Consider the following 72,089-nt stretch of genomic DNA (forward strand, 5'->3'; position numbering starts at 1 on the left):
TGAAAACACATCAGGAAAAAAAATTTGTACACAATTTTCAAGACTTCCAGTTTGTTCAAGACTTATTGTTGCAACATATGACGTATATGAAATGATTAAATTTGCAGATCAATAGCACAAGCTGTTCTAAGCTACCAGGTATCGATGCCGGCCGAACACTCGTATCAGTACGTGGTGTAGCTTCCACAGGCGACAATGCAGGCACTGAATCTCGCATACAGTGTTTCTTAAAAATGGCGAATACTGCCCTGGGATACGTTACGCCACGCCTACTTGACGTGATCACATAGTTCTGTAGGAGCTGTTGGTTGACGAGCAGCACGTGACACTTCTCGTCCCATCATATCCGACAGATGCTCGACTTGTGACAAGTCCGGAGATAGTGCTGGCCAGGGACGTTGGTGCACGTCTTGCAGAGCACTTTTCACGGGCAGTATGTAGGCGAGCATTATCCTGTTGGAACAATAGATCACCTTCCTGTTGCAAGGATGGCAAAAGAAAGGGTCATTGTGGACGTACCCAGCACTAGCTAGCGTCCCATCCTGAAATACTAAAGGTGTGCGGGAGTTGTAACTCATCGTACCCTAGACTATAAGTCCTGGTGTGGGGCCAGTGTATCTTGGACGAATTTATGCTACGAGACAGCACTCTCCAGATGTATATCTTGTGCACAAAAGACCGTCACTTATTTGCAGGCAGTTCGTCGCCGAAGACCACAGCGCGTCATTCCATCTTCCAAATGATCCTCTGACAGTGAGAGGTGGCATGAGCCCCCTCTCATATTTCTATCTTACGATTTTCCTCTCTAATTGCATGCGGTGAAAAGTTGCTATTCCTTCACACGCGGACTTCCCACGCAGCGTCTCTCGTCACCCGGGTGGTCCAGTGACAGGCGGGACCTGCTGATCTTCAAAGGGTAAGCCGACGGGTGTGAGGGAGTTGAGTGAATGCTTTCCAGACGCCAACATTGTAGAATAGCGGCAGAGACACGCTCGCAGGGGCCTGAAGTAGCAGCTGGGCTAGAGGTTCCGTTACTTCGCAGAAACTTAGCGAAAACACTTTCTGACGGGCTACCAGTGAGGCGTGGGAATGACTTGTGTACCCAGGCAGTTGTGGCGGGCAAATTCTCACGCTTTCTGCAAAACCGTAACTGTGATTGGCTTGCTCAGGGCATAGCTCCGTGACGTAGTAAAATCAGCGCAGAAATTGGCGCCAAGAATCTCCATTGGTGGAATGGTAGTGCTCCGGCAATAGAGTGGAATTTTCCACCGGCTTTCGAGTTGCTGATTGGAACGGTTAACCACGGCCACTGCCGTGGGGGCGGGAATGTTCTGTGTTCGGTTTGTACGTGTGCTCTTGTGGGAAGTCGGCTCTCGCCTTTCAGTCGGAATAGGTTACAAGACTGAGCTCTCGCCTTTCAGTTGGAATAGGTTACAAGACTGAGCTCTCGCTGCTCTGGTCAGCCTGCCTTCCGTTGGCTGTCTAATATACTTTTATTTAATTGTAACTGTTTGACGAAGTTGCTGAAGTTTCGACTTCAACGTAACTTTCTGAGTACAGTTGGCAATTCAGCGTGCTGCGTACAAGAGGCCTATGTCGTCTGTCTTGAGCAGTTTTGGGTAAAGTTGACTGTATCGGAGTTACTGGGTGACTTCGCTTGTTAAAATCAATCACTGTACCGTCAGTGATTGTGCGGCGAGCCTTCTTCGTCTCCCTCAGAGGAGCATTTGTATTGCTAGGAAGTCTTTAGTCTGGAACAAACAGGCCAGGATAATTTGTTTCGGGCTATACTCGCGACATTATCATCACCACGACGGTATGTCGAAGCAACCAGCCATCGCCTCCGGTATGCCAGATCGTGTTCTTGCAGTTAAGAAGACAGCTTGGTAATGTACGTTGGCAGCACCAGCAAAGCAGGCAATTTTACTAGGTGATAATCCGTGCTCAGCAGAGCGCGCCTATTTGTCTTTTCTAACTTTGATCTGTCCCTGGTGTTCACTGTCTGAGTTCTCACTAATGTAGCAGCAATTAATGCTGGGTTGGCTGTTTGTCTCTCTTAAGACTTGAGTTGCAAGGAATTAGCTCCACATACCACTTCGTCATAAATGTCACAATCTAGTTTAGGGACAACTTCACCTTCACAGCATTTATTTGAGTATCCAATTCGAGCCAATTTGATGTATTGTAAATGTTTTATGTGTTTTTGTTTGTTATGTTGAGTTATAATAAATCATATTGTTATTTTGCACAGAACTTTCATTCTGTTAATCAGTAGAGCAACCCTATTATTTCTCACTATGTTAATGAAACTTTCCTTTATTAAACTTATTTATCAAATGACATTATTGCAGGTGCCAAACTCTTTTCTACTCCACTTGCAGGGTCGATTACAGTCAGTTTGCGTTTCTTTTTAATCCATGTGCTACAGCAAAAGTCGGAGTTAGAATAGGGGGGGCTTAGAGCATCATTTACATATGTAGATTCTAGAAGAATTTAGTGTTAAATACACTGCTAGCCCCGGCACCTCGCAACAGTACCAGTAGCCGTGCACATCGATGCTGTGGCGTTGAGTGGAAGATGGGCTAGAGGTGTGCGTTCCCGTAGTCCCACAGCTCATAGCCAGTTCGCAGTAGTTCATATTGACACGTCTGGGCTCACAACCCTTTTATCTACACTGTGGTAGCTGTACGGTCTGCCACTGCTGTCCTTACAATACGACGATCCTGACGGGCGTCTGTGCTGCGTGGAAGTCCATAAGGTAGTCTACGGGTGTGAAAACGTTCATTTGACCATTGATACTAAAGTGCGCGTCATTTACGATGGCGGCTGAGTTTAGGTTCGTTCTGCACATCTGATGTCACAAAACACAGTCAGCCAATGAACAGTTGCCAGAGCTCGACTGCAGTGCGGAGCACGGACGAGTGTCTTCAGTTTTAGAAACGTTCAGTAATAATTAAAGTAATTAAACAAAAACAATGTGTTGATAGCAGACTTTCTATAAAAGAAAGTTTGGAAAAAGCATTCTTTATACCAACTGCTTCATATTCTATTAATTAATTAAACCAAACAAGCAATAAGCTTCCTAATTCAGGCGATAGCAAGGAAATTCATTCTCACCAACCGCTTTTTCGCAATAAAGAACAGTGGTAATTGTTTATTTCCTATTGTACTTCGACGAAACGTGAGTAATTCATAGTCATACCAACAGTGTTTGTCGGTATTTTGGGGTGACTTTTTAAAGTACTTCAGGATACCTGTTGAGCGACGACCTGCATTAGCGTAATGATTAAAGTGTTTGGCTGCTAAGCAAAAGGTTCCGAGTTCAAATTTTGTTCGGTGATTAATATTTTCTTTATTTAAAAACAATATCGAAGTGTCTTACTTTATGAATTTTATTCGTTTGAATGTAATTTTTTGAAATTTCTGGTGGCAACTAAAATCGACCACATGGAAAATATACGCTGTGGACTTTTACCTCTGCAAACTCTTCAAAATTCAGTGCAATGGTTCACTACAATTAATGCTGCACAATAACTGCGTTGAACATCGAGCCGGCCGAAGTGGCCGTGCGGTTAAAGGCGCTGCAGTCTGGAGCCGCAAGACCGCTACGGTCGCAGGTTCGAATCCTGCCTCGGGCATGGATGTTTGTGATGTCCTTAGGTTAGTTAGGTTTAACTAGTTCTAAGTTCTAGGGGACTAATGACCTCAGCAGTTGAGTCCCATAGTGCTCAGAGCCATTTTGAACATCGAAACAAAATTAAGTCATTTATGGGGGGAAGGCATCAGTCAAGAAGATGTGTAAAAATCAAATTTTTGGGCCAAAACATTTTTGTGAAATCGAATGATAAGTGTGTCAAAGCAGTCGGAACACCATGTGTCAGCACAGGCGAGCAGTGCGGAATACGGGGAGCACGTCTCTGAAGCAGCGAATGGGTTAATGCGGCCGTGGTGGCTTTACTTTATTAACTGCGCGCTCCCCCCTAAACGTAAGTTTGCGAACTATACTATACTATGGCGCTGCTTCTCTTGGCGCGTGCAACTGGCAACGCAGCAATCTCCCGCGTCTGGGTGGGCATGCGCGAGCCGTTAAGATAAAAGAATTGAACTATAGCATCGTCGTAGAACTGACGCAGTACGTCCAACTAGTGTGGCACTCCCCCAAAAGGACTGCCACACCAATCTGAAGAGCAAAATTTGATCCCTTTCAAATTCGCTCGGTCGGCTGTGGGAAGCACGATTGTGTCTCTGTGGCGTGGATGCCTTTTCACTTCACACGTTTACACCAGACTGAGCCTTCTGGCTGTGAACATTCTCTGTTATAGGGTAGACATAGGTGGCGCTCTGCTAACCTTTGCACTACGCTGTTGGCGGGCGTTTTTTTTTTTATAGTGTGTAGTGTGGACTGAAGAGATCATCCTTGATGACTTATTCTTCTAGGATGGGATGAAAGGATAAAAGGAAAACACTTTATTTATTTCACATTCAGTTAGGCTTGGGCACGCAATGGGTCCTTTAGCCTGCTGTCGTTGGTGATGTCTATCTCCTGTGGAGGGTGAAATGTGTCAAAGCTGTTATGTGTGACTGCTTCCTCGTGTTATGACAGATTGCCTATGGGGGGTGAAACGTTATTGGCTTCGGTACTCGATACTTGTGCCATCTTGCAGGTTTTACCGTTCCTACCGATTCTAATTGTCGAACTTCGTCCCTAAGGGCATCGATCTTGTCAAAAACGCGTAGAGCCTTGTCATGGACCTTCTCTCGTATAGTGGTCTCGTGGAGTGCGGTGCGGATGTCGACGTTTCTTGACCACCATGGAGCTCCTGTGATCCATCGATAGCAAATGTTTTGCAGCGCTTGGAGTTTGTTGTAGTTGGAGACGCACGTAGTTCCCCACGAGTTGGAGCCATACAACATTGTGGGTTCCACCGTTGCCTTATACAATTGGAGTTTAGTCTTAGGGTTGAGATCCTTACTCTTCAGGAACGGAATCAATGACATGGCCATTTTCTGGGCTGCCGTCTTCTTGTCGCCAATATGCTGCGTAAAGAGTAATTTTTTGTCAAGGTAGACACCGAGATACTTCACTCCCGGCGACCATGGGATAAATTGGTCAGCTATTTGGAGTCTGTCGTTCAGAACTGGTTTCCTCCGTGTGAACAGAACGGCTGCCGTCTTCGTCGGGTTGATCGTTATCTTATTTTGCAGAGCCCAGCGTTCCATTACAGCAAGTTGCCGTTGCATCCTAGCGATTAGCTGGTCCAAGTGTTGGCGGGCGACGTTGAAACCATTGTTAGTACATCCATTTCCCCTAGGTGGCATATGCAGTCATCCGACCAAAATCGACGTCGTCTTACTAGACGTACTAACTCTTTCACCGGCAATGTGTCTAAGCGTAACGTTGCAAAGCGATACGAAATAGAATAAGCACGTCAGGGTGTTAAATCGGGAAGGCGAATGCTCGATTTCGAGATATTGGGAGAATTTTGGGAAAGTGTAGCTCTTCTATAACGGAGACAGCGTATAGAACGCTAGTGCCCTCTATTTGTTGAGTACTGCTCGATTATTTGGTATCCCACCAGGTCGGATTAAAGTGAGAAATCGAAGCAAATCAGAAGTGTGCTGCTAGATTTTCTTACGGTAGGTTCGGAAATGCTTCGCGAACTAAGATGGGGATGCCTTGAAGGAAGGCGACTGCAGCCAACGAACATTTCGCTTAAAAAATGGTTCAAATGGCTCTGAGCACTATGGGACTTAACATCTGTGGTCATCAGCCCCTAGAACTTAGAACTACTTAAACCTAACTAACCTAAGGACATCACACACATCCTGCCCGAGGCAGGATTCGAACCTGCGACCGTGGCAGTCGCGCGGCTCCGGACTGAAGCGCTTAGAGCCACCCGGCCACCGCGGCCGGCGAACATTTCACTTAATGACCAAGAATATACGAGGGCTATTCAGAAAGTAGGGAACGTTTTGACATTTAAAAAAAAAAAAAAAACAAGTACAAGAAATACATTTTATTATATAAATCTGAAAGGTCGACTGACATACTACTTTTCCACATAGTCACCAAACACATTGAGGCTCTTATCATAGCGGTGGACAAGCTTTGAAAGACTTTCGTCGTAAAATTCTGCCGCCTGAGGATTCAGCCATTGAGTCATGCACACCTGGAGTTCCGCGTTGTTATCAAAGCGCTGCGTTGCAAGCCAGTTCTTTGTCTTGGGAAACAAGAGGAAGTCGCTTGGTGAAATATCGGGGCTGTAGGGCGGATGAGAGAAAATATCCCATTTCAATTGGCAAAATGGTTCAAATGGCTCTGAGCACTATGGGACTTAACATCTGTGGTCATCAGTCCCCTAGAACTTAGAACTACTTAAACCTAACTAACCTAAGGACATCACACACATCCATGCCCGAGGCAGGATTCGAACCTGCGACCGGAGCCGTCACGCGGTTCCAGACTGAAGTGCCTTTAACCGCACGGCCACACCGGCCGGCCCATTTGAATTAATTAAGGAGTTCTTTAGTGTGGTTTGCTGTGTGAGGTCGGGCATTGTCGTGCAAAAACAAAATTTTGGACTTCAGCTTCAAAAAATGTTCAGGTGTGTGTGAAATCTTACGGGACTTAACTGCTAAGGTCATCTGTCCCTAAGCTTACACACTGCTTAAACTAAATTATCCTAAGGACAAACACACGCACCACCCATGCCCGAGGGAGGACTCGAACCTCCGCCGGGACCAGCCGCACAGTCCATGACTGCAGCGCCCTAGACCGCTCGGCTAATGCCGCGCGGCGACGTCAGCTTCCCTTGGCGTTTGTTTTTTCTAAGGCTGTGCAAAGTTTGACAGCACCGGGCAGAATTTATGGTTGCTCCACGTTCGAGAGTCACAATACTCGGGCGTCCACTCTTCTATTCGTCGTGAATGTTGGTTCGGCCATTTTTAAACCGGATGCACCATTTCCGGACGGAACATTTGCTCATTACGTTATTTCCGTAGACTTCGCACAGTTTGCGATGAATTTCTATAGTTTTTAGGTTTTTTGCCGACTAAACCCGCATCACAGACCACACCTCAGAACTGCCAGGATTTTTGATTGCAGCGCACATTTCAAATTTGAATATCGAAAAAACTAGACGCGCAGAGACGTTCCCGCTGTCACGGATGGACGTCAACTGAGCTGCTGAAGACGTACATACCAAAATATACGCGGTCGGAGCGCTCCTAGCGGCGTCAGACGAAAACATTCCCTACTTTCTGAATAGCCCTCGTAAGGTGAGAGAAACTAGGTTTCGTGCGGAGGGTTATAGACAGTCGTTGCTCCCTTGCTGTATCCGCGAGTGGAGCAGAAATGTAAATGACAGGAAGTCGTACAGTGTACCCTCCGCCATGCACCGTACGGTGGTTTGCGGAGTATGTATGTAGATGTAGATGCAGCAAGATACTCGACGAGGCGGCGCAACACCAAGAATGATGGCAGTCAGCTCTAAAAATTCACTAAATTTCTGATTCGAGTATTCGAGACACATTGACTTGATCGAAGTTTTACTTGAGTTTGACGTAGTACATGACGGGTTAGAATTTCTTAGCATCGACTGTTGACGAAATGTTTGGTGGAGGCGAACGCTTAGGGCTGTAGTTGAGAGTGGGTGCCGGTGGTTCATTCCTGGACGCCATTCCTGGGCGCTTCGTGCCTTCCGTTGCGCCACGTGAGTATCGGGTAGACGGACGTGTCAGCAGGCGACGCGCGTAATGCCCCTAAAAGGAGAACAGGAGAGGGCTGGGACATGACGGGCCATCAGGGAGGCGTCCACACGTGCCGTACTCCAGTCCGCCGCCGCCTGCTTCGTCACGGCGCCGCGTCGTTACTCAGCCCGGAGGAATGCCACTCACACGTCTGGGCCCACCTGCCGGCTGCCTTTTTAGCATACGCCTGTGTCTCCGGCGCAGCTTTATTACTACACGGCCCGCTCACACGCCGCCGGACTCATATTCTGCGCTCGGCCGACTCAGACGCACAACGAGCGACGAGCACGTGCGCTCGGTGGATTTCCGAGTCGCTCTCCAACACTGCAGGTAGGTAACCTCACCGGGTCATTCAACATACTAGGGCGAGTGTTCATCAGAGGCTGTTTCAGAGACAAGGGGATCGTCAGGAGTGCCCCAGGGAAGTGTGATACGTCCGCTGTTGTTCTCCGTACACGAGAGCACAAATGATTTGGCGGACAGTGTGGGCAGCAGTCTGCGGGTGTCTGATGGTGCCGTGGTATACCGAAAGCTGTCGGTGTCGACCTAGGCAAAATGATGATGATGATGTTTGGTTTGGGGGGGCGCTCAACAGCGTGGTTATCAGCGCCCGTACAATTACCCAATCTTTGCTCAGTCCAATTGCGCCACTTTCCTGGATGATGATGAAATGATGAGGACAACACAAACACCCAGTCATCTCGAGGCAGGTGAAAATCCCTGACCCCGCCGGGAATCGACCCCGGGACCCCGTGCTCGGGAAGCGAGAACGCTACCGCGAGACCACGACCGGCGGACGACCTAGGCAAAATGTCCAGTTGGTGTGATGAATGGCAACTAGCCCCAAATGTGGAAAAATTTAAGTTAATGCGGATGAGTAGGAAGATCATATGGTTCATACGGCTCTAAGCACTATGGGACTTAACATCTGAGGTCATCAGTCCCCTATACTTAGAACTACGTAAACCTAACTAACCTCAGGACATCACACACATCCATGCCCGAGGCAGGATTCGAACCTGCGACCGTAGCAGCAGCGCGGTTCCGGACTGAAGCGCCTAGAACCGCTCGGCCACAACGGCTGGCTGGAAGATCAAACCTGTAATGCTCTGTTACAGTGTTACTAGTGTCCTACTTGACACAGTCGAGTCGTTTAAATGTCTGAGCGTAACGTTGTACAGCGATATGAGGTGGAACGAGCATGTGAGAACTGTAGTAGGGAAGTCGAATGGTCGACTTCGGTTTATTGGGAGAATTTTTGGAAAACGTGGTGCACATGTAAGGACGCTGCTACGACCTATTCCTGAGTAATGCTCGAGTGCTTGGGATCCGTACCAGGTCTTATTGAAGGATGTCATCAAAGCAGTTCAGAGGCGGGGTGTTACTTTTGTTACCGGTAGGTTCGAACAATATCTAAGTTTTACGAAGATGCTTCGGGCAGTCAAAAGGGAATTCCTGGAGGGAAGACGACGCTCTTTTGGAGGAACACCACTGAGAAAATATAGAAAACCGGCACTTGAAGCTGTCTGCGCAACGATTCAAATGGTTCAAATGGCCCTAAGCACTATGGGACTTAAAAACTGAGGCCTGGACTTAGAACTACTTAAACCTAACTAACCTAAGGACATCACACACATCCATGCCCGAGGCAATATTCGAACCACTGTCCGTAGCAGCAGCGCGATTCCAGACTGAAGCGCCTAGAACCGCTCGGCCACAGCGGCCGGCGCGAAACGATTCTATTGCCCCCCAACATACATTTCACGTAAGGACCATGAAGGTGAGGTAAGAGAAATTAGGGCTCATAGGTAGGCACATAGATAGTCGCTTTTCCGTCGCTTTATTTTTTATTAGAACAGGAGAGGCAATGGCTGGTAGTGGTACAAGTAGACTCCGTCGCGCACCGCACGCTGGTTTGCAGAGTATCTATGTAAATGTAGATGTAGGGGAAAAATTGTCTTATTGCAGCACAAAAAAGGTGACTAAGCTCCAGTTTAAAAGACTGTGAAGTATGGTACCAACTTAGTTGTTCTAACTTCCTCAGCACCTTGAAATTTTTTTTTTTTACAAATTCTGACGTGCGAACATACGTCTGCAATTTTTAACATGCAACTAATCTCTCACTCCCTAAAGCTCCACTACCTCGCTCACACACACTATCCGTCGCTCATACTCATGCACTCCCACTTGTCCTTGTCCATCGTCACTCACTCATCCAGCCCAACTCACTGTCATTACCTCTGTTCTTTCCTCTAACCGTCACCGTCTCCCGTCTCACAGCCACAGTCTCTTTCGTTATACCGTAGCAGTACTGTCTCCTCTCTCTGCTTGATCTCATAATCCTGAACGAAATACATCACAAAGAAAATGTATTTTTAGAATGAAATTTTCACTCTACAGCGGAGTGTGCGCTGACATGAAACTTCCTGGCAGATTAAAACTGGGTGCCGGACCGAGACTCGAACTCGGGACCTTTGCCTTTCGCGGGCAAGCGCTCTACCGACTTTTTTTTCTGCAAAAACAAAAAAAAAGTCATTGTAAAACAAATCACAAATGTAAAGGAACAGGGATACAGGGATGTCGTTTTTATTTATTTATTGATTTATTTTCCATAACGATCACTCTGTTAATAGGAATATGTAGATCATTTCATGGTATAGTATGAGAATTATATATGGAGCGGTGAGAGAAGCGTGAGATTCATTATCAGCTGTCAAATGTGCACACCGACTGCACCCGGCACATCCCAACTGCGTGGGGGGTCGAGGAAGACTGCCTGAAGATAGCTGGCAAAGGTTTTCCGATAGTGTGACCATCTATAAACCTCATTGTGGGCTTGCTGCAAGAAATACCAAAACTCGAGTCGCGACTTGGCAGCGTCCCCATAGAGGTACGCGATCGTCCAACCTTTGACCCAGATGATCGAGTGTGATTTAGTCGCCGGAAAGTGGTCACTCTCCGGATGTAAGAAGGAAGCAGGTGTAATATGTTGCGGGGTCACACGGAGGTAGCAAGCCACCATCTGTCTTCCTAGGAGCCATACGTCCTCCACCGCGATACAAGTTAAGCGGTGATGGTCGTCATCCACTTGGCGACATTTCGGGCATAGCGGAGTGTCCACTAGTCCAATTGCATAGAGTCGTTGGTTGGTGTTGAACTTGCCACAGGTGACAGAGAACCACAGTGCCCGAACGAAGGTAGGAAGGAATTTTTGGTGCACATGTCTCCAAATCTTCGGCCAATGCAACTTGGGGTGTTTGAGTTCAATGACATTACGACTTATCCGTCGTTGCAGCCAAACATAAAAATCCTTCGCGCATGGTGGTCTCGTGCGCGGAAGCTCGTCTCTGACATAACTAAGTTCCACGATAAATGTTGATACATGCGCAAAATGTGGCGTAATGTTGCCCACCGCTACCGGAGGTGTGAGGGACGCTGGAACTAGGAGATCCAGTAGGCGGGATGTAAGGGAATCACGCCCGCTACGCCATTTCTTGTACATCGTGGCTAGAAGGAGCGCCGTCGCTCGGCAGTGAACATTCGTAAGTCCGAGTCCCCCCTTGTCCGTAGGGAGCGTGAGCGTTGTGTATCGCACCTTGAGGGGCGATCCAATCATCACAAAATAGCCTAATGCTGATTGAAGTCGACGTCCGAGCGTGAGTGGTAGGGGCAGGATCTGCGAAATATGCACCATTCGAGAAACCACATAAGTGTTCAGATATTCGACTCGCTGAAAAGGATCAAGGCGCCGTAGGAGATGTTGTCGGACCATGGTACGTGTTGTCTGTAAAATACGTCGGTAGTTAACTGCCGCAGTATGTTTTACAGATGAGGTAAAGTCTATGCCGAGATAGCGGAATCGTTGCACACAAGGAAACGGACTGATTTCTTCTGGCGTAAGGCCCCTTCCAACAGGCATTGATGCCGATTTGTTCATGTTCACTGCACTACCCGCCGTCACACTGTGGTCCAACAACAGTTCAAGGACCGTCTTCACCTCTTCTTCAGAACGAACGAGCAGCAGGAGGTCGTCCGCATAGGCACGACATTTGAAGGTGTAGCCCCGCAGTTCCATCCCAGAAAGAGAATTTGTGAGCCTCCCAATTAATGGTTCCAACGTTATCGCGAACAGCAGCATCGAAAGAGGGCAGCCCTGGCGAATGGCTCGTCGAATTTGAATGGGCTCTGCTATACGCCCATTAACCTGTACCAAGGATTGTGCGCCCCCATAAATCCTTCTAATGAGACCAGTAAAACGGTCTGGAAATCCCATTTGTTCCAGTACAGCGTACAGATAGTTGTGGCGCACCTTATCAAAAGCACTGTCAAAATCAACCGCCACCATCGCCGCTTTAAGCCGGCACTCCTCCGCCAGCGCTATCACATCACGGCATTCGCCAGTAGCTGTTTGCACATTCACCGATCCACCCGGTGTCATCTGTTCTGGAGAGAGAACGCTAAGAATTAACATACGACATCGGGACGCTAGCAACCGTGCAAAGATCTTATAGTCGGCATTAAGCAGGGTGATGGGGCGATAATGTGTGACCGTAATTCCTGGCTTCGGTTTATGTACTGGCACCAAGAGGCCTTCCATAAAAGCCGGTGGAATAGGCACATCGGAATTTAACATCTCGTTGTACATTTACGTCCATCGCGGTGCCATTTCGTTGCGAAATTCTCTATAAAATTCAGCAGGAAGTCCATCAATGCCTGGGGACCGATTCAACGCACCCTTTGCGATCGCATCATGTACTTCCTCACAGCTAATGGCTTCCAGTAAGGTTCCCGCGGCTTCCACCGTCAGTGTACGGGAGACGTACGTGGCTATACGTTCGAGGTCATCGACAGGGGCTGCTTCTTCCCGATAGATGTGTTGGTAATGGTCGACGAATGCAGAGACAATGTCCGCTCGACGCGTCACTCTTCGGTCTTCGCGGGTAATTAATTCCCGTACCAAAACGCGTCGTCGGTGCTTTCGTTCATTCACGACGTGGTGCATGGAAGGAATCTCGTGCAGTATCGTATCGTGACATCTGGCGCGCACCATGGTTCCCTGAAGATGTTTCCGAGCTAAAGCCACTAGTTTAGCTTTTATCCTTTTGCGTTCGATCCAGACGTCCTGTCCTGGCGGACCATCGTCCAGGTCGCGCAGCGCTGCAAAATAAAAGTCGCTCGTACGGCGGCGCCATTCTGCCATCTCCCTGCTATATGAGATGAACGTACGGCGAAGCGCCGGTTTAGCACAAGTCAGCCACCAATCAAGCTTCGTCGCATACCTTCCAACCCTTCGCTCGCACATCGTCCATGTCTCAAGGATCCGGTGACAGCATTCAGGATCATGTAGATGTTGAATGTTTAATTTCCACGGGGCCTTACTGTTCCACTCCTCTCTACGGGGAAGAAGCACCGTACAGATGTAAGCGCTGTGATCGGAAAATGCCAATGGCCAGCGTTCCGCGTCCTGGACATCATTTGCATGAGCGCGTGAGATATAAATGCGATCTAACCTGCTCGCCGAATGACTTGTCACATAGGTGTATCCCGGTGCATCTCCATGTCGTAATTCCCACGTGTCACTAAGTACAAGGTCGTTGACAACGATTCGCAACTCTTGGCTGATGTTTGCTTGCGGCCATTGGTCTTTCTGGCTGAGAACACAGTTGAAATCTCCACCAATTATTACACATTCATAACGTCCATGGAAAAGTGGGGCAATGTCCTCTGCATAAAATCGCGCCCTTTCCCGCCGCCGATTGTTTCCCGACGGTGCATAAAGATTGATGATGCGTGTCCCAAACGTCGTGAAAGCCATTCCCCTGGCCGACGGAAGATAACACACGTTTTCCACTGGGAAGCCATCTCGCACGTAAACTGCCACCCCACTCAAATTGTGATCTCCATGTGACGAATAGGATTGGTAACCTGCGATGTATGGGAGTGCAGCTATGTGGACTTCCTGCAGCAAAGCAATATCCACATCAGATGCCCAAATCGTTTCCTTCAGTAGGTGTATTTTGGCCGGTGAACGCACGTCATTTGTATTTAATGTCGCAATACGGTTCGCATGGCGTTGAATCCCACTCTGTCGATGCGCAACACCATCTCCCTGCATCGGCGCTTGGGGCTGAGTTAGAAGACGTTCTCTCGCCCCTCTCCCTTCACCTTCAGCAATTATTAGGCCGTCTTCGTGAGTGCCGGCTGCCTCTGTATGACGTCCGGCGCTTCCTCAATATCGTCATACCACATCTTTGCAGGCGGTAATATATTCGTGTCCATTGCCACAGCATCTGCTTCGGGAGAGCCAATTGGTTGTGATTCCTCTTCAGCATCACCACGTCCCGGTACCGTCAATGTGACAGACCGCTGCGGGTCTGATCGAACAGTTTCCATTGCCTCATCCTGTTTCGTAGAGGCTGTTGTGTCGTCTTGGTCCACAGGCACATCGTCGTCGGGGCAAGGGGAGTCATCCCTAGGAGATGTCGTGCGACGCCGCTGTTTCCTCCTTTTCGGGGAACGTTGTTTGCGTGATCTTCCTTCCGTGTCCTCAGATTGTAGGGAATCACGGCTGCCCGACAGAAAAGCATCCGTAGGAACAGGAAGTGTTTCGAGTCCCATCGTTGTACTTGGCGGGAGTTCGGTCGAAACTGATGTTGTCGTCACAGAGTGCGTTCCAGACGGAACAGCATCCGTAGTGGCTGGAACTGCTTCGTGTACTATCGTTGTGCTTGGTGGGAGCTCGGTCTCATCTGATGTTGTCGCCGTAGATTGTATGCTCGATGGAGCAGCATCCTCTGTCATCCCGACGTCTGCTACAAGGTTTCGGAGAGTGCCAGCTTGATCTTCCACCAGGGCTGTGTCTTTTCGGTCATCAGCGGACTCAGTGAAGGCTTTGGCATAGGTGATCGGTAGTACTGTCATCACCGGCGACGGCTCCCGCACATCTGAAGGCAGTTGCGTAATCCGCCGTTGCATACAGTTCGACCTGAGGTGTCCCTCCTGGCCACAGCCAGAACATGTACGTGGTTGACCATCGTAAATCACCACCGCCCGACAACCACCAATTGTCAAATAGGACGGTACATGCTTCTGAAGATCAATAGTGATCTGTCGCACTCCGTTAAGAACTGGGTACGTGGCGAATTGTGTCCAGCGTTCTGCTGTGTGACCATGTACCGTGCTGTATGGCTTAAAAGCCTCGATAACTTCGTCAGCCGGGAGCTCAAATGGCAGCTCAAAAACACGTATTGTCCGTACACCCAGACCAGCATGTTCTACAGTTACCGTGCCGACATTCCCGTCACTATGGCAAAATCGGAGACCTGCTTTTGTCGCCTGTAGAATTCTCTCACACGCTGGGTCATTTACCATCTTAACATACACCGTGGGACTAACGATGGACAGATGAATTTCGACAATATCGTTTGGCGGTATCTTGACGTCCTCTCGAATGAATCGTTCCACTGCTAAAGCCTTTGGTCGTTCGTAGTCTTTGCAGAAATTGAATCGTAATGTAGTTTTCCTGTACTTGTTCGCCATGATCGTCGTTACTAGCCCGCGCGCAGACTAAGTCCACAAGTAAACAAACACTCGCACACGCCGCACAGGCGGAAGTATCGGACCTCCGCTTCACACGGCCGCTAGCGCCGAACTGTGGCAACTTGAAATTTTTTTTTTTTACAAATTCTGACGTGCGAACATACGTCTGCAATTTTTAACATGCAACTAATCTCTCACTCCCTAAAGCTCCACTACCTCGCTCACACACACTATCCGTCGCTCATACTCATGCACTCCCACTTGTCCTTGTCCATCGTCACTCACTCATCCAGCCCAACTCACTGTCATTACCTCTGTTCTTTCCTCTAACCGTCACCGTCTCCCGTCTCACAGCCACAGTCTCTTTCGTTATACCGTAGCAGTACTGTCTCCTCTCTCTGCTTGATCTCATAATTCTGAACGAAATACGTCACAAACAAAATGTATTTTTAGAATGAAATTTTCAATCTACAGCGGAGTGTGCGCTGATATGAAACTTCCTGGCAGATTAAAACTGGGTGCCGGACCGAGACTCGAACTCGGGACCTTTGCCTTTCGCGGGCAAGCGCTCTACCGACTGAGCTATCCAAGCACGACTCACGCCCCGTCCTCACATCTTTAATTCCGCCAGTACCTCGTCTCCTACCTTCCAAACTTTACAGAAGCTCTCCTGCGAACCATGCAGAACTAGCACTCCTGAAAGAAAGGATATTGCGGATCAACCCTCGAACACCTAGTGAATGGTAAACAGCACTGACACCATTATTCCGCCGAACTGAAGAAAGTCGTGGCGACAGAAATATGCCGCAGAGCCATGCTAAATGAAATGTTTCGCTGTACCGAGTGCTTCCGAGAAGTAGCGAGCAAATCCGACACTGGCCGAGTCTCGGCCCGCACATCGTGCTCGAATGCAGTTGGTACGCCGTGGCTCACATTGATTCATAGTATCTCAGTTCTTAAGAATATCACAAATTCGTGTTAGTCTATAGTTGAAGACGTCCTCTCAGTTCCAAACCAGAGAAGAGCCTTTTGTTCTGAGAACGACACCAAAAGACGCCAAAACAGCTTCCATCAAATGTACAGAGTGCAGAGTTCATTTGTCCCGACATGATTGACCATCTACAACCATCTGCATCCAATACTCCCAATACCCTCAAGCAGAACATTTCGGACAGACATACCGAGTGGACACTTGTCTCCATTTCCGACCTGTCAGACATTTCCCCACTGGGCTCCATCAGCCGCTGAGATTTGAAGGACCACTGACCAGACAACAACCGCTATGCCCTTGTCCGAACCTTTCTGGTCCTAGTCTGCATTAGTCTGTATCACTTACGTCTGTTAAGGGGGTCGAGTAATTTTATTAGCCAGTGTACGTTGTGGGCGTGTCCACAAACTCCTCCCTGGGGCCCGGATTTAGGCATCCCGCGAAACAGCTGGTTGGGATCGCAGTGGCCCACCTCATAAGCGGGCAAACTGACGGTGCGTTCTCGGTGCTTTTACTGACATTGGCAGGCGGAAGGCCTTGCGACTAACAATTTATAGTAGGTCCACAGAGAGTATAGAGTGTCTACATTCTTCTCAGCAGTAACAAAAGTAAAACAAGGGCAATGGAGTATAGTCAACTTGAATCAGGGATTAGGTAAGAAATGACAGCAGCAGATGACAGTAGTAAATGAAATTTGTTAATTGGCCATCAAAATAACTGACGAACGAGGACTAAGGAAGATATAAAATGTAAAGTGTCAATAGCAACAAAAGTGTTTCTGGAAAATAGTATTGTATGTGCATTAGAATGAATTTTCGTAAAATATTGGCTTATAGTGTGGTCGTGTATGGAAGCGAAAGGTGGATGAAAAGTACAAGCAAATGGAGATTAGTAGCTTTTGAGAAGTGTTATTAAAGTTGACTGTTGAACATTAGAAAGGTATGTCGTCCAACTAAAGAATAGGTAGTAAATCTAATGTGGAATAAGAGAGCTTTGTGACCTAATGTGAGTGAGAGAAGTTATAGTTTGACAGTGCACATTCTCTTAGAGAACGTTAAATACTGTCAAATCAGAGAAATTCCTGGTAAATGATTGTCACGCTGTCTAACTAAAATGGTGCAGACTGCTGCTTTAAAAAACTAGGTGGTGTACTCAATGAAACATCATCTTCAGAATGGGGAATACTCCTACAGGTGTACGACTAGGAAATATATTAGGTCCAAATTTGTTGTTGTTATATGCAAATTATCTTCCATCATATATCCAAGAAACAGAAATAATATTTTTTGCCGATTATATTGTAACGGCTCCATGTGAGCCGCTATACGGCTTGATACAACAGTTCTGTACTCTAAACTTACCTGAGAGCCCTTCCGAAACTCAGGGAAGACCAGTATTATATTCCAGAATGAGATTTTCACTCTGCAGCGGAGTGTGCGCTGATATGAAACTTCCTGGCAGATTAAAACTGTGTGCCCGACCGAGACTCGAACTCGGGACCTTTGCCTTTCGCGGGCAAGTGCTCTACCAACTGAGCTACCGAAGCACGACTCACGCCCGGTACTCACAACTTTACTTCTGCCAGTACCTCGTCTCCTACCTTCCAAACTTTACAGAAGCTCTCCTGCGAACCTTGCAGAACTAGCACTCCTGAAAGAAAGGATATTGCGGAGACATGGCTTAGCCACAGCCTGGGGGATGTTTCCAGAATGAGATTTTCACTCTGCAGCGGAGTGTGCGCTGATATGAAACTTCCTGGCAGATTAAAACTGTGTGCCCGACCGAGACTCGAACTCGGGACCTTTGCCTTTCGCGGGCAAGTGCTCTACCAACTGAGCTACCGAAGCACGACTCACGCCCGGTACTCACAGCTTTACTTCTGCCAGTACCTCGTCTCCTACCTTCCAAACTTTACAGAAGCTCTCCTGCGAAACTTGCAGAACTAGCACTCCTGAAAGAAAGGATATTGCGGAGACATGGCTTAGCCACAGCCTGGGGGATGTTTCCAGAATGAGATTTCCACTCTGCAGCGGAGTGTGCGCTGATATGAAACTTCCTGGCAGATTAAAACTGTGTGCCCGACCGATACTCCAACTCGGGACCTTTGCCTTTCGCGGGCAAGTGCTCTACCAACTGAGCTACCGAAGCACGACTCACGCCCGGTACTCACAGCTTTACTTCTGCCAGTACCTCGTCTCCTACCTTCCAAACTTTACAGAAGCTCTCCTGCGAAACTTCGAGTCTCGGTCGGGCACACAGTTTTAATCTGCCAGGAAGTTTCAGTATTATATTCATTATTCCGAATTATGTTTAGTTAGGCCATTACTTTAATATTATCACTCTTAGTATTGTCTGCAAGTGTGAATGCGGCTCGTCTGCTGATATATGAGTGGGGCTGTCTGCTGTGAGTTCTATGAATGTGTAGAGGCAGTTTGGCCAACCATTGTTTTAAGTAGAGTGCGACTGCGTTGGACTAGAGAGACATAAGTTCCCCGCGTGTTAGTAGGTCCCGTTAGGTTGGCAAATAGCCGCTGCACGAACAATCTGAGCCCTTCCGGCCACTGTGTGTAGGACCCTGACGAGGAGAGACGATTAGTCACCCCTGCTTAGACTCTGGTGAGCACGGACGCTCTGCGTGACTGCTCCTATGGTTAGCGAAAGTTGAGATATTCGTATTCACTTTGAACTTTCCAGCAGCTTCCCTACTGATAAACGCACTATGATGTTTCTTAAAGTCATCTCAGTTAGGAGAGATAAGCAGCTTGTATAAAATTGTTATTTTTATTCTGTATTTCTTACGATGAGCCAGCATTCCATAGAATCACATTATTAAGTAGGGTGAGTGATTAATGAGTATTTTCATGTTTTCTAGGAATTAAATGTTGTTGCTATATAAAATTCTTAACTTGGTTTCTCACAGCAACGTCATATTTCCGTTATCATTTCAATTAAGTTATTCAAACTTTCAGCTTAAAGCGAACCACTAAGCAGAAATTTTGTGTAGTGATGTTTGCTCGTGCAAACAGTCGTAGGCGTCTTTCGCAAAAGACACAGGTGCTATATTCAAGTTGAGGATGCCTGCCAAGGCTTTGCGGAAAGTAAGTATCGGCCAATATAAGTATTATGTTGTTGCTGTGGTCTTCATTACGAAGACTTTGATGCCGTTCTCCATGCTACTCTATACTGTGCGAGCCTCTTCATCTCCGAATAACTGCTGAAACCTACATCTTTTTGAATCTGCTTACTGTATTCATCTCTTCGCCTTCCTCTACGAGTTTTACCTCCCAAACTTTCCTCCAGTATTAAATTGGTGATCCCTTCACATCTCAGAATGTGTACTATCAACCGATCCCTTCTTTCGGTCAAGCTGTGCCACAAATTTCTTGCAACCCAAATTGCATTCAGTACTTCTTCATTAGTTACGTGATCGACCCACCTAATCTTCAGCATTATTCTACAGCACCACATTTCGAAAGTTTCTAATCTCTTTTCATCTAAACTGTTTATCGTCTATGTTTCACTTTCATACACGGCTACACAACAAACAAATATCTTCAGAAAATACTTCTTAACACTTAAATCTATATTCCATGTTAACAAATTTCGTTCATTCAGAAATACTTTTCTTGCCACTGCCAGTCTGCACAGTCTGCATTTTATGTTGTCTCTACTTTGTCCATCATCAGTTACTTTAGGGCTAAAAAAGCAGAACTCATATATAACTAAGTGTCTCGTTTTCTAATCCGATCCCCTTAGCAGTACCTGATTTAATTCGGCTATATTCCATTATCATCGCTTTACTTTTGTTGATGTTCATCTCATATCCTCCTTTTAAGACGCTGTCTACTCCCTACACTGCTCATCCATGTCATTTGCTAACTCTGACAAAATTAGAATATCATCGTGAAACCTCAAACTTCTTATTTCTCCACCCTGAACTTTAATTCCTACGTCAAATTTTTCTTTGGTTTTCTTTGCAGCTTATTCAGTGTACATATTGAGTAACATCGGGAATAGGATACAACCCTGACTCATTCGCTTTTCAACCACAACCTCCCTTTCATGTCCCTCCACTCTTACAACTGTTGTCTGTTTGCAAGTTGTAAGCAGCCTTTGCTCCCTGTATTTTACTCCTACTACCTTCAGAATTTCAAAGAGAGTATTCCAGCCAACATTGTCAAAAGCTTTCTCTTAGTCTACAGACGCTATAAACGTAGGTATGCCTTTCCTTAATGTATCTTCTAAGATAAGTAGTAGGGTCAGTATTGCCTCGCGTGTTCCTACATTTCTCCGGGATCCAAATTGAAACTTCCCATGTTCTGCGACTACCAATTCTTCCATCCTTCTGTAAAGAATTCGTGTTAGTATTTTGCAACCGTGATTTATGAAACTGATAGCTCGGTAATTTCCATACCTGCCAACATCTGCTTTCTTTGGAATTGGAATTACTACATTTTTCTTGAAAACTGAAGGTATTTCGCCTGTCTCAAATATCTTGCACATGAGATGGAAGAATTTTGTGATGGCTAGCACTCCCAAGGCTTCCAGTAGTTCTGGCGGAATGTTGTCTATTCCAGGGCCTTGTTTCTACTTAGGTCTTTCACAGATCTGTCGAATTCTGTTCGCAGTATCGTATCTCCCACCTCATCTTCATCTATGTCCACTTCCCTTTTTATAATATTGCTTTCAAGTTCATCTCCCTGCTGTAGGCTCTCTGTATGCTCCTTACACCTTTCAGCTATACCTTCTTTGCCTGGGACTGATTTACCATCTGAGCTCTTGATATCCATACAGCTACTTCTCTTTTTCCCAAATGTTCTGTAGGCAGTATCTATCTTTCCCCTAGTGAAATTTTCTTCTAAATCCTTATATTTATACTTATTCCTGCTTAGATATTTTGCACTTCCTGTCAGTCTCATTTTCTAAACATTTGTAAAATCCCTTTAACCTGCTTCATTTGCTGATTTTTTTTAACTTTTCTCCTTTTGTCAGTTAAATTCAGTATATCTTGTGTTATTCAAGGATCTATACTAGGCCTTGTCTTTTTACCTATTTGATCCTCTGCTGCTTTTACTATTTCATCTCTTATAGCTACCCATTCGTCTTTACTGTACTCCTTTCCCCTGTTCTAATCAACCATTGCCTAATGCCCCCCCCCCCACCCCGAAGCTCTCAACAACACCTGGGTCTTTCTACTTATCAAGGTCCTACCCCCTTAATTTCCTACCTTTTCCCAATTTCTTCAGTTTTAATCTATAGGTCATTACCAATAAATTGTGGTCAGAGCCCACATGTGCCCCGGGAAATGTCTTACGATTTAAAATCTGGTTCCTAAATGTCTGTCTAACCATTATACAATCAATTTGAAAACTTACGATGTCTCCAGGTCTCTTGCATGTATACAACCTGCTTTTATGACTCTTATACCATGTGTTAATGATGATTAAATTACTTTGTGCGCAAAATTCTATAAGGCAGCTTCCTCTTTCATTCCTTTCAAAATGGTTCAAATGGCTCTAAGCATTATGGGACTAAACATTTGAGGTCATCAGTCCCCTAGATTGAGAACTACTTAAACCTAACTAACCTAAAGATATCACAGACATCCATGCCCGAGGCAGGATTCGAGCCTGTTGCAGTAGCAGCAGTGCAGTTACGGACTGAAGCGCCTATAACCGCTCGGCCAAAGCGGCCGGCCATTCCTTTCCCCCGTGCATATTCAAAAAAAAAAAAATGGTTCAAATGGCTCTGAGCACTATGGTACTTAACATCTATGGTCATCAGTCCCCTAGAACTTAGAACTACTTAAACCTAACTAACCTAAGGACACCACACAACACCCAGAAATCGCGAGGCAGAGAAAATCCCTGACCCCGCCGGGAATCGAACCCGGGACCCGGGCGTGGGAAGCGAGAACGCTACCGCACGACCACGAGATGCGGGCCCGTGCATATTCACCTACTATTTTTCCTTCTCTTCCTTTTTCTAATATGGAATTCCAGTCCCCCATCACAATTAAATTTTCGTCTGTTATAACTACCTGAGTAATTTCTTTTACTCCTTAGTTTTCCTCAATCTCTTCATCATCTGCGAAAGTTGTTTGCACGTAAACTTGTATTACTGTGGAAGGCGTGGGCTTCGTGTCTATCTTGGCTATAATAATGCGTTCGGTATACTGTTCATAGTAGCTTACCAGCATTCCTATTTTCTTATTCATTATTAAACCCACTTCTGCCTTATCCCTATTTGACTTCGTATTTATAACCCAGTATTCATCTGACCTGAAGTCATGTTCCTCCTGCCAACGAAATTCATTAATTCCCACTATATCTAGCTTCAGCCTATCCATTCCCTTTTTAAGATTTTCTAACCTACCTGCCCAGTTAAGGGATCTGACATTTCAATCTCCGATCCGTAGAATGTCAGTTTTGTTTCTCCTGACGACGACATTCTCCCGAGTAGTCCCCGCCGAGAGAGCCGAATGGCGAACTACTGTATTTTATCTCTGGAGTATTTTAGCCAAGAGGAATCCACCATCCTTTAACCATACAGTAGAGATGCATGTCCTCCGGAAAAATCATGTTTGTACTTTCCCCTTGATTTCAGACGTTCACACTACCTGCACAGCAAGGCCGTTCTGGTTTCAAGGCCAGATCGATCACTCATCCAGACTGTTGCCACAGCAAGTACTGAAGTACTTATAAGGCTGCTGGTGGGGAGAGGTGGGGTGAGGAGGGGTTGGCAAATACTATAACCCTTTGCAGAGAACCAATTATTAGACTTCAAAATGACATATTTATAATTTTTCAAATATTAAACTGCAATAGGCTTGGTAAGTATTATAACAAAGCCTAATGCAATTTAACATTTGAAAAATCAGAAATATATTTTCTTGAAATTTAATAACTGGTTGTCAGCAAATGGACAGGCTGGGAACAGTGCTGAATTTCGTGTATTGTGTTTTAAATAAATCAGTGGATTTAAACCTAACACAATAGATGAAATTTAGCATTGCTCAAATCCTGATCAGACTATCAGATATAATGCATGGGGTAAATGAACGGATGAATACTTAAGCGGCCTGCACATGTTCAATATATATTGACAATAGTATTTGTCAGATTTTCAGTATAATGAAGTGACCTCCCACCATCAATAATATTGACAAAAATTGACAGCTGACCACGTGGTTTTGCAAAGCAAAGATGTCGAACACACAAATGATTGTGTGTGCTGCTATTATATTAGGTGTAGCCTGCAAGCAAGAGGAAACAACCAAAAAGACAAAATGATTCCTAGAACGGTCACAGTAGCTCACTAAAATCAGAACCACGGACCCAAAAGATTTCGTAAATTATTTTCGCTGAGTTCTGCATCATACGACAAATAATAATCTTGATGTGAGAGAAAACAGAAAAGCGAAATACGTTAATGAGAGATTCAATTGCCGCCGGCGAGGGATTAAATGGCTCTGAGCACTATGGGACTTAACATCTATGGTCATCAGTCCCCTAGAACTTAGAACTACTTAAACCTAACTAACCTAAGGACATCACACAACACCCAGTCATCACGAGGCAGAGAAAATCCCTGACCCCGCCGGGAATCGAACCCGGGAACCCGGGCGTGGGAAGCGAGAACGCTTCCGCACGACCACGAGCTGCGGACGGTGAGGGATTAGGTGTAACCTTGAGTTTTCTGGCGACCGGCAGGTCATCCCAACCCTAGAAGTTTAGTTCTGTAATGTCAGCAAACACAATTAGCAAAAGTCTATGGAAACCTGTGAAGTAATTATATCTGCCTGGCAAGGATATCTTCAGGCAGTTAACGAAAAACATTTTTCTTTTTTACGTTTTGTGATGATTTGGTGTAACTGGCATGCATTTTGCAGATCTCTTAGTAGTAACTGCAGCTATATGACGACTTTTTCGAAGTGGAAGCATTTTTCCAACTTGCTACGTAGTTCACCAATCTATGCTCTTTCTAAAAAAATGACATGTACAATGGTTACACTTGCATAGGCCTATCAGAATTGTTTTGTGTTAAAATCTTACTTGAAAAATTGAATCATATGTATGATGTGCACAAATACGAACTGAAAATATTAACAGTATACAACAACACTGTGTGGGTGGTTCATGAAGGTCTGCCAACATTTGAATGGAGAATATTGTCAAACGTCAATACTTAACTGTATTGACAATACTGAAAATATTTTGATGAACATTAATACATCTCGTCAATACTTCTGTTATTGACAAAACGTCAATATGTACCTTCAGACCGTCAATATATTGACGATTTGACAATATTATTGTACGTTTAGGGGCCCACTTAGATGTTTATATAGATAAGGACCTGAACTGGAAGTGACGGTTTCCAGAGCTTCCTTCTTTAAATGTCGATGCACTGCAGCCTTTACTTCATCAGTAAATCTAGATTTTGGAGATGAAAATGGCAAAAAGTTGATTTACTTTTCCTATTTTCATTCAATAATGTCTTGCGGCATCCTATTCTGGTGTAAATCGTCATTAACGCAAAAAGTATTTCTTGTACAAAAGCAATAAAAACAATAACGTGTGGCGCCTTCTATAGCAGTCCTTGTGTTTTAACAGTTATAATCGAGTGAGCATATGAAGATAGCTGACAGTTGTAGTGGGTTGGGCGTGGCTGCTTGGTGTACCTACCTCAGCCAGCCACTGAACGCGATTTTGCATTTGTCTCCATGGCAACGCCTCAGGGTTGCCTGAAAGCAGTCAAAGGTGCTGCTAACTGTTTAGATTCGACTGCAGACGTACTAGCAACACTTTCATAGTATATGTACTCTTTTGTGAAGTTTGCCATGAACAATAAATCACAGTTTGATAAAAAAAAAAACAGTAGTACAATTCACATGAATATAATATTAAAAAGAGAATCATCAATTTTAACCCCTAGAGCAGGTACTGCTCATGAGTGAAGAACGTCTGATGCTCTTGTTAATACTCGTACTTCTGTATTTATTGGAAGGATTGTTCTGTTATCTACATCTAGAGGTCTAAATCCGTCATTTTCTAAATCTTGCTTTGTTTATGCTATCCATCACCCATCTTTAGTGTTCTCGTACATTTCGTGGCTATGTTTCGTTAATGCTCTCAGTTTCTCCTCCTTAATAAAACATAAAATGATTAATTGAATTGATGAAGTAATGTAGTGCGCATCAGTGTATTGTAACACTCACCGATTCATTAAACAAACATGGTACAAAGACACTAGCATGCCTCTCTTTTCCTCTGTTCTATTCTACAAGTACTAGAAGACAAGTTGGGTCAGCCTTTCCCCATGAAGACAAATTGTGTCAGCCTTTCCCCATTTATTCTGAGACAAGTGTAAATTAAGACGGCAGCAGTGATAAAATTTCTCAAGTCAGCGTCTAATCGCGGATAAATCGACAAAGTCGACGTTTAAAACTGCAAAGCTAATCGGAGAGAGTTATGCCGTAGCGCAGGAGATGTAACGTGCTACAGTGTGCCACACAAATCAGTGAAGTGTTCAGCCACAAAACTCTTTGTCCTCCTACCCTCAGATGTAAGGAACTGAATTAATAATGTGTTCGTTACGCATTGGCCTTCTCCGGATAACGTTATTTCAGTTACCCTTTTCATTTGCCTTGTACCTGGGCCTTAACTCTGACACAATATTCTGGCATTCCATTTCCTATGTTGTTTCTTCTTCGCTTTAATCGACGTTTACGCGGTATTTAGTTTTGGCTTTTCTTTGAAACAATGTCTCATGTACTTTATTCTTGACCAGAATGCGTTCGATCGTCTTCCAGTTCTATCCCTACTTTTTGCAGGTCTTTTTCTACTTCGGCGAGTGTGATTCAATATTTGGAGACGTGTATGCCTATGCAACATTATGCCTCCCATATCATAGCACTCGACCATTAAAACAATCATGTTTGACTATGTACGTGCGTGTGTGTTTCCACGTTTCGCCATATGAGAGTACAAGCAGCATCGTCAACATGATCGTTTTCGTGGTCAAGTTGTTACGATGTAGGGAAGCACAATATTTCATGGGCGTACTGACCTCCAGGTCTCGGCACATGGTACACTCACCGTCAACGTTAATGTGTCACTGTACTCCTTCCCCAAGTGCGTCTTTTCAGGGGTGAATTCGGCCCTGACTTCACTTGTATGGATGACAATGAACAGCGGAGATGGAAGAGCTCTTGGAATGAGAGAATATTCAGTGACTGGACTGGCCTGCCATTCCCTCGAGTTAAATCCCATCTCTCACATTTGGGATGCTTTGGGGAGACATATTGGATCACGTCCATATGCACCTACAGCCATCCAACTATTGTCTACGCACTGGTGGAGGAATAGAACGCCGTACCACAAGAACTCTGTACCAACCGTGTCGCCAGCATGGGAGCGTGTTGAAGGCTATGCCTTGCCTTCCTTGGTGGACACACATCATATTAAAAACCGTGTCCTGCCGTTAGTAATGTCGTGGTGAATAAAAGTTTGTTTCATTCCGTGTTCCTGTCTTTACCTTCTGCACTGTACTGTGCTGTACTATACTCTAGCAGCTCTTTCTATGCATGGTCCAAGTTACATCGAGCTGTGTTACTGGCCAGTGACACATCATGCCAAAGTTGTTATTGTTATTAACTTTTGTACACGAGTATAATATTTGTAGAAGGAACGTGAATCAGTCGGAATATCTAAGAATGACTACAATTTCGATAGGGATGACGGCTACAGGCCTTTCTGTCTTCGTGGATATCCACTATCGCGAAGTCAGTACCTTACTACGGCCAGCAAGGAACATACTACCCAACCACGATATTATTGCACTTCACCTTCCGTGACCGCTTGTCGGAAACACATGTTAACATTACAGTAAAGAAGAACTAAGAAACTAAACTCCGCCTGAACAAGCCATGAAGGCCCAACAGTAGCGACCGGCCGCCATGTCATCCTCAGCCGACAGGCATCACTGGATGCGGATATGGATGGGGCGCGTGGTCAGCACACCGCTCTCCTGGCCGAATGTCAGTTTACGAGACCAGAGCCGCTACTTCTCAGTTTGCCTCACAAGGGCTGAGTGCGTCCCGCTTGTCAACAGCGCTCGCAGACCGGATGGTCACCCACCCAAGTGCTAGCCGAGCCCGATAGCGCTTAATTTCGGTGGTCTGACGGGAACTGGTGTTACCACTGCGGCAAGGCCGTTGGCTAGCAAATAACTACAGTGCTGTCTAATGAAATCGTATCTCACCGTGAATAATTTCAAAGACAGTTTTTTTTTTCAATTTATTGGCTTTCTAGTGGTGCCCATCCATTCACCTCAATAACAGAAAAACGATACGACGGTGTAATGGAGACGACTTTCTTGTATGTTACAACGATACGAAGGTAAGGATAACACAACACCCAGTCCCCCCGGTGGAGAAAATCTCCGACCCGGCCGGGAAATTTCAAGCCAGTTGTGTACTGTCAAGTTGTTCAGCATGTCCTTGTGAAATACCACGGTAAAAACCCCGATAAGCCGAACAAAATGCCCTCACTCCCAGTTACGACAATACTGTGGTCCACTAATAAATATTTCAGGAATCAACTGTTGTGGCACTATAACAGTAGCATCCCCCCCCCCCCCCCCCCCACGACTACGTCAGAACCCGCTTTCAGTATTTACTGAATGATGACAGTACACCTATAGCATTCAGAAGATTTCTCCAACAAATGCACGGGAAAATAGCCTTTCTAAGTGAACACAATTCGCTCTTTAGATAGTGTGCAGCCATCCAGGGATAGCGATGCAATCATGAAGAGTTTCCCAGCACAGGGATCGGAACGTCCATTGGTGAATAAGTTTCAAGAGGAATATGGTATGTTCTTACAACTAAGAAGATTTTATCATAAGAAAGATACATTTTGGAAGACATACTAAAACGAACATTGGATTAGGTAGGAGACTGGAGTGGAAAACATAAGTACGGCTGTAACGAAAATAAAATAGTGCTGACCGCAACATTTAGACTGAAGACTGGATTGCAGATAGACCAAGGAAATTCTTTGCTGGATTTAGGAGACAAGAAATGACCGAGACGAGGAGCAAAAGGAAGGACGACTGAACCAAATACCGCAATTCACGGAAAAGTCTAGAGGAGGGCTTTCTGCAGCAACAGATATCAGGTGCATGATGATGATGATGATGATGACATCTAATTCTGGCTGCTGCTGGAATACCCTTGTTCCCTGCTTTCTGCGTGGGATTTGCGCCCGCCTCTTCAGCCGATTCCATGGGGGAAGAGACATTCAGCTATTTCCATTCCGTCTTCCATTCTTTCCTGTCCTGTTCCAATCTTCTTATGTTTACACAGATAGGCCACCCAACGTTGTCTTAATCAGTTTCACTATTCGTAGTCTTTGTCTGTCTCTACGCCATAACCATAAACAACCGAAATGAATATGGCAACGCATAAAGTTCCATTTCTGCATTCTCTCTCTCTCTCTCTCTCTTTCTCTCTCTCTCTCTCTCTCTCCTCTCTCTCTCTCTCTCTCTCTCTCTCTCTCTCTCTCTCTTTCTCTCCCCCCCCCACACACACACACGCGCACGCACTCACACACACACACACACACACACACACACACACACACACACACACACACACATGAGCCAAGTCTGAATGGCTTCTGAATTAAGTTCCTTATCAAGCTAGCTTGAGAGGTGATTCTCGCGCATACACTAAAACTTCAATTTGTCTTCAGTTGCAGTTTCCAAACAAACCAACCGTTTCGCGTCAGTCTTACATTTGGCGAGGGCCGGCCGGAGTTTTCTGGGCGGTTCTAGGCGCTTCAGCGGGAACTCCGCGACTGCTACGGTCGCAGGTTCGAATTCTGCTTCGGGCATGGGTGTATGTGATGTCCTTAGGTTAGTTAGGTTTAATTAGTTCTAAGTTCTAGGAGACTGATGACCTCAGAAGTTAAGTCCCATAGTGCTCAAAGCCATTTGAACCATTTTTGTTATGTAATTAATGACGTTGTGTTTCAGTGAGTGGTACATTATGATACATTTGTGAATAGGTCTTTAAGAGAGGAGGTGAATTACCGAATAAAAAATACAGGGTGCCATTTGAAAAAGTCATGCCGCTGTTTACATCTTTGTAGAAAACAAAGCTACAACGTAGGCGATCATGCTGATTGATGCCCCCTTGACGGCTAAAGAACATTTGCTTGAAACATTTTGTAATTGTCATGTGGAAAAACAGTTATTTAGGTTGGTCAAGATAAATGGGACACCCTGTATAGCTTCTGTACCAATGTGCTTATTAGTGGAACAAAGAACTAACGACGGATAGGTCAGGAAAATAAATAATTTTTCAGTGAATGTTAAAATCCTTTCCGCCGATCAGGATAGCTTCGTAACTGCTGTGAGCCATTTGGAACGCTCATCAAAGGTCACTTACGTATATACTTTCTGCTCTATCGTTTCCTCTAATGTTATATTATTCCTATTCATGGATTCATGAGCAGGTGTTCCACCAACCCATTAATTACAAGTCTGGTTTATTTACCCACCGGTAGGTGTATGTTCGTGGGGGAGGGGGAGGGAGAAGGGGAGAGGAATAAAACTTCCTGGGGTAAGGGGGCGGAAATAAAGATGTTTCAGCTAAGGTTCCGTCAACAAGCTAAATTATTTAGAAGAAAAAGACGCTGAATTTGTAGATGAACATCGTCACAATCATCAGCAAGTTAGACATGCACTGCTCTTCTAGACTTTTTCCTTCATTACGGTCTTCAGCGATACATATCCATTTAAGTCGGCGATATTTTACTTGTGTTATCTTCGCAATTTTCTTTAGACCATCATTTCAGAATTTTCTTATTATTCTGAATTATAGCAAAGAACGTGTTTGATCCACCTTCGTACGTTTGCCTCACTGCATCTCTCATTCAGAGTCATTTCATAATTGTTGCAATTAAAATTAGAGGTACTGGACACACCGAGAGAAACGCACTTTTGAATCTACATAAATGCAGTTACTAGCCAAGCCTGCCGTTCCCCTGTTGTGTTTATCTACGAATAACACCTGTGTTATTTCCTTAATATGTTGCCGACCGGTGTGGCCGTGCGGTTCTAGGCACTTCAGTCTGGATCCGCGTGACCGCTACGGTCGCAGGATCGAATCCTGCCTCGGGCATGGATGTGTGTGGTGTCCTTAGGTTAGTTAGGTTTAAGTAGTTCTAAGTTCTAGGGGACTGATGACCACAGATGTTAAGTCCCATCTCAGAGCCATTTGAACCTTAATATGTTGCAAACGTCAGTCGTGATCAGAACAGTGTCCTGTGTAGTTGTGAGTGCATCATGTTACCACTAAGTAAATGTGAACGTAGGTAAATTGTTTGTGCTTGTATGGTGGATGCTTCTAAGACCAAGGTAGCCGGAGAGTTTCTTGTTTCAAGAGGCATCGCGTCGAAGATTTGTACCGCATACAGGGAACGGGGGAAAGCATCATCCTCTAAATCTTAACGCGGATAAAACTGTGTGTAGAGTGATCGTGACAGAAGTCATTTAAGAGAATTGTGGCGAAAAATAAGAAGACGACAACTGTAAAGTTCACTGTAGAACTGAAAGTCGCACTCGCGAACACTGTAAGCACAAAAACCCTGTGAAGGGCGACTCAGAAGCAGGAAATTGCAGGGAGAGCTAGATTTCGAAAACCTAACATTAGTGATGCAAATCCCTGTAACAGGGAAACGTGGTGCCGAAACTTAAAACCTGGACTATGGAAGAAAGTCATTTGATTGGGTGAGCCTTGAAGCACACTGTTTCCAACTTCTGGCCGAGTTTACTTCCCAAGAGTGAAACGTGGCGTGGGTTCGGCATTCCGTGAGCCCCACAGGTACTCCGCAAGGTCACATCTCTGCCAAGTACTATGTGATCTTTTTGGCTGGTCAGTTCCATCATATGTTACAATTTTGTTCGCCAGTAGTGATGCTTCAAGACGAGAGGGCCCACATTCACACAGCTCGCTACGTCAGGATTGGTTTTGTGAGCGAGCACAATCTACACTCCTGGAAATGGAAAAAAGAACACATTGACACCGGTGTGTCAGACCCACCATACTTGCTCCGGACACTGCGAGAGGGCTGTACAAGCAATGATCACACGCACGGCACAGCGGACACACCAGGAACCGCGGTGTTGGCCGTCGAATGGCGCTAACTGCGCAGCATTTGTGCACCGCCGCCGTCAGTGTCAGCCAGTTTGCCGTGGCATACGGAGCTCCATCGCAGACTTTAACACTGGTAGCATGCCGCGACAGCGTGGACGTGAACCGTATGTGCAGTTGACGGACTTTGAGCGAGGGCGTATAGTGGGCATGCGGGAGGCCGGGTGGACGTACCGCCGAATTGCTCAACACGTGGGGCGTGAGGTCTCCACAGTACATCGATGTTGTCGCCAGTGGTTGGCGGAAGGTGCACGTGCCCGTCGACCTGGGACCGGACCGCAGCGACGCACGGATGCACGCCAAGACCGTAGGATCCTACGCAGTGCCGTAGGGGACCGCACCGCCACTTCCCAGCAGATAAGGGACACTGTTGCTCCAGGGGTATCGGCGAGGACCATTCGCAACCGTCTCCATGAAGCTGGGCTACGGTCCCGCACACCGTTAGGCCGTCTTCCGCTCACGCCCCAACATCGTGCAGCCCGCCTCCAGTGGTGTCGCGACAGGCGTGAATGGAGGGACGAATGGAGACGTGTCGTCTTCAGCGATGAGAGTCGCTTCTGCCTTGGTGCCAATGATGGTCGTATGCGTGTTTGGCGCCGTGCAGGTGAGCGCCACAATCAGGACTGCATACGACCGAGGCACACAGGGCCAACACCCGGCATCATGGTGTGTGGAGCGATCTCCTACACTGGCCGTACACCACTGGTGATCGTCGAGGGGACACTGAATAGTGCACGGTACATCCAAACCGTCATCGAACCCATCGTTCTACCATTCCTAGACCGGCAAGGGAACTTGCTGTTCCAACAGGACAATGCACGTCCGCATGTATCCCGTGCCACCCAACGTGCTGTAGAAGGTGTAAGGCAACTACCCTGGCCAGCAAGATCTCCGGATCTGTCCCCCATTGAGCATGTTTGGGACTGGATGAAGCGTCGTCTCACGCGGTCTGCACATCCAGCACGAACGCTGGTCCAACTGAGGCGCCAGGTGGAAATGGCATGGCAAGCCGTTCCACAGGACTACATCCAGCATCTCTACGATCGTCTCCATGGGAGAATAGCAGCCTGCATTGCTGCGAAAGGTGGATATACACTGTGGCTAGTGCCGACATTGTGCATGCTCTGTTGCCTGTGTCTATGTGCCTGTGGTTCTGTCAGTGTGATCATGTGATGTATCTGACCCCAGGAATGTGTCAATAAAGTTTCCCCTTCCTGGGACAATGAATTCACGGTGTTCTTATTTCAATTTCCAGGAGTGTATTATACTTTGGGAAGAAGAGTTCGCAATCGCTATCCGCCTCCATTATCGTTACCTGGACTTGCTACTGTTTTTTGGGAAGAATGGTATAAGATTTCATTGAAAATCATGTGTGATCTGTATTTATCCTTTTCGAGACAACTGGAAGTTGTTTTGAGTAGCAACAGGCTTCCTACACCTTGTTAGGCATGCCAGTGTGTTACGTTTTTGGTGTTTATGTTTCTGTCTTCAGCTGACCACTCACTTTTAGTAGTCAGCACATGTCATCAGTAATAAGTTCTCCATCATCTCATTTACTGATAATGAGAATGCACAAATAAGTATCTAGGTTCTAAGATCGCTGTAAATGAACAAATAAATATTTTAGACAAAGAAATTGGAATCAAAGTACAATTTCTTAGACTTCTCAAAGACAATATGCTGGTTGGCAACGGTCTGCGCCAAGTTTGGTGTCAAGAATTCCGATTCCATTCGTCGCAACTTGCTCCTTAGTTACTAATTTTCTTCTGTGGTAGTACAGCCAGAATAGTAAGGAAGCGAAAGAACGTGGAACAACTTTAAAAGGGTATAAATGCTGTGACCAAACTATATATAAAAAAGATAGTTAGAAACCAAAAAGTCTCATTGGTGCTCATTCATACGTTCTTAAAAAATCTAACATGATCGAATGAGTTTTAGTTGTTTCAAAGTTACTATTTACAGTTGATCGCCCATTGTAGATGTTTAAAAGTCTGATTTATTGATATAAGCTGCTGGGACTTTAGTTTCTGTCGAAAGTACCATTTTCAAACCAACCTACATAACATAAAGAACACTACAACAAATGACTGGACTGGACAATTATCTGTTTATATCATCCAAATATGTCACACAAGCAGTAGGGCCGGCCGCTGTGGCCAAGCGGTTCTAGGCGCTTCAGTCCAGAACCGCACTGCTGTTACAGTCGCAGGTTCGAATCCTGCCTTGGGCATAGATGTTTGTGATGTGCTTAGGTTAGTTAGGTTTTAAGTAGTTCTAAGTTTAGGGGACTGATGACCTCAGATGTTAAGTCCCATAGTGCTTAGAGCCATTGGAACCATTTTGAATCAGTAGACCTTACGAGTATAAGCACTATGGTGTTTATAACCTGCTAGCTCCAATACCAGAACAGAAGAGAATTGAAGCATTTGAGATGTGGTGCTACAGGCTAATGTTGAAAATTAGGTGGACTGATAAGGTAAGGAATGAGGAGGTTGTGTGCAGAATTGGAGAGGAAAGGAACATGTGCAAAACACTGATAAGGAGAAGGGACATGGTGACAGGACATCTGTTAAGACATGAGGGAATGACTTTCATGGTACTAGAGGTAGCTGTAGAGGACAAAAACTGTAGAGGAAGACAGAGATAGGAACATATCCAGCAAATAATTGAGGACATAGGTTGCAAGTGCTACTTTTATATGAAGAGGTCAGCACAGGAGAGTAATTTGTGGTGGGCCACATCGAACCAGTCAGAAGTCTGATGACCAAAAAAGAAAGCTCCAAAAGGCATGTTGTGTGCAAACAGTATCAGCCTGCCAAATCGACCTGCTTTCCAGGGAAGCCTACATGTCAGGAGTAATAAACACTTTTCTTGGCCCCAGCATTTAGGCTGCCCTGCATGACAGGTGTGTTATGTTGAAGCAGTATCAGCCTGCTTTGTCAACTTGATTAGAATGAGAGCCTGGATGCCAGGGGCAAAGAAATGATTTTTAATCCCCTGATGTGTAGCCTGCCACGCATGACAGGTTTGTTGTGGGAGTAGTACTCCCAAACTGCTGAACTTAACTGTTTTGCAGAGGTCACACATGGCAGAGAGCATCACTAGGAACCGTTTGAGATCCATGAGGAGGCAATGAACAGAATGATGGGAGAGGCAAATAGACAGAGAGGGGGGAGGAGGGTATGGACAGAGGGAGGGGGGAGGAAGATATGGTCACAGACAGGGTACAGGAAATTGACAAAGAGAGGGAGAGGAAGAGATGAAAAGACAGACAGAGTGGGGGGGAGGAGATAGATTTTTGAGGATGTGGTGTACAGAGGGAGGAAGAGGTGGACACAGAGGGCGAAGACAAGGTGTGTTCAATATATTTGTCGAATTCAGATGCAGGCGAAACTGTGAGGAAAGGCAACTTTTATATTTAGCAATGTCCAGAAAGTTGAATGTACATACTTATGGCAAAAATATTGTAATAAAATATCTTAATAAAATAGCTTAACAAGTAAAATGTCATTTTTATGTTCACACTCGTCACAAGTAACGAAATTTACATTATAAACTGAAAGGATCGGAGATTAGCATGTGCATGCACTGCATCATACCGCACTGAGTCACTAGGCTAGCATCCACGTTGTTGTTGTTGTCTTCAGTCCTGAGACTGGTTTGATGCAGCTCTCCATGCTACTCTATGCTGTGCAAGCTTCTTCGTCTCCCAGTACCTACTGCAACCTATATCCTTCTGAATCTGTTTAGTGTATTCATCTCTTGGTCCCCCTCTACGATTTTTACCCTCCACGCTGCCCTCCAACGCTAAATTTGTGATCCCTTGATGCCTCAGAACATGTCCTACCAACCGGTCCCTTCTTCTTGTCGAGTTGTGCCACAAACTCCTCTTCTCCCCAATTCTATTCAATACCTCCTCATTAGTTACGTGATCTACCCACCTAATCTTCAGCATTCTTCTGTAGCACCACATTTCGAAAGCTTCTATTCTCTTATTGTCTAAACTATTTATCGTCCATGTTTCACTTCCATACATGGCTACACTCCATACAAATACTTTCAGAAACGGCTTCCTGACAAATCTATACTCGATGTTAACAAATATCTCTTCTTCAGAAACGCTTTCCTTGTCATTGCCAGTCTACATTTTATATCCTCTCTACTTCGACCATCATCAGTTATTTTGCTCCCCAAATAGCAAAACTCCTTTACTACTTTAACTGTCTCATTTCCTAATCTAATTTTCTCAGCATCACCCGACTTAATTCGGCTACATTCCGTTATCCTCGTTTTGCTTTTGTTGATGTTCATCTTATATCCTCCTTTCAAGACACTGTCTATTCCGTTCAAATGCTCTTCCAAGTCCTTTGTTGTCTCTGACATTTGCTGCACACAATTACAATCTCTGGCGTAATGAATGTCGTACACGCCGCAGTACATCTGGTGTAATGTCGCCGCAGGCTGCCACAATACGTTGTTTCATATCCTCTGGGGTTGTTGGCACATCACGGCACACACGGTACATGATGGCCACCACATTGAACATCTATTGGCCTGACATGTCGGGACACACTCTATTCCACTCCGTAATTGAAAACGGAAACCACGTGTGTACGTGTACCTCACCCCTCACGGTAATGTAAATGTGCGTCAGTGAAAAAGACCAATAAAAAGGTGCTAGGCTGTGGACGTAATGTGTTGTTCCAGTCTCTTCTGTACCTAAGGTCCATCACCGTACCCTTTGGATCCCTACGTAATTCGGTGCTCTACGATACACACGATCGAACAGCGGAGAAGTGGTACTCAAGCGTCAACTTTAGGTTACAATATCTCCGGATGTAATTAACATTTTACAATGCAACAAACGGCACTGATTACGTATTTGTTTATATGTTCAGATGTGCTAACAAAACTAACGTGGCTCCATTTAAAAAAACGTAGGTTTGTGTTAAAAAATATACATCCGTGCATTTTTTATGGTTTGTATTAACCAATTACACTAGCCCCTCTCCTCACGTTCGGTCTGTGGAATCGGTTCGTCAGTATTTGATGTGATTTACTAAATATATCCAGCGGTAACGTTAGGTGACTCACCCTGTATATATATATATATATATATATATATATATATATATATATATATATATATATATATGCACAAGAGTACGAGGGGCTGGCGCTGTCTTCTGAACAGCGCGTTGCAAGGCATCCCACATATACTCAAAAAGTTCACGCATGGGGAATTTGATGATCAACGCAAATGTTTAAACTGAGAAGTCACTCTGTAGCAATTTTGGACTTGGGCGTCGCATTGCCCTGCTGGAATTGCCCAAGTCCGTCGGAATGCACAATGGTCATGAATGTACGCAGGTGATCAGACAGGATGCTTACGTGCGGGTCACCTGTCAGAGTCGTAGCTAGATGTATCAGGGCTCAAATATCACTCCGACTGCACACGCTCCACGACATTACAGAGCCTCCATCAGCTTGAACAGTCCCCTGCTGATATGCAGGGTCGATGTATTCATGAGATTGTCTCCATACCCATATAGGTCCATTCGATCGATACAATTTGAAATGAGACTCGTTCGACCAGGCTGCATGTTTCCAGTCATCAACAGTCCAATATCGGTGTTGACGGGCCGAGGTTCAAATGGCTCTGAGCACTATGGGACTTAACATCTATGGTCATCAGCCCCCTAGAACTTAGAACTACTTAAACCTAACTAACCGAAGGACGTCACACAACACCCAGTCATCACGAGGCAGAGAAAATCACGGGCCCAGGTGAAGCGTAAAGCTTTGTGTCGTGCAATCGTCAAAGGTACACGAGTGAGCCTTCGGCTCCAAAAGCCCATATTGATGATGTTTCGTTGAATGGTTCGCACGCTGACACTTCGATGGCCCAGCACTGAAATCTGTAGCAATCTGTGGAAGGGTTGCCCTTCTGTCACGTTGATCGATTGTCTTCAGTCGTCGTTCGTCCCGTTCTTGCCGTTCTTTTCCGGGCGCAGCGATGTCAGAGATTTAATGTTTTACCGGATTCCTGATATTCGCGGTACGCTCGTGGAATAGTCGCACTGGAAAATCTCCACTTCATCGCTGTCTCGGAGCTGTTGTGTCCCATCGCTGATGCGCCTACTATTACACTACGTTCAAACGCACTTAAATTGTGATAACCTTCCATTGTAGCAGCAGTAACCGATGTAACAACTACGCGAGACACACGTTGTCTTGTATAGGCGTTGCCGACCGCTGAGCCGCATTCTGCTTGTTTACATATCTCCGCATTTGAATATGCGTCAAAGAAACAGGTATAGGCATGCGTATACCATTTCCCAAGTGTACCGTGAATATTAGGAATCAGATAAAACATCTAGTCAAATGTACATATCCTCAATTTCTGTCATATGTTCTCCACATCACAAAACAACACAGGTCTGTCACAGTTGTATGACGAACATCAATAGGTATAAAATTTGTAAATGGGGATCCTGGTGTCAAGTGTGCCGACATAAATGTCACAAATATACTGGCTATAGATTGTAACAGAATTTCTTTTCAGAGTCGAAAGTGTGATGTTCTACAGTGACATACATTTTATCTCAGAACTCATGTGTAAGGTAATAGCTCTTAAAAAATATATAGATTAAAATGGCTGCAATTAAATGTCCTATCATAGTAATAATATGTCCTTACACGAAGCGTGAGTGAATATAACAAATATTGCATCTCACAGTTTGCCATTATAATAAAATTGTATAGTTTTATAACGCATAGAACAAAAATAGCTCTGTTCACTCGTACCACAGAAAGATAGCGCAATTGTATAAAATAAACAATCAGAAAGACATTTTAGTCCGTTCTATAAAAAGCTACAGAAGATGCTGGAAATAAATCTCTATAGTGGCAGCCTGCAAGAAATTTCCACGCTATAACAGTAAATCATAACTTGCTATATTAAAATATTTTTATATAGGGTCTTGTTTCATTAACTTCTCTGTATTATAAAAAGCAATAAAATGTACTGTTAACTGCTTATTTTTAACCTGAATTTTTTCATTGCGAATGCTATTTGCTTGGGTCATTCGCCGGACATATATTTCGACTTCTTCTAATCAAACCATGTGTCGCCCATTCTCCTATATGAGAAGTACTTCTGAGTTACTAATACCTGAAACAGAATGCTATTAGTTCTGAAAATGTACATTAAAAGTCTGTCGATTGCTTTCACACATACTTATGTGCGCGTTGCACACTTATCTTGCATCTTGTTTGTCCAATGAAAACTTACACAACCACAGCTCTGAATTTTATACACTCTTGACCTGCTTAAGACTGAAGTTTTATCAACTTTGTGTCTGACGCAATTTCGTATATAGTTCTCAGCTGTAAAGTCAATGTTAACACTGGACCTTCGAAATACAAAAATTTGGGTTACCTTGTCTGAGATGAGCCCTGCATGTAGCAAAACTGCAACTTCGGTGAAAAGCAAAGGTTCCGAGTTCGAGTCTCGGTCCGGCACATAGTTTTAATCTGCCAGGAAGTTTCATATCACCACACATTCCGCTGCAAAGTGAAAATCCCATTCTGGGAACATCCCCCAGGCTGTGGCTAAGCCATGTCTCCGCAATATCCTTTCTTTCAGGAGTGATAGTCCTGCGAGGTTCACAGGAGACCTTCTGTAAAGTTTGGAAGGTAGGAGGCGAGGTACTGGCAGAAGTAAAGCTGTGGGGACGGGGCGTGAGTCTTGCTTGGGTAGTTCAGATGGTAGAGTACTTGCCCGCGAAAGGCAAAGGTCCCGAGTTCGATTCTCGGTCCGGCACACAGTTTCAATCTGCCAGGAAGTTTCATGAGCAGCAAGGTCTTTGATTATGATCCGTCGATCACCTCGAATGAGAATGTCTGAACGTTCCAATAGTGCAGCACCGGCAGCTGTTTGCGTCTAGTCCGCACGTGGGAGATCTGATGGGTTTGCATAAATTTGTTGCGATGATGATGACGATGATGGTCGTCCGCCCAAACGACTCACCGTGCTTTTGTTCACTGCCAGGTCCCCCATAGACAATCTACAAGTACCTCGAATATCTGCGATGCTCTCGTTTTCTGCCAGAACAAAGTCAATGATAGACCTGTGCGTGGCACAACTCTGAAATACAGAAAGGTCGTGATTGTAGAATTCTTTGTTAAGCGTTAACGTGTTACAGAATCTCATCTTCAGACTGAAGTTGTGGATGAAGTGTACAACGAAAGCCGACAGTCTGGAACCGAGCGACCGCTACGGTCGTAGGTTCGAATCCTGCCTCGGCATGGATGTGTGTGATGTCCTTAGGTTACTTAGGTTTAATTAGTTCTAAGTTCTAGGCGACTGATGACCTCAGAAGTTAAGTCGTATAGTGCTCAGAACCATTTGAACCATTTTTTGTACAACGAAAATTAAGGATAACGAATACGTACATAATATCATAAGTATGGCCGCACGGGGGAGCCATGCTGTCTGAGACGACGCCTTGTCACGGTTCGCGCGGCTTCCCGCCGTCGGAGGTTCGAGTCCTCGCTGGGGCATGGCTGTGTGTGTCGTCCTTAGCGTAAGTTAGTTTAAGTTAGATTTAGTAGTGCGTAAGCCTTGGGACCGATGACCTCTTCAGTCTGGTCCCATAGTCCTTACCATAAATTTCCAAATCATAAGTGTGCATCTTAATAGTCCATATAAGCAATAAGAATTTATATCGTACTTACTTTTAAATCAGAACTCAGTAAAAAGCTCGCGAGAGTGATCACATAGCCTGAATATAATACAGACTTCACGTCATATAGGAATATTTGAAAGTGCCGTTGTCTACTCAAAGAGAACCAGTGCCAGACAACAGTGGCAAACTAACTGTGGCGATTAAGCTATCTAAGAAGTACACGAAGGCCGGTAGATGGCCCGAGTTTGATTTACTTCTAAGTACGATATCAAACGAAATTTCTTATATAGATTACAAAGATGTGTCCTTATGTTATTATGTACATATTTACCGTCGTACACTTTTTTCCACAGCTTAAGTCTGGTGATGTTTTGAAAGGCGAAGCGCTTAATAAAGAACTGTGCGATCAAGACCTTTAAATATTTCAAAGTTGTGTCAAATCTGAATGGTCGCCTGCCTCTAACATGGACGTATTTCGACGTACAGTAATGGAGCTCTATACTTGAAACGCCCCTCAGTTACAAACGCCATTTTTAAGTTTACGTATAGTGCCGGCACCTCTCCGAACTTTATGAAACCCTAGGGGATGAAGCGGGAATATCCTACCATATCCCTCAATAAATTTCAACAAACTAAAATTGGCTAGAAAAAAAGACTTGCATTACATATTGAAATATCGCGTACAGTATGTTCTCTTTCATACATTCTAGTCGCTAACCCTTTCGTTAGATGATATCTCTCGTTAATTTTGTCGTTCCAGATTTATTTTTTAAATCTTTCATTCTACCTCCGAGCGAGTCTTGTGGCTCATTGTGGGCGTGTCTTTATAGCCCATCGTCAGTGGCGAGTGTGCCGCCGGGACGGTATTTATCCCATTATTGGGAGGGTGACAGAGATAAGTGGAGTACGAGAGAGATAGAGACGCGGGACTTCCGCAGTAAACACTGTTAAGTCTGTGCAAGTTATCTTTTAGGGCCAGATCGTACCTGCCTTACGTCGGTATCGGCCGGAGCATGTAAGACAGGGGGGCTCAAGTAGCCGGGGAGGCTCCGATACGAGACTTTAACGACCCGGCGTATAATGAACACGGCGTGCAGCAAAGTGAAACATAATTTATCTATTGAATGTTAATGTGGCGGGCGGTCGGGCGCTGCAGGAGCCCGCGGCGCTGCCGCACAGATAGCGCGCGCGACGCGGCGGCGTGCGCGCAGATAGGCCGGCCGCGCATGCGCGCTCCCGTTCTCGTGGGAAACGGGGCCGCGTGCATCCGATACGGCCCACACTCGAACACGGTACTCTCTTTTTGTCATAAGAGCCACTCTGCTCAATCCGTAGGCGCGGAACGAGCCGTGTCTTCTCGCCATTCAGCTTTACCCCCACCGACGGACCAGCAGTAACGCGACGTTTCAGTGTCGGCTATTACACTACTGGCCATTAAAATTGCTACACTAACAAGGGAACCTCCCCATCGCACCCCCCTCAGATTTAGTTATAAGTTGGCACAGTGGATGGCCTTGAAAAACTGAACACAGATCAATCGAGAAAACAAGAAGAAGTTGTGTGGGACTATGAAAAAAGTTAGCAAAATATACAAACTGAGTAGTCCATGTGTAAGATAGCCAACATCAAGGCGATTGTGAGCTATGGAGCGCAGTGGTCCCGTGGTTAGCGTGAGCTGCTATGGAACTAGAGGACTGTGGTTCAAGTCTTCCCTCGAGTGGAAATTTTACTTTCTTTATTTTCGCAAAGTTATGATTTGTCTGCTCGTTCACTGATGTCTCTGTTCAATGTGATAAGTTTGGCGCCTGTGTTTTGCGACCGCACCGCAAAACCGTGCGACTGTTATTGAAGTCGCGAGCTATATTTGCTGGATTCATATTGCCCACGGAATACATCTCACGCATTTAATGCACTCTCGTCCAAAGTAGGGAACAGTCAACTGCCAGTCAGGGAGCCTCGTTAGCAGGAATACTCTCTCTTCCGTGCGCTGTAGTCGACTGACGGTGTGTGTTTCCATGTTTGTTTAGGTGTGGCGTCCCCATACTACGGCGCAGTTACCTCGCATCGGACGGACGGACAGATAATAAGTGTCTGAAAATAAAAAATTAAACTTTTCAGTCGAAGGACGACGTGAACCAAGGACCTCTCGTTCCGCAGCCGCTCACGCTAACCACGGGACCACGGCGCTCTAGAGCTCAGGTTGTCCTTGATGTTGCCTATGTTGCGCATGGACTACACAGTTTGTATATTTTGCTTATTTTTTTCGTAGTTCCACACAACTTCTTCCTGTTTTCTCGATTGATCTTGATTCAGTTTTTCAAGGCCTATCCACTGTGCCAACTTATAACTAAATCTGAGGGGGGTGCGATGGGCAGGTTCCCTTGTAAGAAGAAACGCAGATGATAAACTGGTATCCATTGGACAAATATATTGTACTATAACTGACATGTGATTACATTTTCAAGCAATTTGGGTGCATAGATCCTGAGAAATCACTACCCAGAACAACCACCTCTGGCCGTAATAACGGCCTTGATACGCCTGGGCATTAAGTCAAAAAGAGCTCGGATGCCGTGTACAGGTACAGCTGCCCATTCAGCTTCAACAAGATACTACAGTTCATCAAGAGTAGTGACTGGCGTATTGTGACAAGCCAGTTGCTCGGCCACCATCGACCAGACGTTTTCAATTGGTGAGAGATCTGGAGAATGTGCTGGCCAGGGCAGCAGTCGAAAATTTTCTGTATCCAGAAAGGCCCGTACAGGACCTGCAACATGCGGTCGTGCAATATCCTGCTCAAATGTAGGGTTTCGCAGGGATCGAATGAAGGGTAGAGCCACGGGTCCTAACATATCTGAAATGTAACGTCCACTGTTCAACGTGCCGTCAATGCGAACAAGAGGTGACCGAGATGTGTAACCAATGCCACCCCACACTGGCTGATACGCCAGTATGGCGATGACGAATACACGCTTCCAATGAGCGATCACCGCGATGTAGCCAAACACGGATGCGATCATCATGATGTTGTAAACAGAACCTGGATTCATCCGAAAAACTGACTTTTGCCATTCGTGCGCCCAGATTCGTCGTTGAGTACGCCATCGCAGGCGCTCCTGTCTGTGACGCAGCGTCAAGGGTAACCGCAGCCATGGTCTCCGAGCTGATAGTCCATGCTGCTGCAAACGTCGTCGAACTGTTCTTGCAGATGGTTGTTGTCTTGCAAACGTCCCCATCTGTTGACTCAGGGATCGGGACGTGGGTGCACGATATGTTACAGCCATGCGGATAAGATGCCTGTCATCTCGACTGCTAGTGATACGAGGCCGTTGGGATCCAGCACCTCGTTCCGTATTACCCTCCTGAACCCACGGATTTCATATTATGCTAACAGTCATTGCATCTCGACCAACGCGAGCAGCAATGTCGCGATACGATAAACCGCAATCGCGATAGGCTACAATCCGACCTTTAACAAAGTCGGAAACGTGATGGCACGCATTTATCCTCCTTACACGAGGCATCACACCAACGTTTCACCAGGCAACGCCGGTCAACTGCTGTTTGTGTCTGAGAAATCGGTTGGAAACGTTTGTCAGCACGTTGTAGGTGTCGCCAACCTTGTGTGAATGCTCTGAAAAGCTAATCATTTGCATATCACAGCATCTTCTTCCTGTCGGTTAAATTTCGCGTCTGTAGCACGTCATCTTCGTGGTGTAGCAATTTTAATGGGCAGTAGTGTACATAGCCAAAGAACTTTAAAACTAGCTCTTAATTCCTCTTCCATCAATGACATATATTACTGAGGTGACAAAAGTCATGGGATACCTAGTAATACCACGTCGGACGTCCATTTTCTCTGCGTAGTGCAGTAACTTGACGTGGCTCGAACTCAACAAGCCGTTGGAAGTCCTCTTCAGAAATACTGAGCTAAGCTGCCTCTATAGCCGTCTATAACTGCTTAAGTATTAACGGTGCAGGATTTTGCGCACGAACTGCCCTCTCAATTACGTCTCATCAATGTTGGATGGTATTCATGTCTGAGTGGCCAAAGCATTCGTTCCAATTGTCCAGACTGTTCTTCAAACCAATTGCGAACAATTGTGACCCAGTGACAAGATATGGTTGTTTGGGAACATGAAGTCCATGAATCGCTGCAACGACATCCAAGAGGTTCAGTTGGAGTAGAGGACCTAGTCCATTCTATGTAAACACAGCCCGCACCATCACGGAGTCACGATCAACTTGAAGAGTGCGTTCTTGACAACTTTGGGCCATGGCTTCGTCAGATCTGCGCCACACTCGATCACTACCATCAGCTCTTACCAACTGAAATCGGGACTCACCTGACCAGACTATGGCTTTCCAGTCGTCTAGGGTCCAACCGAAATGATCACGAGCGCAGGAGGGGAGCTGCAGGCGATGTCGTAATTTTAGCGAAGGCACTCGCTGCTATAGCCCAGTAACGCCAAATTTCGGCGCTCTGGCCTAACTGATACGTTCTTCGTATATCCCACATTGCTTTCTGCTGTTATTTCGCGCAGTGTTACTTGTCTGTTAGCACTGACAAATGTACACAAACGCTGATGCTCTCGGTCATTAAATTATCCGTGGTAAGAGATAATGCCCAGAAATTTTCTTTCTCGGCGCAATCTTGACTTTGTTGGTGTTGGAATATTGAATCCCCTAACGATTTCCGAAATGGAATATCCCATGACTGTAGCTCCAAAAGAAGTATGGTGCTGAGTGTAAATAAAATAATCGCTTAGTTACCACTTAGGCCAAACTTTGAAATTACAAATAAGTAGCCGTATGGGAGAGTCAGGTAAAGTGGCCATTGTGGGCAAAGTGCCTATTGGCGTCCTGAAGGCTGTAAGGCTTGCAGGGCCTACTCATCCCATTAATTGTAGCCTGTTTACTGTGCCACTCCTCAACTGGGTTTAAATTATCCCGATGTAAGGTAAATGGTCAGTTTATGTGTTTATCGTGGAGAAGAAACATGTCTTTTTAAGGAAACTGTGTTGAATGTGTCATATCTCGATGAAAGTTTCGTATCTCGACTCCACAATCCTACCTCAGTGACTGAAATTTCGGCCTTGCTATTAGACGGTGTACAGCTTTACATGTGTGACCTCCTCATTGGTCAATTAATAATGTGACTTGACTTTGACAGGATTTGAATGACTAGAAATTTTTCTAATTGCTGACATGTAATGGCTTTTGTTTTTAATGCCATCGAAAGACCGAAGTATGTACTAGTTACAATGCATTTATTCATAACTATATATTGTTGAGTCATCCTTCATGATACACTGCATCCGTTCCATTCATCAACTTTTACAATTTTTTGTCTTACAGTAAGTTTTTTCAGGGTTGTGTAGATAATGTGTGTCCGACTGTCAAATAAAAATCATGAACAGTATTTAAAGAAGTTTTAACGGATAGCATAATTATACAATGTATTGAGTGGAAATTCGTGATGGTATATTTTAGATATGTGACAACGGATGTATCTGTACTTTCTGTCAAATGTTCAGTGTAACTTCATTTGTAGAGTCTTGCCATTTTTCTCATTCTGTTTTAATCTCTTTCTATGTAACTTGATTGATAACTTGATAATGTTATCTTTAATGTTTTATGCATACAGGCCTGAAGATAACGCACTGAAGCGTTGAAACTGGTAGCAACAAAATAAAATAAAATCATAAGAGCGGCTGTAGGTGTTTTTATTTGTAACGATAGTAAACGGCTGTCATCCAAGAGACCTCCTGCTAAAACGATGGACATAAAAAGCTTTGTGTCAAGGCGTCAATGCGGGAAAATTGGCCATCTCAGCGGTGGCTCTGTGAAGGGGGAAAACATGAAAGAAGCGGCCGAGAGAAGGGCTCTGCAGCGACACAGCAAATTCTCGTAAAAGTGGGCTATTGGCGGTAAATAAAGAGGAGAAAAAGAAAATAAAAATATGAAAGAACGGAAAGCAGCCGAGGAGAAAAAACGCAGTAAAAAGAAGAGTGCAAAGAGCAGGAAACACAACCCTAGAAGAGACTTTTTTGACGACGGCTCTGAAGAGAGTGAATGCATATAGTGCGAAGAAAAGTCAGAAGAGCAGTGAAGTGAGTGTCAGCTGTACTCCTTCTGGACCCACCAAATCTGTACAGATGGACCGAGCTCGACTTTTATTTGTGAAAAGTGTAAATAATTTAATTCGCATCAAGTTTGACAATGAAATATATTTACTCCTTTGTCAAAACAGTTTTTCATTCCTTATTATCGAGTTTAAAATAATATGGCCGCTTTACCTCCTCATGTCCGGTGAAGTTGCCATTTTGCCATTTCGTGAAAATTGAATTGTTTGAAGCGCTTAATTAGATTGCAGGGTAAACCGTAGGTACTGTACTGCAATAGTTGTTGATTATAATCTCTGATTCCTATACATTTTCGTCTACTGCTACTCAGCATAAAAATAGGAATACGATAGCGCGGCCACTTTCTCTGGCTCTCCCCAATTCATTCGCCACAGATGTCAATTTGAACACATTAACTTCTGGTAAACACGCCAGAAATAAAAAAAAAGTGTGTGGAATCTTATGGGACGTAACCGCTAAGGTCATCAGTTCCTAAGCTTACACACTACTTAACCTAAATTATCCTAAGGACAAACACACACACCCATGCCCGAGGCAGGACTCGAACCTCCGCTGGGATCAGCCGCACAGTCCATGACTGAAGCGCCTCAGACCACTCGGCTAATACCGCGCGGCTCCCGAAATTTAGAAGAAGTTTTAAACAACATACACTCCTGGAAATGGAAAAAAGAACACATTGACACCGGTGTGTCAGACCCACCATACTTGCTCCGGACACTGCGAGAGGGCTGTACAAGCAATGATCACACGCACGGCACAGGGGACACACCAGGAACCGCGGTGTTGGCCGTCGAATGGCGCTAGCTGCGCAGCATTTGTGCACCGCCGCCGTCAGTGTCAGCCAGTTTGCCGTGGCATACGGAGCTCCATCGCAGTCTTTAACACTGGTAGCATGCCGCGACAGCGTGGACGTGAACCGTATGTGCAGTTGACGGACTTTGAGCGAGGGCGTATAGTGGGCATGCGGGAGGCCGGGTGGACGTACCGCCGAATTGCTCAACACGTGGAGCGTGAGGTCTCCACAGTACATCGATGTTGTCGCCAGTGGTCGGCGGAAGGTGCACGCGCCCGTCGACCTGGGACCGGACCGCAGCGACGCACGGATACACGCCAAGACCGTAGGATCCTACGCAGTGCCGTAGTGGACCGCACCGCCACTTCCCAGCAAATTAGGGACACTGTTGCTCCTGGGGTATCGGCGAGGACCATTCGCAACCGTCTCCATGAAGCTGGGCTACGGTCCCGCACACCGTTAGGCCGTCTTCCGCTCACGCCCCAACATCGTGCAGCCCGCCTCCAGTGGTGTCGCGACAGGCGTGAATGGAGGGACGAATGGAGACGTGTCGTCTTCAGCGATGAGAGTCGCTTCTGCCTTGGTGCCAATGATGGTCGTATGCGTGTTTGGCGCCGTGCAGGTGAGCGCCACAATCAGGACTGCATACGACCGAGGCACACAGGGCCAACACCCGGCATCATGGTGTGGGGAGCGATCTCCTACACTGGCCGTACACTACTGGTGATCGTCGAGGGGACACTGAATAGTGCACGGTACATCCAAACCGTCATCGAACCCATCGTTCTACCATTCCTAGACCCTAGACCGGCAAGGGAACTTGCTGTTCCAACAGGACAATGCACGTCCGCATGTATCCCGTGCCACCCAACGTGCTCTAGAAGGTGTAAGTCAACTACCCTGGCCAGCAAGATCTCCGGATCTGTCCCCCATTGAGCATGTTTGGGACTGGATGAAGCGTCGTCTCACGCGGTCTGCACGTCCAGCACGAACGCTGGTCCAACTGAGGCGCCAGGTGGAAATGGCATGGCAAGCCGTTCCACAGGACTACATCCAGCATCTCTACGATCGTCTCCATGGGAGAATAGCAGCCTGCATTGCTGCGAAAGGTGGATATACACTGTACTAGTGCCGACATTGTGCATGCTCTGTTGCCTGTGTCTATGTGCCTGTGGTTCTGTCAGTGTGATCATGTGATGTATCTGACCCCAGGAATGTGTCAATAAAGTTTCCCCTTCCTGGGACAATGAATTCACGGTGTTCTTATTTCAATTTCCAGGAGTGTATACTGTAATACACAGCAACAGACATTTGACTTAAAATGTACATATATAGACGTCTGTGAAGCAGAGTAGATTATTAAAACACGTAGATGAGAGAGTTGATAGTAATAATAAAAAATAAACTTACGAACACGACCGTGAAGCAGCCAGAAGAGCCTAATAAACACAATCTTAGAAACTGGAATATATAAAACTATGTTCACATCTGTAAAGTAGACTGAGGAAACTGCAATAATAGAACATGCGACTTCCAGATTACAAAAGCGAGTACTGACCAGCCGCCAGTTGTTACCAGCTACTTTTATGAGCAACAAAATCCAAGGTAATTGAAGGGCCTACAGCAATTAGGCACATACGGTAAACGGCTCGATTCCAGCCGACACCCCCGACAGTTGCTTGATTCAGTACAGATTCAGAATACGAATTAAATTTATATACCATGTAAATGACAGGGAGAATGCGGACTCCCAAACACAACAACTACATGAGGACACACAAATAAGCCCATTTCCGCCACGAGAACTAAAAATAAAGATATAAAAGGTACATAAATTCGTGGAATAGCAGATTCTGAAATTTTAAGATAGGAAATACTCGATCTATAGTGCAAACTGAAATCAACCTTGAAAACGATACACTTTTACAATTAAATAAATGTTTGACTTATATTCTTAACGCCAGAATGCTGATCCATATTAAGTCAGTAAAATGATCCGAATCATTTTAGGGCAAGATCAACAAACGACGCTTACAAAAGACTACACAGGGGGTTTCTCGAGAGTCGCAAATGACACTTCACGAAAACAGGTCCCATACTGTACATACCGTATTTAAATGAAGCAAAGCTACATCAACTCATGGAATTAGGTTTTCGGTAGAGGTTCTCGTCATCCTATAAAACATTAAAAATAACTTGTTTCGCATTTGCATATGTCTTCATTGTTGTAAATAATACCTCTGAGGAAACTAAACGACGCATAAAGTTGATTTATTTCGTATGCATTAGTTTCATACCACAGCTGGATTATGAAGTGTATACTATTTCGATATTGGTTATATTTACTGTGATACTTAATTTCCAAGTTCTTCGCAGCATCAAATTCGAAGTGTTCACACTGAAAAATGTTGTCGCTGGCTACTTCACGTTTGGTTCATTTTAGATGATGTGTACTAAATGTAGGTAACATATCGAAACTGTTTTTAAAGTTTGAAAGAAAGCCTCAGCTCACTACAGTATCGAGAAAATAGACGTTAAAGTACTTTATGTGAGCGCCCTGGCACCGAGGGCGCTGGCTGACACAGCAGCGTGCAAGTGACCTGCAGCACAGTCCTAAACAGTTCGTACCAGTAGCCGCACGTTTTTCAAATTAGTGATCGCGATTTATTGCTGTATGTACTGCTGGGAGAAAATAATTATAAATAGGAAGACATTCTATTCCACGAGTTACATAATCGAAATGTTGAAACACATCCCATATTTAGGGCAAAACTTGACAAAAGTTTCTTTACGATATTTGTCAGACGTCATTTATTTAACGAATATGATTTACATTACATAACATGTTAGAGTGAACTTATAGGTCTGTGCTTGGTTCAGAACATTTGTATAAATTAAATATTAATGCAGCCTACCATCTTCGTTTTAATAAATACTTATGTGTTACTTTCTGGTTGAAAACATGGATGGAAATTCCAGCACTAATACAAACACTGAAACTACTGTAGAGTGTCCCGTAACAGCTATTTCTGTTGGAAGTGAAGATTTGTCGGCTCAAAGTCCGATAAGAGAAAAATTGAGAAGTAAAATAAAATTTCTGTAAGGAAATAATCGATACTTATAAAACTACACTCCTGGCCATTAAAATTGTTACACCAAGAAGAAATGCAGACGATAAACGGGTATTCATTGGACAAATATATTATACTAGAACTGGCATGTGATTACATTTTCAGGCAATTTGGGGGCATAGATCCTGAGAAATCAGTACCCAGAACAACCACCTCTGGCCGTAATAACGGCCTTGATACGCCTGGGCATTGAGTCAAACAGAGCTTGGATGGCGTGTACAGGTACAGCTGCCTTGCAACTTCAACACAATACCACAATTCATCAAGAGTAGTGACTGGCGTAGTGTGAGGAGCCAGTTGCTCGGCCACCATTGACCAGACGTTTTCAATTGGTGAGAGATATGGAGAATGTGCTGGCCAGGGCAGCAGTCGAACATTTTCCATATCCAGAAAGGCCCGTACAGGACCTGCAACATGCGGTCGTGCATTATCCTGCTGAAATGTAGGGTTTCGCAGGCATCGAATGAAGGATAGAGCCACGGGTTGTAACACATCTGAAATGTAACATCCACTGTTCAAAGTTCCGTCATTGCGAACAAGAGGTGACCGACACGTGTAACCAATAGCACCCCATACCATCACGCCGGGTGATACGCCAGTATGGCGATGACGAATACACGCTTCCAATGTGCGTTCACCGCGATGACGCCAAACACGGATGCGACCGTAATGATGCTGTAAACAGAACCTGGATTCATCCCAAAAAATGACGTTTTGCCGTTCGTGCACCCAGGTTCGTCGTCAAGTACACCATCGCAGACGCTCCTGTCTATGGTGCAGCGTCAAGGGTAACCGCAGCCATGGTCTCCGGGTTGATAGTCCATGCTGCTGCAAACGTCGTCGAACTGTTTGTGCAGATGATTGTTGTCTTGCAAACGTCGCCACCTGTTGACTCAGGGAACGAGACGTGGCTGCACGATCCGTTACAGCAATGCCGATAAGATGCCTGTCATCTCGACTGTTAGTGATACGAGGCCGTTGGGATGCAGTACATCGTTCCGTATTACCCTCCTGAACTCACCGATTCCATATTCTGCTAACAGTCATTGGATCTTGACCAACGTGGGCAGCAATGTCGCGATACGATAAACCGCAATCGCAATAGGCTACAATCCGACCTTGATCAAAAGTCGGAAACGTGATGGAACGCATTTCTCCTCCTAACACGAGGCATCACAACAACGTTTCACCAGGCAACGCCGGTCAACTGCTGTTTGTATATGAGAAATCGGTTGGAAACTTTCCTCATGTTAGCACGTTGTAGGTGTCGGCACCGGCGCCAACCTTGTGTGAATGCTCTGAAAAGCTAATCATTTGTATATCACAACATGTTCTTCCTGTCGGTTAAATTTCGCTTCTGTAGGACGCCATCTTCGTGGTGTAGCAGTTTTAATGGCCAGTAGTGTATGTAGCTTCATTGGCATTTGAAGCTAAAAGCAATGACAATTCACAGCTTACACATGTAAAGAAAAACGAATTTAAAAGCGTATGTGGTATGTTTTTAACTAAATTTTATCACAACTTGTTTGATTAGTCTTTCATTCCGTAAAAGTTTTCATTTAGTATGTTAGATTACTTCCGCTGTGTAAGAATGTCTATTTCTAACTTTATTAATAAGCAGCTATCGTTTTGCGTTTACTCGGTTCAGTGTGGCGTCAGGCGCAACGCTCGACTTCATAGAAATCAAAGGCGCCTCCTTCTACTTTACTTTCTGTACACTGTGTGTTCTGTGTCCATGTCAAAACAGTGACTCCCTCTCAGGCGAAGACACGGTCCGCAGGATGAATGGGAGCCATCCAGACACGATGTGCAGAGCACCACGGTTCCCAGCTACAAGCCGCGACTCCGAGCGAGACCGACAACCCCGAGCAGACAGTTCCACTGTGCTCCGTGAGCGCTTAAATACCACTCGCGCTGCTGCAAAGGCACCACCTCCAGAGCCGCCAAGCAACACTAGCCAAAAAGTTCTGCAAGGACAGGTACCGACGCATAAACGCGCTCGGCTCACTACTATTTACAAAACGTCAAGGGCCTGCTCGCTAGATATGTCCACTGTAAAAAAGGCGGTACCCCTTTATCAGCGAAATAACGTGTTAATCGTTGCCATCACATTTGTCTCTATGTATGGGAGAGCTACACTTGCCCTGCGAGAATGTCAGAGACTTTTCCGACAGAGCATCGCAATAGTCTTTCGTTTACCAACTCTTGTACTAGTTTACATCCTGTAGTTTGAGAAGAAACGATTCTCTAAGAGTGTACTGCCACGTATGAAATGCACCAGAGGGTAGCCAAAAATAATGACCACTGTGGAAAGTGTCACGTACCAACGGACTTGACACACTAGTTCCCGTCAGATCACCGAAGTTAAGCGCTGTCGGGCTTGGCTAGCACTTGGATGGGTCACCGTCCGGCTCTGCCGAATGTTGTTGGAAAGCGCGTTGCTTTCTGCCCTTGCGAGGCCAATTGAGGAGCTACTTGATTGAGAATTAGCGGTACCGGTCACTAAAACCGACAACGGCTGGGAGAGCGGTATGCTGGCACGTCCGTATCCGCAAACGGTGACGCCTAAGGGTTGAGCATGACACGACGGCAGGCTAGTAACCCTAGGCCTTCAAGACCTGTTCGGACGGTGTTTGTTTGTCTTTCTGGATGAGACGCGCAAAGTTTCGTGGCTGGTGTCACGGGGAAATCAGTCGCACAACCTTAGCTACAGATCGGCGGTAAGTGGCTAGTGATATAAGAATACGATCTTTTGCTTCCGTGTTCTATTGTAATGTAAATCTTCTGTGTGAACTATGCTTAATATGTACAACAAAGGAGGGAGAACCCATAAAATGCAGATGTTGATGATAGCCATAGTAGCAACGGGACTACTGCAGAAAAGAAGTAGACCGCCACACGATTCCGGTTCAAATGGCTCAAATGGCTCTGAGCACTATGCGACTTAACATCTGAGATCATCAGTCCCCTAGAACTTAAAACTACTTAAACCTAACTAACCTAAGGACATCACACACATCCGTGCCCGAGGTAGGGTTCGAACCTGCGACCGTAGCAGTCGCGCGGTTCCGGACTGAAGCGCCCAGAACCGTTCGGCCACTGCGGCCGGAACAACACGATTCTCCGACGGACGTCTTCTACAGTATATTAATTGTTAAAAAGTACGGATAACGCTGTCCGCTTGTTGGTCTTTAGGTACGCTATAAGAAAAAGTAAAAGTAATTTGCGATATTAAGTGTCTTTATCACCAACATCACCATGACTGAAATATTAAAAAATTTGTCGAGCAATGTGTAAAGACTAGTGCGTCATGACAAATATCATTTTACTGAGAGTATTTACATTTTTACAGTGACGGAAAGAAAACCGGACACCAAGAAGAAGTTGTGCGACATTTGATAGCTGGTAGGCGTACTTCTACATATGAAAGATGACGCTTATTCATACACTATGTCATCAGAAGTATCCGGACACCCACAAAAACACACGCTTTTCATTTTAGCTGCAATGTGCTGCCACCTACTGCTAGGTACTCCATGTCAGCGACCTCAGTAGTCATTAGGTATCGTGAGAGAGCAGAATGGGGCGCTCCGCGGAACTCACAGACTTCGAATTTGGTCAGGTGATTGGGTGTCACTTGTGTCATACGTCTGTACGCGAGATTTCCACAAACATCCCTAGGTCCACTGTTTTCGATGTGATAGTGACGTGGAAACGTAAAGCGACACGTACAGCAGAAAAGCGTACAGGCCGACCTCGTCTGTTGACTGATAGAGACCGCCGACAGTTGAAGAGGGTCGTAGTGTGTAATAGGAAGACATCTATCCAAACCATCACACAGGACTTCCAAACTGCAGCACGATACACTGCAAGTATTATCACAGTTAGGTGGGAGGTGAGAAAACTTGGATTTCATGGTCGAGCGGCTGCTCATAAGCCACACATCACGCCGGTAAATGCAAGACGACGCCTCGCTTGGTGTAAGGAGCGTAAACATTGGACGATTGAACAGTAGAAAAAAGGTTGTGTGGAATGAAGAATCGCGGTACACAATGTGGAAATCCGATGGCAGGGTGTGGGTGTGGCGAAAGCGTGTGTAGTGCCAACAGCAAAATTCGGAGGCGGTGGTGTTATGGTGTGGTCGTGTTTTTCATGGAGGGGGCTTGCACCCCTTGTTGTTATCGCAGCACAGGCCTACACTGATGTTTTAACCACCTTCTTGCAATTCGGGGATGGCAACTGAATCTTTCAACACGATCGAGCACCTGTTCATAATGCACGGCCTGTGGCGGAGTGATTACATGACAATAACATACCTGCAATGGACTGGCCTGCACAGAGTCTTGACCTGAATCCTATAGAACACCTTTGGGATGTTTTTGAACGCCGACTTCGTGCCAGGCCTCACCGACCGACATCGATACCTCTTCTCAGTGCAGCATTCCGCGAAGAATGGGCTGCCATTCCCCAAGAAACCTTCCAGCACCTGACTGAACGTATGCCTGCGAGAGTGGAAGTTTGTCATCAAAGCTAAGGGTGGGCCAACACCGTATTGAATTCCAGCTTAACCGATGGAGCACGCCACGAACTTGTAAGTCATTTTCATCAAGGCGTCCGGATAGTTTTGATCACATATTGTATTTCGCGCCAGTCGCATTAGAGTGGCGCCAGTAGGGCCAGTAGGGTTCCCAGGTTTGGTTTAAATACGCGCTGAAACGCTCGTGAGCATAAGAAACCATTTAGTTTGGAAGTAATGAGGTGATGTTAGTCAAGAATGCCTTTAACACGACACTGCTCACTGAGTTTGAAAGAGGTCGTATAACATGGCTACAAAAAGTTCAATCTTCCTTCCGCGATACTGCAGAAAGACTAGTCAGGAATGTCTGTAGATGGCTGATGGCAGCGGTGGTTATGGGAAGATACGGTAGCAAGAAGATCAGGCTACGGACGGCTATGTGGTACTACCGTGAGAGTCCGCTGTTTTACGGCCTATGGCTGTGGCGTATCAGACTGCGTCTGCAGCAGGTATTCGAACAGCAGTTGGCACCACGGGGACAACGAACAGATGGTTTACTTCAAGGACAGCTCCCAGTCAGGCGCCCCGTAGCGTGCATTCTTCTGACTCAAGCAACACCGTACTGCATCTGCAGCAGCAGTTTCAGCAGCAGTTGGCACCATGGTGACACAACGTCTACATAAGGCAACAAGTCTCTGGAGCAGTTGTTAAATCGGTTACTGCTGCTACAATGACAGGTTATCAAGATATGACTGAACGTGGTGTTAAAGTCGGCGCCCAAGGGATGGGTTCAAATGGTTCAAATGGCTCTGAGCACTATGGGACTTAACTGCTGTGGTCATCAGTCCCCTAGAACTTAGAACTACATAAACCTAACTGACCTAAGGACATCACACACATCCATGCCCGAGGCAGGATTCGAACCAGCGACCGTAGCGGTCGCGCGGTTTCAGACTGTAGCGCCTAGAACCGCTCGGCCACTCCGGCCGGCCCAAGCGATGGGACACAGCACCTCCGAGGTAGCGATGAAGTGGAGATTTTCCCGTTCAGCCATTTCACGAATGTACCGTGAATATCAGGAATCTGGCAAAACATCAAATCTCCGACATCGCTGCGGCCAAGAAAGATACAGCAAGAACGGGACCAACGACAACTGAAGAGAATCATTCAACGTGACAGAAGCGCAGTTCTTCCGTAAACTGCTGCAGATTTCTATGCTGGGCCATCAACAAGTGTCTGCGTTCGAACCATTCAATGAAACATCATCGATATGGGCTTTCGCCGCCGAGGGCCCACTATTGTACTCTTGATGTCTGCACGACACAAAGCTTTACACCTCGCCGGGAGCCGTCTGTACTGACATTGGACTGTTGTTGACTGGAAACATGTTGCTTCGTTGGACAAGTCTCGTTTCAAACTGTATCGAGCAGATTTAGGTGTACGGGTCTGGAGCAACCTCAGTGAATCCGTAGACCCTGTATGCCACAGTGGACTGTTCAAGTTGGTGGAAGCTCTATAATGGTGTGGGGCGTGTGCAGCTGGAGTGATGTGGGACCCCTGACACGTCTAGATACGACTCTGACAGGTGGCACGTACGTAAGCATCCTGTCTGATCACCTGCATCCGTTCATGTGCACTGTGCATCCCGACGGAATTGGGCAATTCCAGCAGAACAATGTGACACCCCAGACGCTAAGAATTGCTACAGAGTTGCTCCAGGAACACTCTTATGAGGTTAAACACTTCCGCTGGCCACCAAACTCCCCATGTATGAACATTATTGACCATATCTGGGACGACTTGCAACTTGCTGTTCAGAAGAGAGCTCCGCGAGTTCGTACTCTTACGGATTTATGGACTGCAATGCAGTATCCCTGGTGTCAATTCTATGCCACGTTGTGCTGCGGTACTTCTGCGTGCTCGCGGGGGCCCTTCACGATATTAGGCAGGTATACCAGTTTATTTGGCTCTTCAGTGTATAAGAATGTTTGAGACAAGCAGCAAAAGTGATAAGAAATGGTATGTGTGTATGAAGCTGTTAGTTACAAAGCTGGAAATGTGCTTGTTACAGGAAACGGAGAAAAGAGGAAAAAATCTATAAAAATAAATTGAGGGCGGAAAATTGTTTCAAACAGATAGTGGTAGCAAGGCTTGGGAACCAGCGATTGGGTTAATCAAGAGTAAATCGAGTAAACGTATAGTTGTGACGACCACGGCGGACAGAGCCATCACACCGACGTCATCTCAGACGCCGTCGCAATCTGTTCCAGCGCGCGACCGTGGCGCGGGGCGCGGACGGCGGAGGGAGCGCGCCGCGGGCGGAGGGTATTTAAATCGGCCGCCGCCGCGACCGAACCCAGTTCCCTCTGAGCAGCCATAGCGTACGGATCTCCGTGCCGGCACGTTCACAGGAGCTCAGTCCGTCAATTCACCTGATGATGGCGACATATTGTGCCCGTCGGACACTATAGACCGGCAGCACACCCGTGGATATTTTGATTATCAAATACGCCGGGAGAAACTCAAGAATCACAATAGTGTACTTGTTTGAGTGTTGGCTCTCAAAATTTGCTTGTTACCCTTCAAGTCACTTAAGATAATGTATTGAATACCCTGTGATTTTTGGTTATTACATTAACTTGTGGTTATATTTTATTTTAGGTTAATCGGTTAATCCTTTCAATAAATCTCATTATAATATTCTTTTTGCAATACGTAAGGGTCGTTTCGGGCTTTGGGCCACGCTCACATTGAGCTTCTTGTCTCGGTCTGAGCATTTTAATATGTTATATGATTATTATGCAGGAGCTATATGTTTGCCTGTTGGCTTTCGGCTTTCCGACCTCTTCGTAGGGTACGGAGGCGCTGCGCCGGGGTGTTATCTGGTACCCGCCGGTTCATCGGGCGTAGCTCGTCCGCGCCGGCCGGAGTGGCCGAGCGTTTAAAGGCGCTACAGTCTGGAACCGCGCGACCGCTACGGTCGCAGGTTCGAATCTTGCCTCGGGCATGGGTATGTGTGATGTCCTTAGGTTAGTTAAGTTTAAGTAGTTCTAAGTTCTAGGGGACTGATGACCACAGCAGTTGAGTCCCATAGTGCTCAGAGCCATTTAGCCCGTCCGCGTCGGCTGTGTACTGGTATGTGAGCGGGGGCAGCTCGCTGCTTCCCGTCTCACTGTACCCTCTGAGACGTTGCGGCCTCCTGGCTTGCTGTTGCATCCCTCGTAAGTTGAGTTTCTATCGTGTAGAAAAAAAATGAAATGAACGTATGGCGTCGTTGGCCGGGAGGCCCCATTCGGGGAAGTTGGGCCGCCAAGTACAAGTCTTATTTCAGTTGACGCCACATTGGGCGACTGGCTCGTCTGTGATGAGGATGAAATGATGATGAGGACAACACAGCGTCCAGTCCCCGAGAGGAGAAAATCTCCGACGCGGCTGGGAGTCGAACCCGGGTCAGTTTGCATGGGAGGCGAGCACGTTACCACCTGGCTACGCAGGCGGACATATTGTAGCTATCGGGCGTTATCCTAAACCATCTAATTGAGATCTGGCTTGCCATACCTGCCCCTTCCATGTTTCCCCTGTTTGAAGTTTCTTTTTAACGTATTAGTTCTTCAGTGTAAGGTTTAATTGATTAAATGATACTTTATTATTTTTCTACGTCAGTATCTTGATTATGCCCAAGGGGCTTCTGTGATTGATCAAATTTGGCTATTTGTGTTGATAGCAAACTTGTGTAATTTTATTTTAGTACACTTCTTGTAAGTTATATTCATTAATGCGAAGCACCCTCTTTGGCCAGCCAAGTGTTGGAATTGTAACCCTTAGCATCACTGCTGTTATTGTTTGCCCAGCGCTAAGCGCGTGTTTGAGTTATATTAGGTTGTACTACTTGCTTGTTAGTCCTTCCTAAATTGGTGCATTTTATTTCTTCAAATTAACTAATGAATCCTCAGTTTGGTTTAGTTGAAGAAAGTTTGCAGTAATTGTGCGGGTCATTTGTATTTTATTAGTTTTTGCAGTATCTGTGCAATAAAAGATTGTTGGACTTTTGTGAAGTAACAAATGAATTGTGATAAATGGCCTGCACCTTTCTCATGCACGTTTAGTTGTTTCGTCATCCTGGGGTGTCCACGGACTTTCACCGCCATTAAAACAAATGGAGTTGTGATGTTTATTCCCTGAAATCGTCTCTCCGGACTTTGATGTGGCTTAGGTCCATAATTTGAAACAATGTTGCATTTTGGAAGTTGCTCGAGTCACATGTCAACGGCAACACATTTACATTTCGCGCCTACTACAGCTTGCAGTAAAAGAGAAAGATATTGTTTGTACCTATAGAACAAAGATCTACTATGATGTGGCCTTTCCACCGTCGCATGTTTTCCATCTATTGCAACGATGCAGTTCGGAAAATTCCATTTTACAAAAACAAGTCGTAGGTAATGTTTAACGAATGCTTAGTGGTTGGAACTGGCAAGTATTTATCCTTCAATGAGTCCCACAGTATTTGACATGTCTCCTTCACTATGTCAGCCACTGTTGAGCATCCCAGACGAGAGTGGTACCTCTCTCCCACTGCTAAAAATCTGAAATTAAAAATCATGAAAATATTATTATTGTACTTCTATATCAGTTGTACAGTCCTTTTCTAATCCTTATAAAACAAAGTGAGTGGTTTTTTTTTCTTTTTTCTTCTCTTTTTAATATAAAAACGTGTAAAGGTGAGGTGGAGGAAGTTGAGGTCCAACTTTCTTAAGGAACTGTGGAAAGTCAAAAAAGCACGAAGTGAAGAAGGAGCTGATGATGTTGTCACATGCTGTTAGTGCTTTTATGAACAGGTATAATTTAAAAAAAAATGGGCAATGACCTTCGAACACACAGATTCTATGTTATAGAAAGTGAAAGGCAATCAACAATGGATGAAAATGCTACACTGCTTCAGCATGCTGAATCTTCGGAGTTATCGAATTTCCTCTTATAGTTAACACACCTGAACTCCATAGGAAAAAATGCATTCCAATGTGTTTACAACCTACGGCGGTCATATGTTTGACCCTGAGTGAAATTAAAGGAAATAGTGGAGGGAGAAAATGATAGAAATTCCACCTCTGCAAAAACTTAAATTGCGAAACACAATTCGCAATTAACTGTCACAGAACTTATCGGTTCAAGATGGTGTTTACCAGCCGCCTTCGGACACTCATGTTTCAAAGAACAATGCGCCATTCCAGCCATTACAGGATGAAGAACAACTACTTAATTTAACCACTTCCGACAACGTGTAAGTAGGCTGTTTATGTTTTCTTTATGTAAGTTTGATGTTTATGTTTTCTTATTGGCAACGTTACGTAGCGCTCTCTGTATGAAAATCACTGGCTGTGCTGTGTGCAGTATGTGGCTAGTTTGCATTGTTGCCTGCCATTGTTGTCATGAACTGCTATAGCTGGATGTGAACAGCAGATAGCGTTGGGCAGTTGGAGGTGAGCCGCCAGCAGTGGTGGACGTGGGGAGAGAGATGGCGGAGTTTTGATAATCTGTAAGACTGAATGTCAATTATGAATATTAAGGTAAATACATTGTTTGTTCTCTATTAATATCTTTCATTTGCTAACTATCCCTATCAGTAGTTAGTACCTTCAGTAGTTTGAATCTTTTATTTAGCTGGCAGTAGTGGCGCTCGCTGTTTTGCAGTAGCTTGAGTAGCGAAGATTTTTGTGAGGTAAGTGATTTGTAAAAGGTATAGGTTAAAGTTAGTCAGGGCCATTGTTTTGTAGGGGTTATTGAAAGTCAGATTGCGTTGCGCTAAAATTATTGTGTGTCAGGTTAAGCACAGTCATGTATAAATTGTTCTAAGTGGACATTTCATATGTACAATTGTTCAAAGGGGACGTTTCATATGTCGACCCTTAGCCTAGGATACCTCACTGGAATCTTCTGATTTTTTCTTGTAGTTTGTGTATTTAGTGTAGCTTTTGTTTATAGCTAGCGCGTAATTGTAGAGAGAATCTCCTTTGTAGTTGCAGTCTTTCATTGTTGTACTGTAAAACAGTTGTGGTATGCATGTAGATTTGCACCAAGTATTTCGCAGCTGCAATTAACTAGATATTATTTTCAGTGCTATGTTAATGTGTTCTCCTATTTTTGCTCTTCAAATTGTGTTTTTCTGTGTTATCGTGTGAAATATTGTCACAATAATGGCGTGTGAAAAACGTAACACTCGGCTCCAAAGTAAACTGAGAAACGACAGTGAAGACGAAAGCAATGTGTTAGCGCCACTGTGTAATGAGTTAACTAATGTTCAAAGTAGTAATTTGGCAACTGTGCATAGGGAAATGGAGCGGACGTCAAACAATGGCGTAGACAGTCAAACAGGTAGTGAACAGGGAAGCATTATCGATCGGTCGGTCGGCAACAGCTCGCCTCAGGAATCCGAAATGATAGGACACAATATTGCAAATACTGTAGATTCAGGTTTTGCGTCCTCACCGTTTTCTCAAATAAGTCAAGACACATTTTCAGCTTGTCAAAATGTGAATGTTGCCGGCGCAAATGCACTGCCGAAAAGAGTAGAGGAACAGATTCCAGACACTAATGCATTGTTATTACAACTAATGCAACAAATGGAACAAAATCAGAGACAGATGGGACAAAATCTTCAAAAGTTAGACACAATGGAACAAAATCTTAAAAAGTTAGACACAGTGGAACAAAATCTTAAAAAGTTAGACACAGTGGAACAAAATCTTAAAAAGTTAGACACAGTGGAACAAAATCTTCAAAAGTTAGACACAATGGAACAAAATCTTCGGAAGTTAGACACCACACTTGAACAAACACGTGAAGATCTAACTACTGAGTTACATAACATTGAATCGAAATGCCAAAAAGTCTGTAATGACGTAAAAACACAAATTTGTGAGCATTTTCAGCCTATTTCTTCGCGGCATGAAAATGCATTACAGAATCACGAAGCAGCCATAAAAGAGCTGCAAACTATTGTTCATGAAAATCATGAGACCTTGCAAGCTAAAATGGACTCAGTTGCATCTACCGATTCGGTTACGCAACTTGCAAAAACTCAGGAAAACTTAAAGGACACAGTAGAAAGACACATGGGGGAAATTAGTTCATTATCAGAGAAAGTAGCCGAACTTTCGGATCAGGTCACTAACTTATCTACAAAGGTAGATGATGATCTGAATGACACAAGACCCATAGCCTTCACTGACACAGAAGAGTATGAACAAATTAGAAAATTCAAACAAAATCAAAATCAAATCAATACACAGTACAAAAGAGAAATCCGGGAAGTACAAGATCAGTTGACACAGGTAATACAAGAATTACATATTTCAGAGGATACTCGCGCTCCAACACGGGAAGAGGAACTTAGAAATACGGAAAAGCCACAAAATAATAGCACAGGGCATTTCGGTAATTATGAAAGAAATTGGCAAGGTACACCGAATTTTGAGATGGAACCGCCGAAACGACGTGACAATGACCGACATGCTACTCGCCGACACAATGATTTTGACTATAAGCTGTTCATTACTACACGTAAATTCAAAACATTTAAGAATTCTGGCAACGACATTCATCCACAAGCATGGCTCCATCAATTCTTTCATTGTTTCCCTCCCAACTGGTCATTGGAGCACAGGTTAGAATTTATGTGTGGCTACTTAGAGAATGAACCAGCTGTAAGAATGCGATCGGTCATTCACGATTGCCACAGTGAAGGAGAATTTTACCATGCCTTCCTCTCAGCATATTGGTCTCAAGCCACACAAGACCGCGTAAAACATAGCATCATGATGATGAAACACTTTGAACAATCTGAATTTTCCAGTCTTGTCAAATATTTTGAAGACATGTTGCACAAGAATCAGTACCTATCAAACCCATACAGCCCCTCAGAACTCATCCGCATTTGCTTAATCAAACTGCCTGAACATTTACGACATATTATTTGGCAGGACGTTGCAAAGACGACATTGAAGCTTTTCAGGGATTGTTACAAGAACTGGAAATTGACACAGACAGTCGCGGGATGCGAAAACAGGAAAACAATCACTACAGGTCACATCCGTCTCAATTCCGTGACGACAGAAACAATAAATGGCCACGACAAAGCTATTCTTACAACGTAAATCGTGACCAAAACAGACACCACCCATATGACAACCACTGGCAGAGTAATAGTTACAGGGAAAGATCACCTTTCCGCGGTAATGACTATCACAGAGACAATCAGAGAAACAGACAATATGGGAACCAATATAACTATTATCAAGGGAGACAGAATAACTTTAGACGCAACGGTCCAGCATGCAGTTACGACTCAGGCAGAAATTCTCCACCACATGACCGACAAGAAAGAAACTATCGAACCTACCGACATGACGACAGACGATATGATCGTAACGACAGACCTGAATTGCATCAGAACTGGCGAGTTTTAAACAGAGCTGGGCCCTCTGGGCAAGGCGAATTTGTGGAAGTTAGGCCTCCAAATCCCAATAACGACGCGCGCCAACAAAGAGACAATAGGCGATGACTCACACCACTGGCAGCCACAAGACGTACTTATGAAACTGACGACGGAGCTGCCGTAGCTAGTAATTACGTAAAAATGGAAGACATTAGGGACATCTTACTCCAGGAACACGACGTAAAACATAACAACATTGCATATCCTGTGATCCACATTACTGTAAATGACGTAAAATTTACGGCAGTACTTGACTCTGGCAGTCCCATTTTAGTAATTAGTGAAACAGCTTTTAGCAAATGCAACAAATCGAACGATTGCCCCACACTTCCGTTACGTAAGATTAAATTACAAGGTGCAATCTTTGGAAAAAGTGTAGATGTACGCCAACAAACCAATTTAGAATTCTTTTGCCAAAGCCACAGCTTCTCTATGAACTTTCTTATTGTTCCATTATTGTCGACGGAAATTATACTGGGAGTAGACTTTTTGAATGAATATAAAGCAATCTTAAGCCTTCACGATGCTGAAATAAGTTTAGAGAAAGAAGGTATGTCAATAGCTTTGAAATTTGAAGACTGGCTCTCAAACCATGATGTGGAAATTAATCGGCTTTACCTTCTGTTAGATAACAGTTCGGAATTTTCTACGGAACTAGACACTAACAATCACTCTGCAAGTACTGACAGGGATGACATCGACGGCATATTTGAAATTAATGAGTTAATTCAGAATAAAATTCAGACAATTGAGAATTGTAATGACACTGATAGGCAGGACCTTTTTGAGATTTTACAAGCATATTCCACAGTTTTTACTCACAAAACAGGAACAATCAAGGGGTTTCAATACCAATTTCGTGTTCGTGAGCATACTAAATTTTGTGTTAGACCATACGTAATTCCGGCGCATTATAGGGACCGTGTTAGAACAGAAATACAATCCATGCTTGTCGAGGGCATTATTGAGCCTGCAGTAAGCTCATACAACAACCCATTACATGTTGTTGAGAAGAAGAATGGATCGATCAGACTTGTCTTAGATTCGAGACAAATCAATACTATCATTATTCCTGAAACAGACAGGCCGCAGACGATGGAAGAACTTCTTCAAAATTTTAATGGTGTAAAAGTGTTGTCTTCCATTGATCTCAGATCCAGCTTTTATCAGATCGAACTTCATCCAGAATGTAGAAAATACACAGCTTTCCTTTGTTTCGGCGTTTGTTATCAGTTTCGGAAACTTCCTTTTGGTTTGAACATTTCTTCAGCAGCATTCATTCGCGGGTTAAATTCCATATTACCTGAGTTCTTAAAACGTCACATCACCTTATATGTGGACGATATTCTAATAGCAGAAGCTTCATGGGAACAACATAACCGCATACTCAACAGTTTGTTACGTATTTTTGCAGAATCTGGAATTACAGTTAACTTGGAAAAGTCTGAATTCGGTAGGACAAAGGTGAAGTTTTTGGGACATATTATTTCTTCTGAAGGCATTCAGCCGGATCCTGAAAAGTTAGAAGCAATTAGAGCCATTCCAGTTCCATCCACAAAAAAACAAGTCCGCAGTTTTCTAGGTCTCGTAAATTTTTACCGTCGTTTTCTGAATATGCAAATTCTAGTTACACCAAAACTTTGTTCTCTCACTGGAAAAAATACTATTTGGAACTGGGACGAACAAGCACAGCTGGAATTCAATTCTTTGAAAGAAGCGTTACTTCACGCGCCAATACTAGCTCATCCAGATCTGTCACAAGATTTCTGCCTTAGCACTGATTCTTCCAAAGTTGGTCTTGGTGCCCATTTATTTCAAGAAGCCATAGAAGATGACATTACTGTTCAGAAAACCATTGCTTTTGCTAGCCGAGTGCTAACAAAATCTGAAAAAAATTATTCCGTTACTGAATTAGAAGCTTTAGCTATCGTTTGGGCATTTAACAAATTTCGTTTCTTTCTTTCTGGTAAGCACGTAAAAGTATACAGTGATCATCGTGCATTACAGTTTCTTATGTCTTCAAAATTAAATCATGATAGGTTAAAACGTTGGGCATTGTTTCTGCAAGAATTCCGCTTCACAATAGTCTACATTCCCGGCAAGGAGAACATTGTTGCGGACGCGCTGTCACGCGCACCGGCTGGGCTTGAGAAAAGTAACACAGAAAGCAACCTCGAGAAAAATTTCAGTATTCTTTACATTCAGAAAGTCGCCTTTGAAAACTTCATCACCACATCTTTAAAGGACATTGCTCATGAACAAGATAAAGATCCGATTTGGAAAGATATCAAAAGTAAATGGCATGAAAAGACACACACTCAGATTCGGCATTATTACCTGGTTAGAAACAACATACTTTTCAAACGCTGCACTGTTGATGACAAGCTATGGGTACTTTGCATTCCAGACGATTTTGTTAATAAGCTCATTTGGTACATTCATTTCAGCTACGCACATTTTGGTCCACGAAAATGTTATCATATTCTTCGAACGACTTGTTATTTTAACAATATGGAAAAGCGAATTCGAAGAGTCTTGTCTATTTGTAAACTTTGTCAAAAGGCGAAACCATCTACTATCTCACATCGTGCTCCGTTGTTTCCTATTATTTTTTCCAAATTAAAAGAATTTGCTGCTGTTGATCTCTTGGGACCCCTTGTCACAACATCGAATGGATTTTCGTACGTTCTAGTCGCTGTTGAACTTACTTCAAAATTTGTTTCTTTCACTCCGTTACGTAAAGCCACTGGACGGTCTGTATCCAACGCCTTTGTTAAAAATTTCTTACGTGAAGTTGGACACGTTAGTAAAGTCATTTCAGATAACGGACCGCAATTCAGATCTGCTGTTTGGTCACGCATGCTTCGGAATCATAAAATCAAACCTGTTTTTATTTCATTGTATTCACCACACTGTAACCCGTCTGAACGGATTATGAAAGAAATCAATAAGCTTTGCAGACTTTATTGTCACAGAAAGCATCAGCATTGGGACAGATATTTACACTTATTTCAAAATGTGCTGAATGAAATGCCTCATGATTCCACTGCTTTACCACCTACTCTTGTACTGAAGAATGAAGAACCTCCGAACAGAATCAGAGAGCTTGTACCTTTCCCGAATACACGTAAACTTCGACACAAAGACATAATTGATTTGGCTCTAAAAAATATAAAATCTGCAGCAGACAAAAGGAGAAAACTACACGGTAAAGCAAATGCAAAGAAATTATGTATTGGTCAGAAAGTTCTCATTAAAGCTCATTCATTGTCACATAAGAAGAAACACTTGAGTCACAAATTCTTTCTAGTTTACAATGGACCTTACAGAATCCGACGTATACCACATGATAATTGCGTTGAAGTTGAAACTCTGCGTACTAGGAAGAGTAAAGGTTTACACCACATTTCTCATGTAAAACCATTTATTGACAGATAATCTGATTTTTAACTTAGTCTTTGCAATTTTCACTTCACGCTACTTGTACCATTTGTCCCACTGAGAAACTGTTAACATGCAACTATGTTTTAAAGCTAACTAACCATCCAGTCAAGAACCAAGAGAAATTATTTAAACAGAAATTACGAATGCATTGTTATTGCGAACAGACGACACAGTGTAATTGTGTGTGTACATTCTTGCTTGTTAGTTGCACGATTAGAACATTTACCAGCACTGCTAATGAAATTTTCATGCAACATTTTGGTTTGCTTGAGAGTGGATTCAGGATTTGAAGTACTTTCTGTGAGATTAAAGATGACTTAGTATTTGGTTTCTGTGACAGCTACACGATTTTATCACGACGCTGCTAATGCGTGACAATTTACAATGTTGCTTTTGCGGTGTATCTGTTTTATATCTGCACAGTTTTTTCTGAATTCTTCTATAAAGTGAGACATGTTTTAGTAGTAACTTTTGTGGTATAGCTACAATGAGACAGCCTTTTCCGTAGCACAACAATACTTTACAGCACAATAATTCCTTCATCGCGGCAATAAGCGTAATAACTAAGTTATCTATACGCAAAGCATTTCACTTTGTTTATCATGAGGTAAGTACATTGACTTCTGCAGAACTTAGCTTTCGGAGGACAATAACTACGACACTTCCCAGAGATTATCTTACAGCAAGACGCACATTTAGCGCTACAGGACACGTATTTGAGTGATTAATTTTGTACTTAAAACATTTATTTTTAGAGATTTTTGAATTACAAAGAAAGTTTTTCGTGACACATTTCATTTCATTGCTGTAAGCTGTAATACCTGAGGATAAAATTACAATAAACCTCAGGGGGGTACACGCCTACTTTGTGTACCATGTGTTTGGCAAGCACAAGGAGCCCTAGCTAATATGGTATTTGCTTATACAATTTAACACATCGGTACCATATTTCTCTAACACATAAATTACACACCTATCTGATCATTTAACAGAGAAACAAACATCCTTTTACTACGTCAGTGACACATGTTTACGCAATTACAGAGTTGGATTACTTCACACTTAAGAAATTGTACTTTGTCTGCACTTTGTGAACTGTTCATAATTTTTTTGGTACCATTGTGATACTATGAGAGCTTTGAATGATGTATTTGGTAAGGGAGAATGATTTTAAAGTACGTTTGAGGCAGATGACACCTTTGATATGAGCAGAGAATTTTGTTAGGTTTTGAAATTATTGGAGGAAGATACGACGATTTTGAGATTTGACTGAGGTTTTATGATGTTATTTTTACGACGACGATGTGTATTATGCTGCTGAGGTAAGTTTATGATCAATAAGCTAATGCTATATGAGTTATTTGATTATGCTATGTATCTGTTATGATGAAATATGGAAAAAGTGTCGACGAATAAGGTAAGGAGTAATGAATAGTGGTTAGGGACTCTTGACTTGTGAAAAAGGATGTTGGAAACCAAGAATTGTACTTTAAGAGTTATGAGATATGTGTGTAAATGCGTGAATGTATCACAATGCAAGCGAAAATTTTTTGGACACTGTCATATCAATAGCATTTTGTTTCTACAGATTTGTAACGCTAATTCTTGACCTGTGAAATTTTGTATATGAGACTGTCACTGTAGCGGAAACTACTGTCGTAAATATTTCCGTAAGAAAGTTAAGTGACCACCTGCACATAATGTGACGTGGGCACCCAGGTGTGTCAGACACCTGGAGAACAAGCCTTTTCAGACGCTCAGGTAGAAAAGAAAGCCATTAGGGTGTGCCAGAGGCACAGGTGGAAGAGAAGGACAAAGAGAGGCCAATTCGCATGTTAATGACATTCCTTTGTAGAGGGCATCGCTAATGCGACACGCTCGCTACTTGAAAACATATGATTTTTGTAATGCGTTGTGGGCACACAGCTGTGTCAAACACCTGGAGAATAAGCCATTAGGATGTGCCTTTCATCGCTAATGCGACACCCTCGTTACTTAAAAATTTATGATATTTACTGAAATGCCTAACAAAATGACAAGAAATATTTTTACATCTGCACACCTGATTATGACAAGAGTCTTTGTACGAGAGTTGAGAGCAATTAACTTATGAAATGAAATGTCACATGACTACTGAATGACATTTTTATGCTTTGGTTTGCGTAATTGCTTATTTCATTTGATATCTGGTTTCCAGCTGTGTTGCAGCATTGCTTTTATAAAATGAGATGCATTTGCTAATGTGAACTCTTTCTGTCAACAGATCTATTAAATGATAATTTTGTAATCCACATTCTTTAAAAAGGGAGCACTTGGAAAGGAAAGAACAATAAGAAGTAATTAGTAACAGTAACACTTAATTTTCTTTTCAGGTACATGGTAATATTTTTTTACAATCAGTTGTTATGGTGCACCACTTCAATTACATAGACATTAAGATGTGAATATGCATTTCGCTTGTCTGCATTGTTGTTTTTACTGTAATATTTTTTCTGGTTGCGCTATGTCATGTTTAGGTATAAGTTGCTGCTGTTTGCCAGGCATAGTGTTATTGAATTTGACTTTTGCTAATTTATGCTGCTAGCTTTGCCAATTTGCATTTTTTGTCATTTCTGTTTGTGTTGATTTGTTGTGATGCTGCATTGCCTCGTCCCTTGGTATATATATCTGAGCTCAGTAGATTTAAGTTAGCTTAAGAGGGGGTAGACTATATATGAAACTGACTATGGAGAATAGGTAAAGAATGCATTGCGAAGAAAGATTTGGGCCCCACTGAGTATTGTACAATCAGAAATAATTATTTTGAAAGAAATATGAATCGAATACAGGAAGGAGGTATAGGTAGGATTATCTTGGAAATAAATAATGAGGTAAGAAATATGTGAACATATAAATACAGAAAGCATGCTTGGATAGGATTTTTTTGGTGGAAGCAAAGGTTGAAATAAGACGAACGATCTATGGAATGAAGGGAGATCTCCAAGCAAAATACTGCAGTAAAACAAACCCTGTCCTTTCCTCTTTGCTGCTGTTTCCAAATATGTAATTGTGTGTTGTCCTTTCCTTTTGGTGTTATGCCACTATGTGTTTGTGTACCCTTGTGTATTTGTGTTTTTCCTGTCTTTATGTGTTTAGCTGATGAGAGCTATGTTGTAGAATTTTTCTAATACTCTGTTATTTTCTTTGTAAAGATGCTTAGACTTTATTTATTCTGTGTTGTTTTAATGCTCATGTGTGAAGTTGAATTTTTAAAAGTGATTCTGATCTTTTATGTATGTACTCATGTCATCATTCCTGTAACACTGATGTATATGTTTATTTCTATTGTTTTGTAAAGCCTGCACTACAAATATTATCTGTATTGTTATGTTTTTAATGATGTATTTTGGATCTTTGTAATTGTATTCTTATGTTATGTAATTGTAATTGACGCCAGTTCATCAAATTAAGTAACTTGTAAGCATTCATTTCACTGCACACATTTCTGTTGGTCATAGTATATGGACAATATGTGAGAAGTAGGGACTGTTAGTGTTTGCACGTGTGTTAATAATTCAGCAAGGGACTGGATAACAGCATTGCTGGTTCTAAGGACAATTCCCAAAAACTTTGTGAATGCACAAGTGGTGGTTATGGACTTGCTCTATTATCCGCAAGACTCTTCAATGGTGATTGTGCACCTGCACAGTCACAACAGATGGCTGCTGGCCATCTCTACAAGGACTACAGTGGGTCTGCATCTCTGGTGGCCCACCAATACTCTCTACCAGGACTGCAGTGGGTCTGCTCTGTGATGACCTACCTACCAATCTTCATCAACTTCGGCTGACTCTGCTGTGGGTTTGCTCCATTGTGGCCCATTACCTGTCAGCATTTCAAGAGTCAGCACTGTCTTTCCGTTGGAAGGACAACACTACTTCTTCAAGACTGCATGGAAATCCACTACTTCTATGTGCAATTTCTTTTACTAATGAGACTTTGTGAAAAACAAAAACTGTAATTACTATTATGATGAACAATCTGGACTGTCTTTATGGACTGTGAGAAAATTTTAGCTGTTGACCAACATTGTATAAATAAGTGTGTGCATTTTATATCTTTGTTACTGTAATTGTGAAAAATTTTTGTCAAATCTGTATTGGCCAGTGCCCAACACCATTTGTAAAAAAATTTGTGGGGAGCATGGGGGCTATGTAAGTAGGCTGTTTATGTTTTCTTTATGTAAGTTTGATGTTTATGTTTTCTTATTGGCAACGTTACGTAGCGCTCTCTGTATGAAAAACACTGGCTGTGCTGTGTGCAGTATGTGGCTAGTTTGCATTGTTGCCTGCCATTGTTGTCATGAACTGCTATAGCTGGATGTGAACAGCAGATAGCGTTGGGCAGTTGGAGGTGAGCCGCCAGCAGTGGTGGACGTGGGGAGAGAGATGGCGGAGTTTTGATAATCTGTAAGACTGAATGTCAATTATGAATATTAAGGTAAATACATTGTTTGTTCTCTATTAATATCTTTCATTTGCTAACTATCCCTATCAGTAGTTAGTACCTTCAGTAGTTTGAATCTTTTATTTAGCTGGCAGTAGTGGCGCTCGCTGTTTTGCAGTAGCTTGAGTAGCGAAGATTTTTGTGAGGTAAGTGATTTGTAAAAGGTATAGGTTAAAGTTAGTCAGGGCCATTGTTTTGTAGGGGTTATTGAAAGTCAGATTGCGTTGCGCTAAAATTATTGTGTGTCAGGTTAAGCACAGTCATGTATAAATTGTTCTAAGTGGACATTTCATATGTACAATTGTTCAAAGGGGACGTTTCAAACGTTACATCAAATGAAGTTGTGTTGTTTCGGTGTCTGATACTATTCCAGAAACAACTGCACCGTCGTGTCGGATTCCATATGCTGTCATCGATTTACTGGAAATTTAAATTAAGTTTTAGAAAGTTTCTTCTTACTAACTTATTTTCTCATATGCGTTCGCCTCTTCAACTGGATTAAAGAAACAAAATGAATGTATTGATTTTCTATTTACTCGACTTAATATTACCACTAGACTTCTCTCAGGAGATATTCTACCTCTGTAATAAGTATATTGTTTTTTCTAGTTTTTCTGTAACAGCCGTGAGAAGGACGTCAAATGAGTTTACAATCATTCGTTAATAACCAAAATATTTGTCTTGCAGTTCCCGAAGTTGTTTGTACAACATGTTGAATTCATCACTCTAACTTCTATCAGGATCAATACTACACTGAAGAGCCAAAGAAACTGGTACACCAGCCTAATATCGTGTGGGGCCCTTGCCAGCGCGCGGAAGTGCCACAAGACGAGGTGGCAGGGACTCGATTAATGTCTGAAGTAGTGCTGCAGGGAACTGACACCAGTAATC

At 44.2% G+C, this 72,089-nt stretch overlaps 1 non-coding gene across 1 annotated transcript; it reads right to left on the minus strand.

The window, feature by feature from the left end:
- Window positions 1–15,806: 15,806 nt before the first annotated feature.
- Trnas-cga (transfer RNA serine (anticodon CGA)) lies at window positions 15,807–15,881 on the minus strand. Its single transcript has one exon. It is a non-coding gene; the product is annotated as a tRNA-Ser (tRNA).
- Window positions 15,882–72,089: the final 56,208 nt, after the last annotated feature.

This window comes from Schistocerca cancellata, chromosome 5 (genome assembly GCF_023864275.1).
Source record: "Schistocerca cancellata isolate TAMUIC-IGC-003103 chromosome 5, iqSchCanc2.1, whole genome shotgun sequence".
Taxonomy (NCBI): Eukaryota; Metazoa; Arthropoda; class Insecta; order Orthoptera; family Acrididae; genus Schistocerca; species Schistocerca cancellata.